This window comes from Aotus nancymaae, unplaced genomic scaffold (genome assembly GCF_030222135.1).
Source record: "Aotus nancymaae isolate 86718 unplaced genomic scaffold, 86718_ANA_hifiasm-v0.15.2.pri h1tg000051l, whole genome shotgun sequence".
In the NCBI taxonomy this organism is placed as follows: domain Eukaryota; kingdom Metazoa; phylum Chordata; class Mammalia; order Primates; family Aotidae; genus Aotus; species Aotus nancymaae.
This window is the reverse complement of record NW_026988465.1, coordinates 18,348,302-18,420,390: the sequence shown is the minus strand read 5'-3', so window position 1 is coordinate 18,420,390 and position 72,089 is coordinate 18,348,302. Positions and strand designations below refer to the sequence as shown.

At 43.9% G+C, this 72,089-nt stretch overlaps 1 protein-coding gene across 1 annotated transcript; it reads right to left on the bottom strand.

Moving 5' to 3' along the window:
- Positions 1–50,893: 50,893 nt before the first annotated feature.
- Positions 50,894–54,926, bottom strand: SOX4 (SRY-box transcription factor 4). Its single transcript, XM_021665333.2, has one exon. The coding sequence runs from the start codon at positions 54,924–54,926 to the stop codon at positions 53,529–53,531; it is 1,398 nt and encodes a 465-aa protein (XP_021521008.2). The 3' UTR covers positions 50,894–53,528.
- Positions 54,927–72,089: the final 17,163 nt, after the last annotated feature.

Sequence of the window (72,089 nt, the reverse complement as noted above, 5' to 3'; positions counted from 1 at the left end):
CATCACAAACTGACCGTCCCAGACCTTGATTTGGGACTTCAAACGTCCACTAGAGTTGTTTCAAACCCCTAGTCTGTACCTGCAATATTTTGCTGTCACAGCCCAAGCAGATTCATGCAGGCTCCAAATTGGTTTCCTTCTCCATCATTACGCTATGGCCATGTCCAAACCATCTGAATCATATTCCAGAGTGACCTTTATAAAAATGCCATTTTGTCACATTCTTCCTATCTGTAAGAAAAAAACTCAATCCATGACTCCCTCCACTGCCAGAGTCCAAGCTCAGTGTCCTCTCTAGTGGCCTCATCGACCCCCACTACATCACTGCCTACCGTCTCCCCTCCCCGCACATCAACATCTCCATCCATGCAAAGCCACTTGTAGCTCCCTGAATACGCCTCTCCTGTGTTGTTTCGTCTGTTACCCCTCCATCCCCCAAGGCCCAGGCTGAGCGAAGCTCCATTCTTTAACGGGGGCTCTCCTCATCGGAGCCTTCCCTGTCTTCAGCTTGCAAGGAACTGAGCACTGCCCACACTCCATGCCACTCTTGTACCAAATTAGTCTTTATTACAACACTTACACACTGACATGGTTTGGATCTGTGTCCCCACCAAATGTCAGGTGGGGTTGTAATCCCCAGGGTTGGAGGTGGGGCCTGGCAGGAGGTGATTCAATCATGGGGGTGGAGTTCTCATGAATGGGTGGGCACCATCCTCTTCGTGCCGTTCTCATGATAGTGACGTGAGTAAGTTATCGTGAGGTCTGATGGTTTAAAGGTATGTAGTACCCCTCCACCACCCCTACCACTCCTGCCCCCGTTTCCCTCCTCCTCTGGCCGTGCAAGATGTGCCTGCTTCCTCTTCACCCTCCACCATGATTGAAAGTTTCTTGAGACCTCCCCAGAAGCCAGGCAGATGCCAGCAGCATGCTTCCTGCACAGCCTGAGGAAGCGTGAGCCAATTAAACCTTTTTTCTTTATAAGTATGCAGTCTCAGGTATTTACTGATAGCAATGCAAGAACGAACTAACACACAGAGTCTGGCATTTTCTATACATGTCTTCCATACCAAGGTAGGTGCCTTATTTATTGTTGTATTTCCAGTACCTAGCGCAGTGTCTGGCACACAACAGGCACTCAGTGCAATGTTTGTTTAATTTGAAGAATTACATGGAAAGACTGGGGAAAAATACCAAGACAGTGTTTCCCTGTCTACCGGGTGAAAAACATGTGACCTTTTTCCATCCTTGTAGATGTCGATCTTGATGGCATTATCTCATCACTCTAATCTGCTGGAAGGTTTTTGTTTGTTCGTTTTGGCACTTAGATCTAATATGATGAATCTGCCAATCACAAATTCCACACCTTTAGCCAAGCTATTGATTTCATAAAGGGATGAATAAGTCCTGGTGAGAGCCCTGAGGAAGGACATTAAAAATATCCCTCTACTTTGATATTAATCCATTATCTAATTACCTTCATATTTCACCTGCTTACTTATCCAACACATTCTATTGCTATCCAGCCCATTATTATCTCTTTCCCTAAACTCTATCTGCCTCAGGGAAACTTGCTCAGAAGGACATTTCACCCCTCATGTTACGCTTTCATGGTAAGGTACCTGCTCTTCTCCCAACGCCTGCTGTGTCTCCACACACCAATACATATATAGTCTGCATACACAGAATTTGATAAAGTTTACCATAAAAACTTAAGGATTTTAGCTACGTTTTGAAATTGAGTTTGAGCTCAGATTGCATTATATGCTCATTATTTTCACCACACATGAAATTAGGACTTCAGAACACAGATCCTCAGTGGCCCCTTCTAGAATGTGCCTTGGGGTTACACCATTGGCCTTTACCAAAGGATGTCAAAGAATTGAAGACATGAAAGCTCTTTTTGTGTCTATTGTAGCGATGTTGCCAAGGACATTTTTCACTCTATCATACCATGTCGTCTTTATGAGAATCCATAGGAGAAATATTTCACAGGTTTTAGGATCAGAAAGTGTTTCACGGAGAGTTTGGTTTTAATCGTACGGATAAATCTTGCAATTAATCAGGTTCCCTCTTTGCTTTACTCCTCGGAAGCATAAAGCCAGATTTGCTCTTTTCTAGCGTCTATTCAAAGTGAGAAGGTAAACACAGTGTGTGCTAATCTCACCTCTTGTTTCATTAATTTAGTTGTTCTACTCTTAGTTCCTATAGAAGAGTTATCTCAAAAAATTCAGTTTTAACCTTTGCATTTATGTAAAATGTAGCACATGAATCAGGGCATCAATAATTCTCAGTCTCTTTTTACAAATAGAGAAACTGAAAGCCCAGTTAAGCTGATAAGCTTAGGTAAAGGTGTTTTACGACTGATTACCCCAACGGTTCCTAGTTTTTCAACTGACCTTTTGTAATCGCTAGCTGTAATGACAAGCACAGCCTGGTTTAGAATTATTTCACTTTAACATCTGTGTTAAATTCTTTTTATGTTCACGCTATGGCTACAAAACATTTGAACAGAAAGTCAAAATTTCAATTATCTTGGTGGTGGTCATACCTTATTATTACTTCTTACATTCATGTGATTGATGGTTTTTTCCTCTTTACACAAAAGTTTTAGTGTCAAGCCCAGTCATGAAAGTTCAGACGTCATATAGTGTAAAGAATATAGGCTGCTATGGTGGCTCACGCCTGTAATTCCAGCACTTTGTGAGGCCGAGGCAGGCAGATCATTTGAGGTCAGGAGTTCAAGACTAGCCTGGTCAACATCGTGAAATCCTGTCTTTACTAAACATACAAAAGTTAGCCAGGTGTGGTGGTGAGTGCCTGTAATCCCAGCTGCTTGAGAGGCTGAGGCCAGATTTGCTCTTCTCTAGCATCTATTCAAAGTGAGAAGGTAAACTTACTGACCAGGCTAGTATAGTCTTGAACTCCTGACCTCAAGTGATCTGCCCACCTTGGCCTCACAAAGTGCTGGGCTTACAGGTGTGAGCCACTGCACTGGCCTACATTATTTACACTATATGATGATTACAGGCCGGGCGCAGTGGCACAGGCCGGGCGCAGTGGCTCATGCCTGTAATCCCAGCACTTTGGGAGGCCGAGGCAGGTGGATCATGAGGTCAAGAGATGGAGACCAGCCTGGCCAACATGGTGAAACCCCATCTTTACTAAAAATACAAAAATTAGCCAGGTGTGATAGTGCACGCCTGTAGTCACAGACACTTGGGAGGCTGAGGCAGGAGAATCGCTTGAACACAGGAGGTGGAGGTTGCAGTGAGCCGAGATCACGCCACTGCACTCCAGTGTGGTGACAGAGCAAGACTCTGTCTCAAAAAAATAAGGCTAAGGCAGAAGAATTGCTTGAACCTGGGAGGCAGAGATTGCAGCAAGCGGAGATTGCACCACTGTGCGCCAGCCTGGGCAATGCAGTGAGACTCTATCTCAAAACAAAACAAAACAATGTTAACTCAGGACCCAGAAGTCACAGGTTCCAGTCCTGCTTGTTCTAGGACTTGTGGTGAGGCACTGACCTCTCTGCATTCAAATTCCCTCAAATCCATGAAACAATGGTGATGCCTCCTGAGAGGCTCTGCAGCTCAACTGGGAAAATAGATGTAAAGGTACTTTGAGAAATAACTGTTCGATGATTATTAGAGAATGGCTTTGAGTCAGAAAACACATTATTATCATCTCTACATAATAACACTTTATACACGAAACTTCTCTAAGTGGAACAGGTCACAGGAAACATAAATACACATTCACATGTACGTTGACAAGTCAAGAAAAAGCGGAATGCTTTAGCATTTTAGCCACAGCAATAAGGAAGCGCGGCGGTTTCCTAGAGAACCCCTAGACTCAATCAGCCAGGCTCCACTATTACACTGTGCTGTTAATTTTTTTATTATAAACCAGCCTAACACAAAGTTGCCATTTTAACCATCTTGTTTTGTTTTCTGACACGGTGTCTCATTCTGTTACCCAGGCTGGAGAGCAGTGGTGCAATCTCAGCTCACTGCAACCTCTGCCTCCTGGGTTCAAGCAATTCTCCTGCCTCAGCCTCCCGAGTAGCTGGGATTATAGGTATGCGCCACCAAGCCTAATTTTTTGTGCTTTTTAGTAGAAACAGGGTTTCACTACGTTGGCGAGGCTGGTCTCGAACTCCCAACTTCATGATCCGCCCACCTCGTCCTCCCAAAGTGCTGGGATTATGGGCATGAGTCACTGCACCTGCCCCATTTTAACCATTTTTAAGGGTATAATTCAGTGGCATTAAGTGCATTCTCATTGTCATGCAACCATCACATGCTATCCATTTCCAGAACTTTTTCATCATCTCAGAGTGAAACTCTATATCCATTAAACAATAACTCCCCAACCAGCTTCTACCATTGAAGGCTCTATTTCGAAGGAGGCTCTGTTCTGAAGGCCTTTGGTAACATGCATGGCATAGGTTAAACTCCCTTCCATATATACGTATCATTTTCCCTTCCATGAAAAGTTGCTTTTTATCCAAGTACTGGATTATTTTTGTCCTATGATACTATTTTTTAATATCTCAACTTTTTTTTTTTTTTGAGACACACACTGGCTCCAGCCAGACCAGGCTGGAGTGCAGTGATGCCATCTCAGCTCACTGCAACCTCTGCCTCCCAGATTCAAGCGATTCTCCTGCCTCAGCCTCCTGAGTAGCTGGGATTACAGGTGCATGCCACCATGCCCAGCTAGTTTTTGTATTTTTAGTAGAGATGGGGTTTCACCAGATTGGTCAGGCTGGTCTTGAACTCCTGACCTCGTGATCAGCTCACCTCGGCCTCCCAAAGTGCTGGGATTACAAATAACTCAATTAAAAAAATATTTAGTGCCTGTTTTGATGTTTTGGGCGTAAGTGAGAATCCAGCATCTGAATTCAAACCTTAGCTTGACCAGTTAGTATGCCCTGCTGATATACTAACCTCATGGATTTGGCCTTGCTCTTCCCATAGTGAGACTGCTTGTGACTGAGGCCCTGTCTACGCTGAAGCCCTTGTGACCCGGGTCATATGGAGGACAAGAGGAAGCAGTATGGGTAAATCAATACAAACCCACTTGAAACACAAGTTCATTTATGAAGGTTAATACATTAAATAGAGACATAAATCAATTTCAGGCACACTCTATGAGCTCCTTGAGAATCTGTATCATTTACTCCTGTGTACCTTGTGCTGACAGATGAAACTTCCAATTTACAAGTTTTAAAAAATTGTGAAGAAAAGATTTAGCAAAAGCAAGCAGGGCACGACAATAGATCCCTTTGTGTGTGTGTGTGTGTGTGTGTGTGTGTGTGTGAATATTAAATATTTGGTTGAAACAAATTCTGAATAAAACCCTTATTTTGGACAAATTTTATAACACAATTTAAATGTATGGGAAAACTAGAAAATACGTTGGAAAATGAGGGAAGACAAGTATTTATTATGAGCTTATTAAGTGCCAGGTAATTATGCCGTCTCAATATTAGCAATTTCATTTAATACATACCTTATCCCAAAAAGGTAGGCCGTATCTATCATGCCCATTTCTTGCAGAAGTGAAGCAACTTGCTCAAGTTCATAGCGGAGTGAGGGACAAAACTGGCATTCAAATCTAGATACACCTCACTTAAATTCTCATCTAGTTTTCATTTCTGTACTGAGATCACTAAAATCATTTGCGAGTATCAACCAACAGTGTACTATTCAATCTTTTCCTTTTCTGTGAAATGGCTAGTTGAGTTTTGAGCTCTTGATTATAACTAAAAGGAATAAATGGTGGGATAGTTAGAACTCAGAAAATTCAGAAGTGAGCTGAGATACTCCAAAAATATACCACCCCGATGAGTCTCTATAACTCATGCTTGACATATTTCCCAGGGTAAGGAAAAATACTACTTATTAGCATTTAGTATTGGAGGCTGGATGCAGTGGTTCATGCCTGCAATCCCCAAACTTTAGGAGGCTGAGGTGAGTGGATCACTTGAGCCCAGGAGTTTGAGACCAGCCTGGGCAACATACTGAAAACCCATCTCTACAAAAAAATTAAAAAATTAGCCACTGGTGGTAGCACACACACCTGTAGTACCAGCTACTTGGGGAGGCTGAGGTGGGAGGATCGCTTGAGCCCAGGATGTTGAGGCAGCAATGAGCCATGATTGTACCACCACTGCACTCCAGACTGGGCAATAGAACGACACTCTCTCTCTCTTTCTCTCTCACACACACACACACACACACACACACACACACACACACAAAAGGATCTATTGTCGTGCCCTGCTTGCTTTTGCTAAATCTTTTCTTCACAATTTTTTAAAACTTGTAAATTGGAAAGTTCTTCTTTCCAGAAATAAAATACCTTTGTTCCATTAAAATTCTAAGACTATTTTTTGGGACAGAGTTAGCCAGGCTGGAGTGCAGTGGCATGATCTTGGCTCACTGCAACCTCTGCCCCCTGGGTTCAAGCAATATTCCTGCCTCAACCTTCTGAGTAGCTGGCATTACAGGCACTCACCATCATGCTTGGCTGATTTTTGTAGTTTTTGTAGAGACAGGGTTTCACCATGTTGCCAGGCTGGTCGTGAGCTCCTGACCTCAGGTGATCCATCAGCCTCGGCCTCCCAAAGTGCTGGGATTACAGGCATAAGCTACCATGGCCAGTCAATTGTAAGATTTTTTAAACTCAGTCTTTTCTCCCATTTATTATAATCTGTACCTCCATGTCCACATGGCATGGATTGAAATACTTTGACACAGCAGCTTTGCACAGCTCAATAGCTCCTACAATCATTGTGCACAAGGAACCATGGAAAATCACTCCACAGTGGAGGCAATGGCAGTCTTTTTTTTTTTTTTTTTGAGTCAGCGTCTCACTCTGTCACCCAGGCTGGAGTGCAGTGGCCTTGGCTCACTGCAACCTCTGCCTCCTGGGTTCAAGTGATTCTCCTGCCTTAGCCTCCCAAGTTGCTGGAACTATAGGCATGTACCACCATGTCCAGCTAATTTTTGTATTTTTAGTAGAGACGGGGTTTCACCATATTGGCCAGGATGTTCTCAATCTCTTGACCTCGTAATCCGCCCGCCTCGCCTCCCAAAGTGCTGGAATTGCAGCCATGAGCCACCATGCCTGGATGGCAATCTATTTTTTTAAACAGATGATCTTGAACTTCCAACAATATGGCAGACTGGCAAACTGAGCTGGTGTGCAAACCCTCCCCCCATCACTATTACAAACAAATAGAAATGTTACACACGCACGCACACACACACGTATATACGTATATGATTGACAAAATAAAGGGAAGCTCCAAAACAAGACAGCTAGGATTTTATACAGTAGTAAATGTGTAACTTAGAACACAGAGATTCAAAGGAGCAGCAGACACTGATTGAGGCCCTAGTTCATGGGACTTTTCTGTGCTAGGACAGGAGATGTAATCTTTGCCATGCAATACTTTATCTACAACTGATATCCCTGCATACTGCTGCCTGTACTGTGAAAGAAGAGCCATAAAAATACCCTCTTATAGCCGGGCACAGTGGTTCACGCCTGTAATCCCAGCACTTTGGGAGGCTGAGGTGGGCAGATCAGCTGAAGTTGGGAGTTCGAGACCAGCCTGATCAACATTGAGAAACCCCATCTCTACTAAAAATACAAAAAAATTAGCTATGTGTGGTGGTGCATGCCTGTAATCCCAGCTACTTGGGAGGCTGAGGCAGGAAAATCGCTTGAACCCAGGAGGCGGAGGTTGCAGTATGCCGAGATCGCGCCATTGCACTCCAGACTGGGCAACGAGAGCAAAATTCCATTAAAAAACCAAAAAAACAAAACAAAACAAAAAACAGAAAAAAACCCTCTCACTCAGAGACACAGCAGAGATTTTTTTTCACCCATCTATAAACCTCTCACAAAGAAACTAAAATGTTAAGACTGCATCATATAGGTAGGAGAATAGGGTCTCAAAGCAGGGAAACTAAGGCTGATTCCAACTAACTAGAATTAAATGAAAAGGAAAACCCCAGCTTTCCACACCTGAGTAACAAAAGGACTGGAAGCTACTCCCTCTGCAACACTCTGCCCCCACACACACACCACTTTCTGCAACCAATCAGACGTTTGCACAGGAGTGTAACTTTACTTTGGCCTCTGATTGGTTGCAGGCAGCAACCAATCAGATTGCCTGCCAAGCCTTGCTTTGCATAGAAGTGTAACTTTGTAACTTCACTTTAGCCTCTGATTGGTTGCATTCCACAACCAATCAGATGTTTACATAGGGTGTAGCCCTTGTAACTTCACTTCAGCCTCTGATTGGTTGTGGAAAGCAACCAATGAGACTGATTGCAGGCCACTTGACTTCATTTACATATGGTGTACACCGAGTTACCAATGGGAAATATCTAGAGGGTATTTAAGCCCCAGAAAATTCTGTAATGCAGCTCTTGACCTCCTATGCTGGGGTCAACTCCCACCCTGTGGCGTGTACTTTCGTTTTCAACAAATCTCTGTTTTTGTCACTTCATTCTTTCCTTGCTTTGGTTGTGCGTTTTGTCCAGCTCTTTAAGAGGCCAAGAACCTGGACACCTTCGCCTGTAAGGTTGAAGGCAGGAATTCCAAGTTGAGAAATTAACGTGAAATGTATGCCAAATCCAGGAAAACCCTGGGACCTGGCATAAGCAATAATCAACACTCTACAGATGCTCACAAACCAGGCAAACTGGACTCCCACAGACAGTAACATTCTTTTTTGTGACAGAGTCTCACTCTGTCACCCAGGCTGGAGTGCAGTGGCGCAATGTCGGCTCACTGTAACCTGCCTCCTGGATTCAAGCGATTCTCCTGCCTCAGCCTCCCGATTAGCTGGGATTACAGGTGTGTGCCACGATGCCAGGCTAAATTTTTGTATTTTTAGTAGAGATGAGTTTCATCATGTTAGCCAGGATGGTCTCGATCTCCTGACCTTGTGATTTGCCCGACTTGGCCTCCCAAAGTGCTGGGATTACAGGCATGAGCCACCGCACCCAGCCCAGACAGTACCAGACAAGAATGAAAGAGTTCCACAGAAGTCCACGAGGCTAAATCACAGGGAAACCTTCAAGATGTGCAAAACGTACACCTAAGAATTATCCCCACAGGGGTAAGGGAGTAGAGTATTTATACAGCAACTCCTGAGAATCATTGTTAGAGAGCTGGTAGAAAGGGTATTTATTTCCCAACACTTCCAGCCTTCTGTTCCAGGAAAATTACGGTACTGGTAGCTGCAAGTTAGTCAGAAAACGCTGAAAGGTCCCAGGGAATGTGTGGGTCACCGACAATTCATTCAGTTAAGGAGCAGACTAGATACAGCTAATGACAGACATTATAAAGTAGAAGAAATGTCAAAGGAAATATCCCAGAACAAAAGAGAGATAAGGAATAAAACCTATGGAAGAGAAATGAAAAGACTTAATGGCTAGAGTGAGGAGGACAATCATACATTGTATAATTTTCAGAAGGAAAGCCTAGGAAAATTGGGGAGAAGCACTTTATACATATAAAGGTACATTTATTAATTTATAGATATATTTTATATATAATTTTATGATTCTACATTTATATAAATAAATATGAGTATATACTTATAAATTCCTGAGAATTTAGTCTTGATGAAAGACATAAATCAACAGATAAAAGAATTAAGTTGCCAGGCAAGGTGGCTTATGCCTGTAATCCCAGCACTTTGGGAGGTCAAGGTGGGCAGATCACCTGAGGTCAGGAGTTGGAGACCAGCCTGGCCAACATGATGAAACCATGTCTCGACTAAAAATACAAACAATTACCCAGGTGTGATGGCGTGTGACTGTAATCCCAGCTACTAGGGAGGCTGAGGCAGGAGAATCTCCTGAACCTGGGACGTGGAGGTTGCAGTAAGCCGATATCACATCATTACACTCCAGCTTGGGCAACAAGAGCAAAATTCTGTCTCAAAAAAAATAAATAAATAAGGCCGGATGCGGTGGCTCACACCTATAATTCCAGCACTTTGGGAGGCTGAGGCAGGCAGATCACGAGGTAAGGATATAGAGACAATCTTGGCTAACATGGTGAAACCCATCTCTACTAAAAATAAAAATAATTTTTAAAAAAGAATTAAGTCTTCAAGGTAAATAAAAATAATTCCAGAGACAGCACAGTGAAACTGAAAAAACAAAAGAAAATTATTGATGCTACCAGAGGGAATAATAGAAATATACACACGCATACACAAAAACAGTGGTAATAAGAACAGCAAACTTCTCATTAACAATATAGACAAAAAGATGATATGATAATATAATCAAAGTGCTCAGGGAAAACGACAGAGCCCTATACCTAGTTTAACTCTCATCTAGGAATGAGGGAAATAGAAGACATTTCAAACTAACAAAGATGTAAACACTGCCATTTACCAATTTTTTTTTAGATGGAGTTTCACTCTTGTCACCTAGGCAGGAGTGCAGTAGCACGATCTCAGCTCCCTGCAACCTCCGCCTCCCAGGTTCAAGCGATTCTCCTGCCTCAGCCTCTTGAGTAGCTAGGATTACAGCCATGTGCTACAACGCCGTGCTAATTTTTGTGTTTTTAGTAAAGATGAGGTTTCACCATGTCGGTCAGGCTGGTCTCGAACCCCTGGCCTCAGGTGATCCACTCACCTCGGCCTCCCAAAGTGCTAGAATTACAGGTGTGAGCCACCGTGCCTGGCCTCCGTTCACAGATTTTTAGCAATTAAAAAAAAGATGCTTGGCTAACAAAAGTAAAGACAGCAATTGCTATGCCATGACAAATGTAAATAAGCACCCACAATAAAACCAAAAGCAATAATAAAAACTACTTCAAGGGTAAAAAACAAGGGGAAACCAAATATTGGCAGACAAGATTGAAATTAAAACTTTCTAACAGGCTTTCTATAGTTCAGGAGGAAGAGGAGGACAGAGGTCATTTAGAGTTCAATTTCAGACTGTAAGTAAAATATGAATGCTAAATATAAGGGTAGGGCTTACACTACCTGATTCTAGAACTTACTCTAAAGCTATGGTAATCAAAACAGTGTGGTATTAATGTAAACACACATAACTAGATCAATGAAACAGAATCACAAACCCAGAAAAATACTCACACTTATACAGTAATTTGATTTTCTTTTTCTTTTTTTTTTTTGAGATGGAGTTTTGCTCCTGTTGCCCAGGCTGGAGTGCAATGGTGTGATCTCAGCTCACCGTAACCTCCACCTCCCGGGTTCAAGTGATTCTCCTGCCTCAGCCTCCCAAATAGCTGGGACTAGAGCTGTGTGCTGCCACGCCCAGCTAATTTTTTGTCTTTTTAGTAGAGACAGGGTTTCACTGTGTTAGACAGGACTCTATCTCCTGACCTCGTGATCTGCCTGCCTCAGCGTCCCAAAGTGCTGGGATTACAGACTTCTCTAGTTAGGAAAGTTCCACATGGCATCGTTTTCCAATAGGGAGGCCCAAGGAAAGGGAGAGAGATGGGTAAAGAGTCATTTGGTGAAGCAGTCAGAACATACACACTCATCAATTAAATTCATAGGTGCCATTGGTGGTACCGCAAAACAATTGCAACAGTAACATCAAAGATTACTGATTACAGATCATCATAACAGAGATAACGATAATGAAAAAAACCTGAAATATTGTGAGAATTAACAAAACGTGACACAGAGACACAAAGTAAGCACATGCTGTTGGAAAAATGGTGCCGACAGATCAGCTTGAGACTGGGCTGCTGTGAATTTTCAATTTGTTCAAAAGGCAATTATCTGCAAATCACAATAAAACAAAATGCAATAAGACAAGGTATGCCTGTATTATGAATAATTTTATGCCAATGACTTTGAAAATATAAAATTTAAAATAATTTAGAAGCATAAAATGTCAAAATTGGCTCAAGAAGAGAGAACCTGAATTTTCCTGAAATTTTAAGAGGAATCTCATGTCTGCAATCCCAGCACTTTGGGAGGCCAAGGTGGTCAGATCACGAGGTCAGGAGTTTGAGATCAGCCTGGCCAACATGGTGAAACGCCACCTCTACTAAAAATACAAAAATTAGCCAAGCTTGGTGTTGGGTGCCTGTAATCCCAGCTACTTGGGAGGCTGAGGCAGGAGAATCGCTTGAACCTGGGAGGTAGAGGTTGCAGTGAGGCAAGATGGCACCAGTGCACTCTAGCCTGGTGACAGCCTGGAGCCTGGTGACAAAAAAAAAAAGAAAGAAAGAAAGAAAGAAATTATAATAGAAATAGAATCCGTAAAGATAAATAAATCTCCCCAAAAAGGGCATCAAAGCCAACTTTATAGTGAGTTTTTTTACTAAATTAAGAAAAAAAAAAAAGGCCAGGCTCAGTGGTTCATGCTGGTAATCCCAGCTACTTGGGAAACTGAAGCAGGAGGATTGCTTGAGGCCAGAATTTTGAGGCTGGAGTTAGCTATGATCCCACCATTACATGCCAGCCTGAAGGACAGAGCGAAACCCTGTCTAAGAAAAAAGGAAAAGCCGAACAGCTCTAATATCAGAGTTGATAAAAGACAATATAAACATGAAAAACAATAGTTTAACCTCACTTATTAACATAGATCCAAAACCTTGTGAAATGTGGAAAACTTAATTTACCACCGTATTTTAAAAAGTAATAAATCATGCACAGGTTTGGTATACCCTAAGGATACCTGTACCATTAAAACACAACGATTAGGCCAGGTGTGGTGGTGGCTCATGCCTGTAATCCCAGTACTTGGGAGACTGAGGCAGGAGAATTATTTGAACCCGGGAGGCGGCAGCTGTGGTGTGCTGAGATGGCGCCACTGCACTCCAGCCTGGGCAACAAGAGCGAAACTCCATCTCAAAACAAAACGAACAACAACAACAACAACAAAAAAAATTACGGTTATTTAACAAAACAACATGTAACGAGGAATCACAATCAGATCTTCATAGTCATTTCAAGAAAACATTTACTAAAATTCTAGACTCATTCATGATTAAAACAATTTAGCGAATGAGGAATGAATTGGTCCTTCCTTAATACATGTTTCAAACAAACAAAATCCCCTGGCAAAAACTATAGCTAATATCACACATAACGGTGAAATACTGGCCACTTCTTGATTGTCAACAATAAGAAGATATTGATTTCACAGTTTCTTTTCAACATTGTACTGGAAGTTCTACACAGAACAAAGAAGAATGAAAAATAAATCAGGAGGCATGGAATGTCATCTTGACATCCACTACTGTTAATACAGGAGGATGAGTGGTTTTACGGGAGGAACAGTCTTTAGGAAACTCTCTTGCTAAGTTACTAGTGGGGAAGTGAGGGCTCAGGCCGATACAATGAGAAAGGGTCTTCAACAGCTCTTTGCTGGAAAGAAAGAACATTTGAGCCTGAGAAGATGAGGCTGAAGAGAGTGGAGAGCACCTGCTCTATTGCTTGAGGCTAAAGCCCAGATTTAGAAAGTGTCAAAGGATCTTGGGGTCAGGTGTTCTTAACATTCCATTTAAAGATACCTGTGCTTCCATGAATAAGTCTCTCTGCTGTTACTAAAATCTTTAGTAAAGACTTCTACACACGGTATTACCTTCTGGGAGTGATCTTTTTGGTGGAGCTTCCAAAAAAAAAAAGAATGCATTTCCTATATGGCTCAACATGATACAGAGGAGGGAAAAATATAAAAACAGACAATCCCAAACCTAAAATAACTCAACTAAAAGAAAAGAGAAGAGCTCAGAGCTAGAGATGACCACGATAACCTAAGTGCCCTGTTGAGTCACAAAAATTTGGCATATTTTAACAGCAAAAGACATGGAATAGCAGTTCAAGTCAATTTACGGAGATATTAAGGGTCTAGAAAGCCATGCTGTGCAGCAGCCGAAGTGTCCAGAAAAACACTAGGCACTCGCCAAGCGGATAGGAAAAGCTTCTGCAGTCTGATTCCTACTGATTGTGAGGTCAGCTGCTGATCTCCTCTCCTCTGTTGCTAGACTTCATCCACACCATGAAAAGACAAAGTCTCAAAATGTGTTTAAAAAGATTCCCGGCCGGGCGCAGTGGCTCACGCCTGTAATCCCAGCACTTTGGAGTTCAAGACCAGACTGGGCAGCATGGTGAAACCCCTTCCCTACAAAGAAATACAAAAATTAGCTCGGCATGGTGGCACACGCCTGTACTACCAACTACTTGAGAGGCTGAGGTGGGAGGATCACTTGAGCCGGGGAGGTTGAGGCTACAGTGAGCCAGGATCATGCCACTGTACCCTAACCTGGGCAACAGAGCAAACTCTGTCTCAAAAATAAATAAATAAATAAAATAGAAATAATTCATAGGGAAAGTTCTTATTTTCTCTCGTGCTTTTAAAGTATTTCATCTGAGTGGGAAATTATCCAGAGAATATGAGATACAAAAAAAGAAAACAATTTCTTCTGGGACTTCTAATTTCCCGATGACTAAATATTTTATACTAGAATATCGGCACAGTCAAAGTAATGTCAAGATATAAATTAACTATCTTAAGAAGTGACTCCCACAGTAATCGGTTAGCTTGAAAGGAATACATCTATATCTTGGCACACAGAATAACTTAAGGATATTAATATAAATTATAAACAATTCTCATTAGGATCAGAAGGAACTATTACTATTTTGTTGCTATTTTTAGCATCTAAATCATATAATTCTTTAAAATAAAATTATAACAGTAGAAGTATTAGCTTAAGGCAACTTATACAACATAAATAGTCTGAGTTAAAGAAAATGTTTAAAGGTACCACTTTTTAGATTATTGCCAAAATCTGGGAAAGTTTCTAGCTCCCATGAGATGTGTTCCTACTACTTGTGAAATCTGCCCACTTACTCATATAACTAGTGTGCACTCTTCTGTTCATATTTTGCTTAACTTCTTTGCCAAATTTACACTGGGTTTTTTTTGCAATGAATAGTATTACTACACTAAAAGCCCATAACTCTTTATATTTTTTAAATTATAAAACAGAATGTTAGTCTATTGGCCAAGACTTTCTGGTATGTTGTTGCAGCTCTATTCCAGAACATTCCTAATGAAGTGGGAGATTTTCTTCCATTAAAGGAAGCTAATAGGTATTATCATTTCCATCCTATCACAGGTGAAGCACTAATTTAGTCACAGTTTCTGTACGAAAGCTCTTTCTGGTAAAAATGGACAATCCCTGAGGCGAAGACTCACACGTAATACCTTAAATACTTTTATATAAATGTCTTAAATGCATTAGTTCTCTTTTCTTTTCTTTTTATGTGATCAAGCAGCCAATACTTTCTTTTAACATAAGTATTAGTATTTCAGGAATTTTTTTCTCTCATCTCTTCTGCATTAGGTCAACTGATCAGCACCTTAAAGAACTCCCAGACTCCAATCATTACTACGGAAGGATATATATATATATTTTTTGAGATAGGGTCTTCCTCTGATGCCTGAGTTAGAGTGAAATGGTGCCATCAGAGCTCACCGCAGCCTCAGCCTCCTGGGCTCAGGTGACCTCTCCACCTCAGCCTCCCAGGTATTGGACTACAAGGGTGCGTCATCACGCCTGGCTAACTTTTTTTCAGTAGAGACAGAGTTTTGCTATGTCTCCCAGGCTGGTCTCAAACTCTGGGCTGAAGTGATCCTCCCACCTGGCCTCCCACAGTGCTGAGATCACAGGCATGAGCCACAGCACCCAGCCGTGAATGATTATCTCGGTGTCACAATATGCTCCTATTTCTAAATCAATGTTTATGATGGATGACAAATCCAAATATCAATTCAAACAGCAATAAATTAATCATTGTCACCAAAACCATGATTTGTCCCTACTGTTTGACACTTCATCACTGAGTACATCAACTCACAGTGCCGATCTTCCTGACACCCTAATTCACCTTCGGTTCACTGATTCCTCCTGGCCACCTTGAAGATAGGCCTGGAATGGTAACTCTTCTTCAGCAGCCAGGAAACATTTAAAAATTAAAGGCCAGGCGCGGTGGCTCACGCCTGTAATCTCACCACTTTGGGAGGCAGAGGTGGGCAAATCACCTGAGGTGGGTGTTCAAGACTAGCCTCACCAACATTGAGAAATTCCGTCTCTACTAAAAACACAAAATTAGCTAGGCATGGTGGTGCACGCCTGTAATTGTAGCTACTCAGGAGGCTGAGGCAGGAGAATCACTTGAACCTGGGAGGTGGAGGTTGCAGTGAGCTGAGATCAAGCCACTGCACTCCAGCCTGGGCAATAAGAGCGAAACTCCATCTCAAAAATAAATAAATAAATAAAAATAAAACCAAAAATTAGCCAGGCATGGTGGTGGGTGCCTGTAATCCCAGCTACTCAGGAGGCTGAGGTAGGAGAATCACTTGAACCCAGGAGGCAGAGGTTACAGTGAGCCAAGATTGCGCCATTGCACTCCAGGCTGGGTGACAAGAGAGAGACTCCATCTCAAAAAAAAAAAAAAACTAAAGATGATATTGGACTTCCTGTAAGAATGTGTGGCAAATTAAACTCGTTCAGAAAACACAACAAAATCCCCCCAAAAGGCATGTACCTAGAAAAAGACAGGTTTTAAACTAACTTTAGGCAAGGACTCTGCTTCCTGGTATTTCCAAATCCCATTCCCCACCACTGTTGCTTGGATGACCTTGAATTGACACTGTAGTTTCAACTCCACATCTAAGACCAGGAATCATGGTGTCACACAATCCACTTCATGTCTGCCTTCCTCTTTAATGGAGCAGGCAAACAACAGCAACTCTCCCGGAATTAGGGCAGACAGCCCTTACAAAATCACTAGATGAATCACGCCTACTTCATATCCTGAGCAAATCTAGGTCCACTTCCAACAGTCTACAACAATAACCAGAAAATACATGCAGAACTAGCTGCATCATGAGCCCATCATGAGTTAACTGTTTCAATTTCAGAGAGCAAGTTAAATTCTATGCCAATGAAATAGACATAATTTAAAAAAATAGCACTCACGTCTCTAGCTCTGTAACATTTATGTACTCAAAACTTTTATTATAGAAGACATCAGAAATATGCAAATATAGGAGGACTAATGGGTTCATTGTCTATTAATTCTCTTTCTTAAAAGCTAAGAAAGAGGCCGAGCTCGGTGGGTCACAACTGTAATCCCAGCACTTTGGGAGGCCGAGGCAGGTGGATCACGAGGTCAAGAGATCGAGACCATCCTGGTCAACATGGTGAAACCCCATCTCTACTAAAAATACAAAAATTAGCTGGGTGTGGTGGCGGGTGCCTGTAATCCCAGCTACTCAGGAGGCTGAGGCAGGAGCATCACTTGAACCCAGGAGGTGGAGTTTGCAGTGAGCCAAGACTGCACCACTGCACTCCAGCCTGGGCAATAGAAGGGAAATTCTATCTTTAAAAAAAAATTTTTAAATCTAAGGAAGAGATCATGTTGGTTACCTAGATTGAAGCAAAATATTTTAAAAGTAACTATATCTTTGATTTTCCAGTGACTACTTCTTTTCTCAATTTGGGGACTCATACAACAGGAAACTGAAACCTATGTAACAGAAGAGGAATATAAACACATCAAACACCGATATAACTTCTGTGATTGTACATTAAATCTCTCCCTGATTTTCCTTGCAAACAAACCATGAGGTCTATGACAGGATGTGTTATGTAACAGTCATTGTTTGATCAAAGGAATAAAAGAAAACATATAGTTTGGGCTTTTGTTTTTTTTTTTTGAGACAGGATGTCCCTCTGTGGCACAGGGTGGACTGCAGTGGCTTGATCCTGGGCTCACTGCTGTAACCTCTGGCTCCTGGACTCAAGTGATCCTCCCACCTCCGCCTCCCTAGCAGCTGGGACTACAGGCACGTGTCACCATGCCTGACTAAAAAACATATTGATTTTAAGAAGGCAATATTTTCCTGGTGCTAAATTCAAAAGTAAAACTTTTACAGATCCATCTTTAAAGAGATTTTAATACACAGGACAAACAGTCATTTGATAATTTCTTCATAAACCTTTATGGGCCTCATTTCTTTAACAACTTGGTGAGAAAGAACACTTTTACAGGAAAAAAAATATGTTTATACTCAATAATGGTGGACCTGGCCTGGCACGGTGGCTTATGCCTGTAATCCCAGCACTTCAGGAGGTTGAGGTGGGTGGATCACTTGAGGTCAGGAGTTTGAGACCACATTGGCAAACATGGTGAAACCCTGTCTCTACTAAAAATACAAAAACTAGCTGGGTGTGGTAGTGGTGCACCTGTAATCCCAGCTACTCAGGGGGCTGTGGCAGGGGAGTTGTTTGAATCTGGGAGGCAAAAGTTGCAGTGAGCTGAGATCACGCCACTGCACTCCAGCCTAGGTGACAGAGCAAGACTCCATTTCAAAAAAAAAAAAAAGAAGGTGGACCTTACCTCAGGTGGTAGGAATGGGGAGGAGAGTATGAATAGGAGTTAGGAGTGACTAACTCAAGAATTTGGAAAAGGAGGCTTTGCAATCACCCTCTCTCTTTAGCACCCTGTAAGTACTGCTCTTCCTCTAGGCTGTATGTTTTTTCTATATCGGTGTTACTCAAAGTCTGGTCCTCGGACCAACTGCTGATCTGCAAACTGACTGCTACGGGAATGCAGAGAGGTAAGCTGCAAAATTGAGAGTAAGCATTTATAACCTTTATAACAATTTGACCAAATTACTTTTTGAATGTTGAATCTAATAAATTAAAATGTAAGCTTACCCTTTTAATATGTTTAATATTTTTATTTTTCTCGTAATTAATTTCATTATGTTTTATGAAAGTGGCATCCTGTAACAAATTCAAAATTTAAAAAACAACACAGATTAAAACATATTTAGACCTCTGTTTCTCAGACTTCAGTGGTCACATACTGCTCTATTTTGTCATATCTGTATACCACTTTTATCATTTATTCGATATCTTTCTTTAAACAGAAATTACTTTTTAATTTAAATACTTTTTTTTTGAGACAGAGTTTCACTCTTGTTGCCCAGGCTGAAGTGCAATGGCGCAATCTCAGCTCACTGCAACCTCTGCTTCCTGAGTTCAAGTGATTCTCCTGCCTTAGCCTCTGGAGTAGCTGGGATTACAGGTGCACACCACCATGCCCAGCTAATTTTTATTTTTAGTAGAGAGGAGGTTTTTGTCATGTTAGCCAGCTCATCTTGAATTCCTGATCTCAGGCGATCCACCCACCTCAGCCCCCCAAAGTGCTGGGATTACAGGCGTGAGCCACCGTGCCCAGCCCTAAGTACATTTTTAATGATACTATATCACCACAAGTACATCGCTGTTGTAAATAGAAATTACTATGAAATAGAATACCATTAAAACAAAATAATGTCACTCAATTTAAAATAATAAAATAATAATATTTGAGTAATGATGAATCTAGTGGGTTTGCAAAAATGCACATCTGAAAATCAGCAAAAACTATTAGGAAAATGACTTTGTTTCTTTCTTATCAGTCAATTAAAAATGGATATTTAGGCCGGGCGCGGTGGCTCAAGCCTGTAATCCCAGCACTTTGGGAGGCCGAGGCGGGTGGATCACAAGGTCAAGAGATCGAGACCATCCTGGTCAACATGGTGAAACCCCGTCTCTACTAAAAATACAAAAATTAGCTGGGCATGGTGGCGCGTGCCTGTAATCCCAGCTACTCAGGAGGCTGAGGCAGGAGAATTGCCTGAACCCAGGAGGCGGAGGTTGCGGTGAGCTGAGATCGCGCCATTGCACTCCAGCCTGGGTAACGAGAGCAAAACTCCGTCTCAAAAAAAAAAAAAAAAAAAAAAAAGGATATTTAGCTCAATGTTTCTCAGTTCAAGTCAAAGATGAGTTGAATATCTCAAAGATATTTAATGGCCTTCTCAAGAAAGATTGGATATTAAAAATTAATTCCTAATAGAATTTATATAGGCATTTGTTCAACAAATTTTATCCCAGTAGGGTTCTAAAGTGAAATCTTGAATCTTTTGAATGGGTCTGGTTATTTGGTAAAACCTAGAAAAGTGCCAGGCCTGGTGGCGTGTGCCTGTAGTCCCAGCTACTCGGGAGGCTGAGGCTGGAAGATCGCTTGAGTCCAGGAGTTCTGGGCTGTAGTGCGCTATGCCAATCAGGTGTCCACACTAAGTCTGGCATCGATTTGGTGACCTCCCTGGAGCGGGGGTCCACCAGGTTGCCTAAAGAGGGGTGAACCAGCCCAGGTTGGAAACAGAGGAGGTCAAAACTCCCGTGCTGATCAGTAGTGGGATCACGCCTGTGAACAGCCACTGCACTCCAGCCTGGGCAACATAGTGAGACTCTGTCTCTAAAAAAAAAAAAAAACCTAGAAAAGTGATTTACCAAGATTTTCTTGCCCTGAATCATTGCCATCTGGTTTGAGAAGTAGTTATGAAGGTCTTTTATCGAGTGGTATCTTCATAATTTTGAAACGTTTTCAGCAAATTCTTCAGATGAATTTTTTTAAAAAATTATAAGTTTTCTTTCAGTAAGTATTGCTGGTATGAATGTCAGTTTCAGAATCTGTTCCTAGGATCCTCAGCTTATCATATAAAACATGTAAGTGAGATATGCATATATGCATATGTACAGAAACACATATATATCATAGCTATATCATATATGTATGAAGTCTTATTTAATTCTCAGAAGAAACTAGTGTTCAAAGAGATGTAGTGACCTCATTCAATCCACAGTCAGCAAATATTTGTTGACTGTGTACTGGGTGGCAGGCACCATTCTAGGCTTTGGGATAACAAAGACAAACAGAATGGACAGTCAGGTTGTTTGTGTCCTAGTGACCGCTGGGGCAGAGGAGAGAATAAAGAAGGTAATTTCCAGTAGTGATAAGCTATGAAGAGGAGCAGGGGTCAGTCAAAGAAGTTCTGTCTGGAGTATCTGCAGCAGCAATCAGTCCTGTGAAGACTGGGACGGAGCATTCCAGACATAGGAAACAGCTACTGCAAAACCCGTAGGACAAACGCAAGTCCAGCATGTGCAGGACGCAAAGAATATACGGCTGGGGCCGGGCGCAGCGGCTCACGCCTGTTGGGAGGCCCAGACGGGCGGATCGTAAGGTCAAAAGATCAACACCATCCTGGCCAACATGGTGAAACTCCGTCTCTACTAAAAATATAAAAATTAGCTGTGGGTGGTGGCGCACGCCTGTAGTCCCGGCTACTTAGGAGGCTGAGGCAGAAGAATTGCTTGAACCTGGGAGGTGGAGATTGAAGTGAGCTGAGATCACACCACTGCACTCCACCTGGTGACATAGCGAGACTCTGTCTCAAAAAAAAAAAAAAAATATATATATATATATACACACACACAATATTTTATATATATACATATACACAATATTATATATATACACAATATTACATATATACACAATATTATATATATATATATATATATATATATATATATATATATGTCTGGAATCTACAGAGCCAGGGTGAACTTCATAGTCACATAAGGCCTTGTAGCTGTGATGAGGAGTTTGGAATGTATCCTCTGCAATAAAAAAACATGTGGAGGATTTTAATTAGGGGGATGACATAATCTGATTTCATTTCAGAAATATCCTTCTGGATGCTGTGTGAAAAGGGAAAGAAGACACACAATCAAAGGCTTGCCTATTGGCTCAGCAAGAAGCGATGTTGGCCCGGAGGAGAATGGCAGTGGTAGACATGGAGAGCAGAGGGTGGATTTGAGGGAAGAGTTGACTGGACTCGCTGATGTGTGAGGGAAGATTCAGGGGAAGAGAGAAAACGCAGAAGAGACCCCTCGCTTCTGGCATGAGAAAACTTCTTTTGGTTTCATAGCCCCGTAAGCAGCAGAGCCCAGTTTAACAACAAGGCTGTCTGGCTGCAATGCCACCCTTTTTTTTTTTTTTTGAGACGGAGTTTCTGTCTTGTTGCCCAGGCTGGAATGCAATGGCACCATCTGGGCTCACGGCAACCTCCGCCTCCCACGTTCAAGCAATTCTCCTGCCTCAGCCTCCCAAGTAGCTGGGACTACAGGCATGCACCACCATGCCCGGCTAATACTGTATTTTTAGTAGAGACAGGGTTTCTCCATGTTGGCCAGGCTGGTCTCAAACTCCCGACCTCAGGTGATCTGCCTGCCTCTGCCTCCCAATCAGTGCCACTCTTGACTCCATTTGTCCTTGGTGGCTACTGAATTGAACCCCAAAGTGATAGCTCCCTGGTCTCCCCCAATCACTTAATCGCAAACTCCCAGCACTAAGCCTCAGTATAGCATGGGCTCTCCCCAAGTCCTGAACCTCAGGATGCTCAGCAAATAGACTCTCAGAGCAACCAGAAGGGAGGAAATATGGGACCAGTGTTTGAACAGACACAAAGACCCGCCACTGAAGGCCTGGTGTCAGAGAAACCGCCACTTTTTCCCGGCACCATCCTTATTCTCTGAAAATTCTCACCTCATCACTCCCACTCTCCTTCCCCTTGTCCTCAGGGCTTCCCTAGGCAGCTACCCTCCGTTCTGTGTGGGCCTGTGTACCAGGAAAAGTCATCTCACCCACTCTGTGCCACGAGGGGCATAACTGCGGCTCCGGAGAACACTGCGCTAGGTAATTCCTTCCATCGTTCATGAAGGAGATGGAGGAAAAGTGCAAAAAGTGGTTTTAGGGAAGTCAGAGGAGAGAGAGGAGTTTCTGGCGTCAGCCATGACAGAGAATCCAGTGTAAGAGAAATGAAAGGTTGACTCAGTTTGGCTAACGGGAGAAAACCGTCAGAAGGGTACAGGAGCACGACTGCATTACAGCACTGAGAGGCTGGGGAACGGTGAAGCCATCAGACAGAAGCATACAGTAGACTTTCAGGCAATCTCAGCCACAGCAACTGGAAAGGGGGAAGTCAACGTGTATCTGAAGGAAAAAGCAGAACTAAGATGCGTGATTTTAATAAATGGCACATAGGAAAGCATTTCAAAAGAGTTATGCAAATATAAAGGATTATTAATATTTAGCCTTTTTTTTTTTTTTTTTGAGACGGAGTTTCACTCTTGTTGCCCAGGCTGGAGTAGAATGGTATGATCTCCACTCACTGCAACCTCCACCTCCTGGTTCAAGCGATTCTCCTGCCTCAGTCTCCTGAAAAGCTGGGATTACAGGCACCTGCCACCACGCCCAACTAATTTTTTGTATTTTGAGTAGAGGCGGGATTTCGCCATGTTGGCCAGGCTGGTCTTGAACTCCTGACCTCAGGTGATCCACCCACCTGTAATACCAAAGTGCCGGGATTACAGGACTGAGCCACTGCGCCCAGCCACTTTACATTTATTTATTTGAGAATTTATTTATTGAGAGTTTCAGTCTTGTTGCCCAGGCTGGAGAGCAGTGGTGTGATCTTGGCTCACTGCAACCTCTGTCTCCCAGGTTCAAGTGACTCTGCTGCCTCAGTCTACCAAGTAGCTGGGATTACAGATGCCCGCCACCATGACCAACTAATTTTTTGTATTTTGAGCAGAGATGCGATTTCACCATGTTGGTCAGGCTGATCTCGAACCCCAGATCTCAAGTGATCCGCCTGCCTTAGCCTCCCAAAGTGCTGGGATTAGAGGTGTGAGCCACTGCTCCTGGCTTTATTTATTTTTACCTTAATGCCCTATTTCACTAAACAAACTCACAGTGAAATAATAAATCATGTTTAATGCTTCTTGGGATCACCAACACGATGTCCGATACATAGAGAATAGCAACAGATTGATTACTAAAATATAAAGTCAAAATAGATTGGCAGTGTCCAGGATAGTATCATGTATATGTATACCCTTCCCAAGTAACTGGTTTCCTATTCTTTATGTTATTTGAGAATAGATATTAAGTCCTATGTTTCTTTGTACTGGTAGTACTCACCCTGGAAGCTTGAATACAGTAGGTACTCAATTAATATTTGCTGATACATTTCAATTGCATATATTAGTTAACCTCTAGTTCTCAGTTCAAATGACAAACCATCTTTTGGCAATAGCCAAAATTACAATGTAATTACATTAAATTGCATTCAAATATATGGATTATCTCACCCTTTCTCCAGTGAAATCCAAATATGCTATTTCACCAATTAAATTCCTCCTTTATCAAAGTTGCATTAATCTCCTGGAGGTAGCACTGTGCTCATTAACTAAATGTCAGGTGAGCACAGACACGACTGTGGATTTCACTTAATAAACCAGAGCAATTTAAAGTAATTAGTCACATCTTGTGAAAAGAAGCCAATGTGTAGCCAGTTTAACCTGCTAGAGATCTGTGGGTGAAAAAAACTCATAAAGTGAGGGACACTGGGGAGAGGAGCCTTATTTCCTTTGCCAAGGCTTTCAAGTCAAGCAATTATTTACCCTAGAAAAGAACAGAGCTGACTTGAGGAAAACTTTAAAAAGCTATCTCGAGTGTTTGCAGAACACTTAAAAAATGTTAAATTGTCTAATTTACTGCCCAGATTTGGCTTCTTTATCTGGAAACTCATTTTAGCAACATCTGAATTATAGTTTCTCTTTTACTCTAGTCTCCCACATTAATGTGATTTACTTTCCAGAATTACAAGCCGTCTTTATGCCATTTGCAATAGCAAAGAAATAAATTATAAAATGTATGACTTTGAACCTAGTAATTTTCAATATATGGATTATCATTTGGACTTATTTTTGACTCTGCACACTTATACATTATTTAGTGTACTTACAAACACTTTCAAGAAGAGAATGGAATTAGGCCACTTTTATTAATGTGCTAGTCAATATAATAGACTAGTTATAAGAGATAATCAGGAAAATTATAATTTTTCTGTATTATGATACCAAAAATTAATTTATAGATTAGTTACTATAAAATGAGTTTATTCCATAACTTACAAAGTTACCACAATTGAAGAATAACAACTATTAGATATTTAGATTCTATAATCAATATTGGCCAAAGACCAAATGACGTGTTTCTTCATCTAAAAATGACGTACTTGGCCAGGTGCGATGGCTTACACCTGAACCCCGACACCTGTAGAGGCTGAAGCACGAGGATAACTTCAGGCCAGGAGTTTGAGATCAACCTGGGCAACATAGGAAGACTCCATCCCCACCAAAAAATTTAGAAATTAACCAGGCATGATGGCATGCACCTGTTGTCCTAAGGTGGGAGGATCACGTAAGCCCAGGAGGTCAAGGCTGCAAGGACCTAGGATCACACCACTGCTCTCCAGCCTAAGTGACAGAGTGAGACCCTGTCACAAAAAAATAAATAACAATAAAATAAAATAAAAATGATGTAATCTACTAACCTATTAGGTTACAACGTTACTCCAAGAAGAGAAAGATAAACAATATTTACTAAACACTATAATCAGGTGCATTTTATTTATGTTATTTATTTATTTTTTTGTGAGACAGAATCTTGCTCTGTCGCCCAGGCTGGAGTACAATGGCACAATCTTGGCTCACTGCAACCTCTGCCTCCTGGGTTCAAACAATTCTCCCTGCCTCAGCCTCCTGAGAAGTGGGGATTACGGCACCCACAACCACAACCTGCTAATTTTTGTTTTTTTAGTAGAGATGGGGTTTTGCCATGTTGGCCAGGCTGATCTCAAACTCCTGACCCCAGGTAATCCTCCTGCCTCGGCCTCCACACCCTGCTAATCTTGTATTTTCAGTAGAGATGGGGTTTTGCCATGTTGGCCAGGCTGATCTCAAACTCCTGACCCCAGGTGATCATCCTGCCTCGGCCTCCACACGCTGCTAATTTTGTATTTTCAGTAGAGATGGGGTTTTGCCATGTTGGTCAGGCTGAACTCCTGACTTCAGGTGATCCGCCCACCTTGGCCTCCTAAAGTGCCGGGATTACAGGGGTGAGCCACTGCGCCCGGTCTCAGGTGCATTTTAGAAGTCACTTACTTAACCTTTACAACACTTTCTAAGTTGAATACAATCTTCATTTTACAGATGGAAAAAAAGAGCAAATGGCTAGAGGAATGCTGGCTGGTGTTTAAAGACAGGTTTGTTTGCTCCCAACATCCAGGTTATTTCACCTCAATAAAGTGTCTTCGTCCATTTTTAAAAAAGCAAAATAACGTGTTTCTACTAGAATTAAAATATCCATATTCCCAACCAAAATATGCCCTCAAACAGTCATTCGTAAGTATCCTTAAATTTTTTCCCTTAAAAAACTAATAGGCCAGGTGCGGTGGCTCATGCCTGTAATTTCAGCACTTTGGGAGGTCAAGGCAGGAGAAGAGTTTACATAAGAGTTAGAGACCAGCCTAGGCAACAGAGTGAGACTCCATGTCTATAAAGAATTTTTTAAAATACCTGGCATGGTGGTATGTGCCTACAGTCTCAGCTACTCAGTAGGCTGAAGTGGGAGGATCGCTTGGGCCTGGGAGGTGAAGGCTGCAGTGAGCTGTGATAGCACCACCGCACTCCAGCCTGGGTGACAGAGTGAGATCCTGTCTCAAAAAAAATAATTGCTGAATTTATTTACTGTCTTAACTAGTGGTCTTATTGATGCAATATTTATGGGATATATTATAAGTAAACAGGGCTCACTGGGTGCAGTGGCTCATGCCCATAATCCCAGCACTTTGGGAGGCTAAGGCAGGCGGATCACCTGAGGTTGGGAGTTCGAGACCAGCCTTACCAACATGGAGAAACCCCATCTCTACTAAAAATACAAAATTAGCTGGGCATGGTGGTGCATGCCTGTAATCTCAGCTACTCAGGAGGCTGAGGCAGGAGAATTGCTAGAACCCAGAAGGCGGAGGTTGTGGTGAACCGAGATCATGCCATTGCATTCCATCCTGGGCAATAAGAACGAAACTCCATCTCAAAAAAAAAAAAAGTAATAGGGCTATACAAGATGGGCTCTTACAGGGACCAATAAGACTCAGTTGTTCCCCCAGGAATCTTACAGTGAGTAGGAAAGACCGTTGAAGATGGCTGTAAAATCAGGACTTTGATATCACAGTTACAGGGGTTGCATCAGAGTGGTCCGAATGAGACTGATGTGGGAAGGCTTCCTAGAAGAGGGAAGCTTGTGCTGATTCCTAAAAGAAGCCTATGCTATTAGCCAGCTGAGGAATAGGAAAAAGAATTTATCAGGAAGCCAGAAAAGTAAGTTCAGAAGCACATACATGAGAAATTGTGATATATTCTTTTTTTTTTTGTTTTTTGGAGACAGAGTTTCACTCTTGTTGCCCAGGCTGGAGTGCAATGGCACAATCTCGGCAGACTGCAACCTACACCTCCCGGGTTCAAGTGATTCTTCTGCCTCAGCCTCCCAAGTAGCTGGGATTACAGACATGTGCCACCACGCCCAGCTAATTTTTTTGTATTTTTAGTAGAGACGGGGTTTCTCCACGTTGGTCAGGCTGGTCTTGAACTCCCAACCTCCGGTGATCCACCCACTTTGGCATCCCAAAGTGCTGGGATTACAGGGGTAAGCCACCATGCCTGGTTTATATTCCTATAATTGAAAACATTTCAGTATTGCTGGGAGTAAAGGAGGAAAGAGAGATGATAAGAAATGACACCAGGAGTCTAAATCAGGCCCAGTTCCCAAAAGTACCATAAACCATGCTACAGCATTTGAACCCTCGTGAAGGTGACACAGAGGCATTGAAGGATCTCCACCAGGAGAGTGAAATGACTGGATTTGTATTCTAAATATATAGATCAGCCAGGCACAGTGGCTCACACCTGTAATCCCAACACTTTGGGAGACCGAGGTGGGCAGATCACTTGAGGTCAGGAGTTCGAGACCAGCCTAGGCAACATGGTGAAACCCTATCTCCACTAAAAATACAAAAATTAACCGGGCATGATGGCAGGCACCTGTAATCCCAGCTACTCAGAAGGCTGAGATGGAAGATTTGCTTGAGCCTGGGAGATGGAAGTTACCATGAGCCAAGATCATCACTGCATTCCAGCCTGGGAAACAGAGCAAGGCTCTGTCTCCAACAAAAAACAAAAGAAATATGTAGATGGGGACTGTGTGATGAATTCATTCATCAAGCAAGAGTAGATGGGAAGGACAGTCCGCAGACTACCTCAATTTCTAAGGCTAGAAAACGGTAATAAAATCTTAACGACAGTACTGGTAGAAAAAATTCCAGAGACCCTGACAAAGTAAAATGGAGATGACTGTGACTCACTGGGCTTGGGGGTGAAGGTGAGCTAAAGAAGGAATCTCAAAGCATTCCCTTTAATGACCTAAACAAATGAGTGACAGGTGTGTCATTCATCCAAAAGAGTGACTGTTAGAGAAAGAGCAGTCTGAGGGGAAACCCGGGAGTTCACGTGTAGACATGTGAAACATCCACGTAGAGCTGTTCAGGGGGTCTGGAGCTCGGGAGAGGGGCGAAGCCGCTTAGACACACATTCCAGGAGTCAGCACTCTGTGGCATGCTTGAGGCCATGGAAGTGAATAAGAGCACATTAGTTGGATGCTCTTACTCACTGGAGAAGGTGGAGGGTAACAATAGAGGACCATAGACCATCGATATTTAAGGAGTGATCAACAGCACAAGAGCCCGAGAAAAGCACTGGAGACATGGAAAACCAGGAAAATATGGAGTCATAGAGCCACGGGAGGAGAATTTCAAGAACGAGGACACAGGCGGCAGTATCCACGGCTTCAAACAGGGCCAGTAAGATGAAGACTGAACTATGAGCCAGGTGTGGTGGCTCACACCTGTATTCCTAGCCCTTCAGGAGGCTGAGGCAGGAGGACTGCTTGAGCTCAGGGGTTTGGGGGACTAGCCTGGACAACACAGTGAGTCCCCATCTCTACAAAAAAATAAAAAATTGAGTGGTGCACATCTGTGGTCCCAGCTACTTGGGAGGCTGAGGCAGGAGGCTCACTTGAGCTTGGGAGGTTAAGGCTGCAGTGAGCTGTAATGGTGCCATTGTACTCCAGCCTGGGTGACGGACTGAGACTGTCTCAAAACAAAAAACAAAGAACAGCATACGATGGATTTGGCAACAAAACCGACCGACAACATTGACTAACCTGGTGAGAACGCAGTCAGTGGAGTTGTGGGAATGGAAGCCCGACCAGAGTTCTCATCTGATAAAATTTCCTGAATGAAACAAAGAGATCATCCATAACTCTCACTTGCTAAAGGCTTTGAGCCAATTGTAAAGTTGACACTTTTCTCAAGCACTTTCATTTAGTTTGTAATTAAATAGGCGAAGTACTGGTACATGCTCTTTTCTTAATTACAGCTTTCCTAATGAATTAACTTGCATGTACAAACAGCTTCATCTGTAAGATGGGTTTGCTCCAGCACTGGGTTAAAACTGGGCTTACACGCAAAGGCTACTGTTAATTCAAACCCGAATGCAGTTTGCTTACATGAAATAGGATTAGAACAAATGAAGAACATCATTCTAAAATTGGATAATTTGCAGACACACCACAATGATTAGCTCAAAACTAAGTCCTAACATGTTCTGTTGTCTTTCACATACACAAACACCTTAGATCATTTTATTTTATTTTATTTATTTATTTATTTTTTGAGCTGGAGTCTCACTCTGTTGCCCAGGCTGGAGTACAGTGGCACGATCTCTGCTCACTGCAACGTCCACCTCTGGGGTTCAAGCCATTCTGCCTCAGCCTCCCAAGTAGCTGGGATTATAGGCACACACCACCACACCCGGCTAATTTTTTATATTTTTGGTAGAGATGTGGTTTCACCATGTTGGCCAGGTTGGTCTCGAACGTCTGACCTAAAGTGATCTGCCCACCTCAGCCTCCTAAAGTGCTCAGATTACAGGTGTGAGCCACCACGCCGAACCTATCTTAGATTATTTTAATAGAATTGTTTTTTAAATGTTAATGCTGAAAGTTAGAATAACTCCAAATGTATAGTTAATCATATTATATTAGGTTTTGACTAATAGAATTTTCTTTCAGGGAATGTGTTTTATTTATCAATACATGTACTTAAATCAGGATCATAAAGGCCTTCACTGCTCTGTATCATTTCAAAGACTGCTTCTTCTTTCTCAGTTTACTTATCTAATTTTTTAAGTAATGAGGGCAATAGAATTAGCTGTTCTTGTTGTAATAGTGTTTCATGGCACTGCTTAAGTTGTACCCTACGTTTGTAAATTTCAATATTTAACTACATATATATAAGGCATAAAAAGTAGACACGTATGCATACGCATGTATGGGGGATAGTTTTGGGAAAATTTTTCCTCCCTGATTAGAGAGAGAGAAAAGATAAAACAGAAGTTCCTCATCCTCCCTCCTGTCTCTATGTGTTCCGTGAGAATAAAATGCTTGGAGTTGCTTAACCTATGATTTTGTTCTGGTGATGACAGAGCACAAAGAAGGGAAGAGACTGGGTCCCTCATGACACTGGAGAGCTATTCAATCAACTGGGAACTGCTCACCTGACTTCTTGCTGGGTGAAATACTGATCCGTATAATTTAACCCATTTTTAGTAGGATTTTGATTCCCTTCAATGGAGAGCACTGACTTGATTCCCCCCCACCCCTGCCCCCACACACAGGTACATTATGCACTGCAAGAATTTCATTTGAAACTTAATAGACAAAGGGGGTTTTGGTCATGCCTTTTTTTTGTTTTGGAGACAATCTTGCTCTGTCACCCAGGTTGGAATGCAGTGGTGTGAGCACAGCACACTACAGCCACAATCTCCTGGGCTCAAGCAATCCTCCACTTCAGCCTCCCATGTAGCTGGGGTTAGAGATGCGCACAGTCACCGCCCAGTCAATTTTTAACGATGTGTTTGTAGAGAAAGAGAGGGTCTTGCTGTACTGCCCAGGCTGGTCTTGAACTCCTGGCCCCAACCAATCCTTTCACCTGGGCTTCTCAAAGTGCTAGGAATATAGGAGTTGGCCGTTGCACATGGCGAGTCACACCGTTTAGTCTAAATTGACCACTCTTAAAAGTCTAGAAAAGGCTGGTCGGGCGCCATGGCTCACGCCTGTAATCCCAACACTTTGGGAGGCTGAGGTGGACGGATCACCTGAGGTCGGGAATTGGAGACCAGCCTGACCAACATGGAGAAACCTCGTCTTTACTAAAAATACAAAATTAGCCAGGTGTGGTGGTGCATGCCTGTAATCCCAGCTACTCGGGAGGCTGAGGCAGGAGAATCACCTCACCCCAGGAGGCGGAGGTTGTGGTGAGCCAACATCGCGCCATGGCACTCCAGCCTGGGCAACAAGAGCGAAACTCGAAAGAAAAAGAAAAAGAAAAAGAGGAAAGAAGGAAAGAAAAGAAAAGAGAAAAAAGAAAGAGAGAGAGAGAAAGAGAGAAAGGAAGAAAAGGAAAGAGGGGAAGGAAGGAAGGAGGGAGGGAAGGAAGGAAGGAAGGAGGGAGGGAGGGAGGGAAGGAAGGAATGAAGGAAGGAAGGGAGCTATCCAGTTCCAACACAAAGGCAGCAAGAGCTACTTGGATTAAAACTATATATATATACTAGAAAAGCAGTTTCCATTTAAAAGAACAGCAGGAAATAATAAAGTTAAGATTCTTAAAAATTAACATGATTTTTGGCCATAATGTAACCAAGATTACAGTGATGGCAGTGGCCGTCTCCGTGACGCCAGCTGCAGCAGGGTGGTGTGGCTCAGCTGCAGCTCCAGGGGGCCAGTGGGAGCAGCTCCCTTCTGAGTTAGGGCAGGCGCTACCCGGGTGCCACTGCAGCTGCCCAAACCCGGGGCCAGGACCTGGGCATCTCAACAGCCTGCACCCTTGGGGCCCCAGGAAGGACATCCCCCATCTCCCTGAAGGCTTGGGGGTGTCTGCTCCTGCTGCCTGGCCTCTCTCTGCTCCCAGCACTTGCTCTCATTTCGGAGCAGGGGTAGCGGCCAAGCCCCAGGGGCCATGAATGGCAGCAGAGGCAGACTGATTCCTGGGCAGAAAGGGGTGGATTCTCAGTAAGGCCCCTCCTTCAGGCCAGGGAGGGCCTAAAGCCTGAGGGCTTAGCTGCCAATCCCGTGGACCAGAGTAGGGACTCATGGTGCCTCTTCAGGGCACCTGTAGCCGCCCATGGACCAACTGGCATGGACAAACTCCCCATGAGGTCCGTAAAAGCCCAGGGTTCAGCCAGAGCAGGGCAGAGGATGACCAGAGTAAGAAGAGGGCAGAGAGATTTTGGGATGACCAGCTACAGAGAGGAGCTACCTTTATGCTGATAGCTGGAGGTGAGGGAACAACCAGTTGCAGAGATGGAGCTACCCTTTCTGCTGAGAGAGCTGCAAAGATGACCTGCTAGCAGAGACGAGCCATCTTCTCCAGGGCCTCCTCTCTGCTGAGAACTGAACACTGCAGGGATGGCCCGCCTGCAGAGAGGAGCTCCCCACTGCAGGGCTCCCCTGACCTATTGCAGCACTCAGTAAAGCTTATCTTTGTCTTGTTCACCCGTCACTTGTCTGCATACCTCATTCTTCCTGAACGCAGGACAAGAACTTGGGCAAAGGTGCCACAGCCACAGAGGTTTCCAGCCAGAAAATCAATGCCCCTCAAATCCCATAACAATAGTATTTTTAAAAGAGTCAGTTATAACTAATAACAAGATACATTATGTCTTAAAGTTTTGTGTCCATTACATTGTTAAAGAAGAAAAATATTTTAAAAATTTGCTCCCAAGTCTATAAATTAGATTAATCCAACTATGCATAATTTTGGATCTACAATTGTAACATCTTAAGAGGTATACAGTTATATTATTCCAGTAAGAAGAAAATATAGAATTAAAAATAAATAGTATTTTTTCCTTTGTTGGAGATTTTAATTAATTTTGAAATATGTGAATTTCTCTTCTAATGTGAGAAATATGTGAATTTCTCTTCTAATGCTGAGTAATTAGGATTTCCTTTCTAATGTGAAATTTGGATGTTCTTTCTAGATTTAATTCTTGTCAGGAAAATAATTCCCCAGTAAATAGAAATGATGAGGGGAGCTGGTGAGAAGGAGACCATGGAATCATAATTATCCCACAGAAAGAGGAAAAGTTGAATCCAACACGCTTTTCTGGAGTTGAGAAAAGCAGATTTCAATATATTCAAGTACAGGTACAATTAGAGGACCAGAGACTCCACAGTGAGAAATGGCGCAAGAACACAGAGGACTATCAAAATTTGAATCATTTGTGATTTTTGTTAGTTTTTCGAGATGGAGTCTCACTGTCACCAGGCTGGAATGCAGTGGCGTGATCTCGGCTCACTGCAACCTCTGCCTCCCAGGTTCAAGCCATTCTCATGTCTCAGCCTCCCAAGTATCTGGGCTTACAGGCAGAAGCCACTCCGCCAGGCTAATTTTTTGCATTTTTAGTAGAGATGGGGTTTCACCATGTTGGTCAGGCTGGTCTCGAACTCGTGACCTCAGGCGATCCGTCCACCCTCGACCTCCCAAAGTGCTGGGATCATAGGCGTGAGCCACCGCACCTGGCCCATTTGTGATGTCTTAGAACTTGCATGAGGATGAAAAGGTAAAGACATGCGAAAGAAAACTGCATGAGAAGCTTTCTGATGTTCTCAGACTTTGAAAGGGCCAGGGCCAAAGATGAAAGGAGGGACACATAGCCACAGATGAGGAGAGAAGCCCAGTGACCTGAAACAGATTCGGAAAGTTTTATGCCCAAAGGCCTCTGAAACAAAATTCCTGACAGCAAAAAGGTCTGCAGATCAGAGGTGAAGCAGAAAAACAAAGGCGCAGGCCCACTGCTTCCCATAGAGAAAAATCAAATCACTCCCATTCTGTCTCTATCTTCACCATCAGGAGTCTATACTCCAGAAAGCAACAAAGTTCCCAAATGGTGAGAGGTAGTGAGTGAGCGCTAAATCCCAGTGTCTACCCAAGTTTGAGTTTCTAGGCTCCCACAGAATACACCCCAGTGAGCAGAAAGACCCAGAGATGACTGAAGGATCAACTCTGGGCATCTCATAGAAGGGCAAACATTCTGGTTATCCAGGGGGGAAGGGAAGGAGTACGATTAGCCACAGACCAATGTGCTTCACATTAAGTGCTAGAAAAATTCAAGAGTTTCCTTTTTTTTTCCTTTTTGAGATGGAGTCTCACTCTGTTATCCTCCTGGAGTGCAGTGGCTCACTGCAACCTCCGCCTCCTGGGTTCAAGCCATTCTCCTGCCTCAGCCTCCCGAGTAGCTGGGACTGCAGGCATGTGCCACCACATCCAGCTAATTTTTCTATTTTTAGTAAAGATGGGGTTTCACCATGTTGGTCAGGCTGGTCTTGAACTCCTGGCCTCAAGTGATCTCTGCCTCGGTCTCCCCAAGTGCTGGGAATACAGGTGTGAGCCACCACGTGCAGCTTGAGATTTTCTTTTCTATCTAACTGGGTTGTGATCACTAAGAAAATAATTTAGCAAACCCAAATACATTCAGTAAATCACAAACTGTTTCTCTCTTTTTTTAAAAATAGGGGTTCCTAATCTGGTAGCTATGAATATTATACTTAAGGTAAATTCTGATGTTAGCAAAACATTTCAGTCACATGACATTCTCCAAGTCTCTTTTACACTTGAGATTTGATGGTTCTTCAAGAATGTATTTTGATAGTTTTTCATTCTTGATTCTTTGTTTTTCATTCTTGGCAAACTTCTATTCCTTCAAAATCTTGTAAATGAATTCTAATAAACTGCTATTCAAAATAATTGTAAAAATGTAAAAATAGGCTAGGCACGGTGGCTCATGCTTGTAATCCCAGTACTTTGGGAGGCCAAAGTGGGAGGATCACTTGATCCCAGGAGTTCGGGCAACATAGTGAGGCCCTGCCTCTACAAAAAATCAAAACATTAGCTAAGTATGGTGTAGCACACTTGCGGTCTCAGCTACTCGGGAGGCTGAGGCAGGAGGATTGCCTGAGCCCAGAGAGTCAGGGCTACAGGGAACTGTGACCATGCCACTGCACTCTGGCCTGGACAACAGAGTGAGAACCTGTCTCAAAAACAAAAGTAAGTATAAAAATGGATACACTGATCAATGGAAATATGGTTAAGTGGATGCTATTATGTATGAATGACATTTATAACTGCTTTTGTAAAATTAACTTTAAAACATACATTGTACTTTAAATGTTTGTCTTATGCCTCTGGAAAAGTTGGTAAATTGTGGAACTAGGTTCACTTTTTTTTTTTTACCCAGGGTCCTGCTCTGTTGTCCTGGCTGGAGTTCAGTGGTGCGATCTCGGCTCACTGCAACCTCCACCTCCCGGGCTGAAGTGATCCTCCTGCCTTAGCTGAGACCACAGGCATGAGCCACCAAGCCTGGTTAATTTTTAAAAATTTTTTTGTAAAAATGGGGTTTCACCATGTTGCCCATGATGGTCTCAAACTCCTGGGCTCAAGCGATCCACCTGCTTCGGCCTCCCAAAGTAAGTGCTGGGATTATAGGGGTAAGCCACAGCATGCTGCCTTGCTTCTATTTCTTATCAGCTATTACCTCGGCCAAATTACTTAACCTCTCTGTAATTTATTTTCTTATCTCTAAAATTGGGAAAACTAATGACTATTGCATAGGGTTGAAATTAAATATATAAGTATATAATAAGTGCTTAAAAAACGTTGCTATTGATGCCATCACCGGTGGTAATGGTGGTGGTAAAGCTCAGTACTAATTTCACTTGCCTCAGAGTAAGCCACTCAATAAATTTCTGCATGAAATTGTTTTCTCTGTCTCTACCAGGTAAGAAATTGTTTTCAAGAAACAGACCAGGCCGGACACGGTGGCTCACACCTGTAATCCCAGCATGCTGGGAGGCCGAGGTGGGCAGATGATTTCAGGTCAGGAGTTCGAGACCAGCCTGGCCAACATAGTGAAATCCTGTCTCTACTGAAAATACAAAAATTAGCCAGGCATGGTGGCGGGTGCCTGTAGTCCCAGCTACCTGGGAGGCTGAGGCAGGAGAATCACTTAAACCCAGAAGGCGGAGGTTGCAGTGAGTCGAGATGGCGCCACTGCACTCCAGCCTGGGCAACAGAGTGAGACTCTGTCTGAAAAAAAAAAAAAGAAAGAAATAGACCACTGGACTAAAAATGACTTGGTCAATACGAATTTGTTCTCCCTTCAGAAGAAGTTAGTGGTGCTGTTCTTAACTCAGTTCCACAGTTCATGATGTCAGGACCCTGGGTCAGCTTTCCCAGGGTTCTCTGGGCATTTGCTCCTGGCCCCAGGATGGCCACGCAGCTGCCACACCCTCTGCATGCTAAGCAGGAAGGAAACAGGAATAGGCCTCATCAGTGGCCTCTCACCCATTATCAGGCAGGAAAATCGCTCTCAGACGGCTCCCTCCCTTCCCCAGCAGACTTGCCCTTAGGTCAACTTCTTGGACACAGGGTGCTCCCGGCAGAAAAGGAGTCTGGGAATTGAGCATCTGCAATTTTCAGCCACAACAGTGGGACGTGAGATCTGCCAGCCAGGAGGAAAGGTGAACCGGGGCTTGCCACCTTATTTTAACGCTATTGTTCCTTTTCGTTACCAACCAGATATACTGTTTTCAAAGGCTCGTTTCAGGGACCTAGCCCAAAATATAATGTCCTACCTCAATCTCTATACAAATGTTCATTGTCAGAGGTAAACAGTAAATAACCCTTCCTCCCTCCTGAACGCAGCAGAGCAGGGAATTATCAAGCCATTTAGACATTTTTAACAACCCTAAAATCAAAACTGGGGAGCCGTGAGCCGGATGGTCTCCCATGATCGTTTCTGACCCAATGACTCACTCTTCTGTCCCCTGTGTTTCAGAATTTCTTTTTCAGAAACTCCCCTGATCTCACCTCTCTGTTTTCCTCCTCCTCCATTAGATGGATCAAATGTCTTCCAAAATATCACCTTTCTCTCCTAGCAATACAACAGCAGGGAAATGGTGGCAGAAACAGACATGAGGGCTTGAGGGTAGGGGGTGTGTGTGTGTGTAAAATGTGGATGGAGAAGATTTACCTTAACTTCACCCTGTTACCTTCCAAACATACAAAATACTACAATACCTTTCTTTCTTCCTTTTTCTTTTTTTTTTTTTAAGATGGAGTTTCACTCTTGTCGTCCAGGCTGGAGTGCAGTGGCGAAATCTCGGCTCACCGCAACCTCTGCGGTGGGCAATTCTCCTGCCTCAGCCTCCCAAGTAGCTGGGATTACAGGCATGAGCCACCACGCCCGGCTAATTTTTTTTCCTATTTTTAGTAGAAATGGGGTTTCTCCAGGTTGGTCTGGCTGGTCTCAAACTGCTGACCTCAAGTGATCCACGCGCCTCGGCCTCCCAAAGTACTGGGAATTACAGGTGTGTAATCCCACTGAGACTGGCCACCAAAATACTACAATACCTTTCTGATAATCACCAGGCTCGGCTCACTCTCCACTCTTCCCCACACCTCCCATCCCGGCCCAGTGAATTCCCTGTTCCCCACAACTGGCAAAAAAGAAAAGGGTAGGGGGCTAACAAGATCTCTAACCCCTGAAAAAGTAAAGCAGAAATCACCAGGGTTGGAAGCTCCCTCTCCACAACACAGTAGACAGCAGAGTAACAGCAAAAACCTCTTCCGCTTCCTGCCTTTCAAAGGAAGCACGCTAAGGCACTCACCTAACCAGCTACCCTGCATCTTGTTCCAGGAAGATAATAAGGATTTCCAAACACAGTACAGGCCTCACCCAAAGCCAGCGTGGGCCAGCAAAATGGAGATGAGTTGGAGAGGCTCAGTGTGGATGCCCCGTTGAAGACATAGGATCAAAATCATTGTATACCAACTAAAACCATTATCAAATGAAATTCAGATGGGATCAGTGATGGGTCCCATGAGCATCAGATAAGGATGCTGAAGCTTATCAGCCACCTAAGAGAAAAAGTCCCCTTTGTGGAAGGCGAAGCTCTAAGGCAGCAGCAGCGTGACAACCTCCAGGAAGACAGGGTGACTTTAGGAAGGTTTGGGGCTGATCCGACAGATGTAAGTTTTATGCTGAGGGATGGGGGTCTTCACTCTTCAATGTCCACAACAGAGAACTAAGATGGGGTCCCCTGGAACAATGTCTTGCAAAGAAGCATTGATAAAACTGGTTGGGAATGTTACCTGGTGCGGGAGAGACTTCAGGACGCAGGAGCACACCCTCTGTCACTGCTAGGAGCAGTGTAGTGGTTAAGTGCTCCGTTCCTGGTTCCTACTTACAGAGCTGGAATTCTGCCTGGTTACTAAGAACTAAGGTTCTTGTCCATCCTGAGAGAACTACATGTGGTAGATAATCCATGCAAATGTGGCTGGGCGTGGTGGCTCACGCCTGTAATCCTAGCACTTTGGGAGGCAGAGGCGGGCAGATCACGAGGTCAGGAGATCGAGACCATCCTGGCCAACATGGTGAAACCTCGTCTCTACTGAAAATACAAAAATTAGCTGGGCGTGGTGACAGGCACCTGTAATCCCAGCTACCCGGGAGGCTGAAGCAGGAGAGTCGCCTGAACCAGGAAGTCAGAGGTTGCAGTGAGCTGAGATTGCGCCACTGGACTCCAGCTTGACAAAAGAGGGAGGCTCCATCTCTAAATAAATAAACAAACAAACAAACCATGCAAATGCATGGGACCTGCCCATAGGAACTGTGAGTGTTAGCTTCTGTTATTAAATTCCTCCCATCTTGATTTACATAATTTAGCAAGTTTCCGCAAGTGCCTGAGGCTGCAAAGAAGTGTTTTAGGGAGCTCCAGATAACATTTTCAGAAAAACTCACCTATCCTTTGTGGATTACATACTAAATAGGTGGTTCTCAAACCTCAATTTGAGAAATATTGTTAAAGCATTCCATTAGGGGATTATCCTATTAAATTTAGAGAATTTGGCAGAATGAGGATTTGTAAAGGAATGCAATGTTCTGTGGAACAGTAGGTATCCCTAACAACACTGAAGAAATGGAATAACAAGATCTCCTTGCATTTGTGAGCTGCCTATAGACATCAAGCGCTTACACACATGCTGGTTATTTACTGTCTGCTGAATTCTCAGGAAATTCTACCTGCTGGAGATTGCTACCAGCCGACTGGAGTCGGTTTCTGGCTCTTGCTCTCTCTTCGTTATAAGGTTGGCTTGGAGAGTAACTTTGCCATTGTCCATTTTTGGTAGCTACTCCGTAGTCTGCTGCCATTTCCTAGTAACCTCCTTGGCCCGTGATGAGACAGGGCATGAATCACCTAACGAGACTATCCCTGAATAGAGACTTTTAAACATACTTGTCATGAATATCTCAAAGGTGGTTTGCAAACTACCTGCATCAGAACCATTTTTGTTTGTTTGCTTAAAAATGTAGACACACAGAGACATCGTGATTCCATCTCAGGTTAGTTAATCCAAATTGCAGGGCGTAAGCACTGGAAACCCACATTTTTAACAAGCACCCCAGATGATCCTTATGCATATTAACAATTAAAGACAATTGTTCTCATGTTTCAGGAGCACAATTAAAAACAATTAAATCCTGCCAAGCCAGCTACTGGGCAAAAGGCAAATACATAAAATGCAGAAATACACAAAGGACTCAGAGGTATAGTCAGTCCCTGAGCCGGCAAATCACACACCACCCCTCCACCAGAAACCCCGAGTCGGGGCAGGTACAAAATTTAAGGGAGACCAAAAAACTCAGTAATAGGGGCAAATAATGCTTAGTAATTTTATATATATATAAAAATATTATATTGTATTATATATTATTATTATATATATTATATATATGATTATGTGTGTGTGTGTGTGTGTGTGTGTGTATATATATATTTTGAGATATATTCTCATTCTATCACTCAGGCTGGTGTGCAGTCGCACGATCTTGGCTCACTGCAACCTCTGCCTCCCAGTTCAAGTAATTCTCCTGCCTCAGCCTCCTGAGTAGCTGAGATTACAGCACCTGCCACCACATCAGGCTAATTTTTCTATTTTTAGTAGAGACGAGGTTTCGCCAAATTGGCCAGGCTGGTCTTGAACTCCTGACCTCAGGTGATCCACCTGCCTCAGCCTCCCAAAGTGCTGGGATTACAGGCCTGAGCCACCACCTCTGGCCAGTGCAATATTTTTAAAAGTCAAAATTAATGCAAAAATATTCATAATGAACAAAAGTATGAAAATTTTCAGTGAAGACAAGATCAGTATTACCCACATTTTCCTTTTCATTCAGGCTCCAATATGGCACTCCCCAGCACTGCCAGGACAGCTCTTCACGATTCTGTCTGTGTGATAACGGGACAGTCCTCATCCTGTCGCACTGTATCTAAAAGAGGAGCCTGGAACATAGGAACATCAACCATCCTAGCCTCATGTTGCAGTTCAGAGAGTTTAAAGTCAAATGCCTATTTGTATTACTTGAACACATTGTTCTTTCCTTTGAAAATAAAAGTTAGGTGCCTGGCACAGTGGCTCATGCCTGTAATCCCAGCACTTTGGGAGTCTGAGGCAGGCGGATCACCAGGTCAGGAGTTCAAGACCAACCTGGCCAACATGGTGAAACTCTGTCTCTACTAAAAACAGGCATGGTGGCGTGCCTGTAATCCAGCTACTCAGGAGGCTGAGGCAGGAGAATTGTTTGAACCCAGGAGGCAGAGGTTGCAGTGAGCTGAGATGGTGCCACTGCACTCCAGCCTGGGTAACAGAGTGAGACTCTGTCTCAAAAGAAAAAAAAAAAGAAAGAAAGAAAGAAAAAGAAAAGAAAAGATTGAGTTCTGTAGTTCTTAACCAAACAGAATTTTATTCCAGTGACAGGATTAACTTGCTTAAGACATATAGGCTCATAAGAAACCTCCTACCCTACTGATGCTCAGTTTAAGGGACTCTCAGCAGCGATTGTGATGGCCAAATAGGCCCCTCTGTGGGGTGTCACTCTGCCTCAGATGCTGCTTTCTGATAGACATTTCTGGGTGTGTAAAATTTTAAATCCTTTATAAACATCAATGATTCGCATAATTGGTGTAATTATAGGTATCTAAAAAGCAGAAAATGCCTATGTAACAGCTGCCAATAGTTGGTTTCAGGAAACAAGCAGTCACTTGCGGAAAGCCAGGCTTGGGGTATAAACGCTCGGATAATATTACTTCCAGATGGACCAGCCTGAATCAGAGATGGCACACAGATAGAGGAAGAGTGCTCCCTCCCCAGGAACTGAGCCATACCGGAGTCTGGGGGGATCATGCTCCCTGAGGGTCTTCCCTGACTGCACCATGAGGGCGCACAGGCCCCTCATCCACAGTGAGTTCCAGCTACCGACGCGACGAAGGACTGGAGAGGAATCGTTTCAACCATCCTTTGTCAGCCTTATTTATTATTTTTATTATTATTTTTGAGATGGAGTCTCCCTCTGTCCTCCAGGCTGGAGTGCAGTGGCCCGATCTCGGCTTACTGCAACCTCCGCCTCCCGGGTTCAAGCGATTCTCCTGCCTCAGCCTCCCCAGTAGCTGGGACCACAGGCGAACACCACGACACCCAGCTAATTTTTGTATTTTTAGTAGAAACAGGGTTTCACTATGTGGTCCAGGATGGTCTTGATCTCTTGACCTCCTGATTCACCCGCTTTAGCCTCCCAAAATGTTGGGATTACAGGCGTCAGCCAGTGCATCCGGCCCTGTCAGCGTTATTTTTAAGGCCTCTATTAAAGGTAACAGAAACCGGCATACAATGGGCAGTCCCTAGTTTACATATGTCTGTCTTCTTCCAAATGGACACGGAGGAAATGAACATATTTTCAATTTCTCTACTCCTTAAATATGTGGGGCTGTTTTGTTCATCAAATGCTTGTGTTTATTGGGAAGTTCTTAAAGCCCATTTTGTTAGTGATAAGTACTTGAACCCGAAAGCGTTGCCTTGAGCACCCTCCTACTCTTTTAAAGAACAGGTGGGTTTGGGTGGAGAAGGAGAATTAATTGGGAGAAATGGAAACAATTTAGAGGAATCGACCCTCAGGCAGATTCCAAGGCCGCGACCAGTTAGCCTGCCAAAATGGCCGCCAATTACCAACCTACAGCTAAAGAGACATCCTCCCACACTTCCTCAGTGAATGCTCTCGCTTCATTTTGCTAAACTACCCATCCTTCTACAAATGAACAATCAGACTGAACTTAGCTACAATCTTTTTTTAATTTTTATTTATTTATTTTTATTTTTTGGGACAGAGTCTTGCTCTGTCACCCAGACTGGAGTGCAGTGGCGCTGGGCTCACTGCAACCTCCGCCTCTCGGGTTCAAGCAATTCTCCTGCCTCAGCCTCCAGAGCAGTTGGGATTACAGGCGTGCACCACCACACCCGGCTAATTTTTGTATTTTGTACCATGTTGGCCCAGATGTTCTCAACCTCCTGACCTTATGATCTGCCCGCCTCGGCCTCCCAAAGTGCTGGGATTGCAGACGTGAGCCACCCGGCAGGCCCAATCTTTTTTTAAAATGTGCATTTATGTAGTAATAAATCTCCAATGTATTTAGCACTGCCTCTTTCAAAGACAGGCTTCTGGACCTACTTTTGCTGGGGAGGAACAAAGTGCAGTGTGTTTTGAGACTACAGACACCCCATAACTTCCCAGGAACTTCAATTAAATTATTAAATGATCCTCAGAGGACCATTTAATCAAAATGTCTCAGTCATATTGATGTTTTAACACCTACCTAACAGCAGTCTTAAAGGGAAAAGACAGTGAGTTTCATTGTTTTATTATTATTATTTATTTTTGAGGGGACAGGGATTTTTATAATGATTTTGACAATAATAGTTAATTTTGGAGCATGAACCAACATCCGGGGCAGAAGCGGCCTGAATGTTATGTTATGATGCTATGTTATGTTTGGAGGATTTGATAGGATCAATCCAGGGAGATAGGTCAAATGGCCCCTAAATTTTATTTCTTTTTTTTCGGGGGGAAGTTTTGCTCTAGTTGCCCAAGCTGGAGTGCAATGGCGCAATCTCGGCTCACTGAAACCTCTGACTCCCAGGTTCAAGCGATTCTCCTGCCTCAGCCTCCCGAGAATTTGGGATTACAGGCATGTACCACCATGCCTGGCTAATTTTGTATTTTTAGTAGAGACGGGGTTTCTCCATGTTGGTCAGGCTGGTCTCAAACTCCTGACCTCCAGTGATCCGCTTGCCTCGGCCTCCCAAAGGGCTGGGATTACAGGCGTGAGCCACCGCGCCCGGCTAAATTTTCTTTATCATCTAAAAAGTTCAGAATTCTGTGATCAGTGACTCTATGGTCATATCCTAAAGCAGTGGGTTTTTTCTCCATTTATAAAGCAGAATGATTTAGACTCCGTCTCAAAAAAAGAAAAGAACAGAAGCAAGATTTGGTATTGAGAGAAAATCAACATACACAGGAAAACTAAGAGAATACCTGAGCAATATTAATTATCTGCACAGTCTTGATGCTAAATTGGCAACCACTTACCCTGTTCTCTAGAGCTGCTGTGGATCCTAAACGCTGTTTCTCCCAGAACTACCATGACATTTTCAGTTCCCTTGTAGCCTTGTGCTTTTTGGTAATAAAGCCCCAAGATTTCAGGTTACTTGAGTGATTCCATTCCTTGCAATCACAGAGCCCAGAAAAAAAAAAAGCAAGGCTGGTAATGCAGAAATAGTAATCAGCCTGATAAGTTCTAATGGAAGAAGAAAACGACCAAAGAGAGTTGATCTCTGTTCTCCTGTTTATTTTGGTGGTGCTAAAATCCCCACACTTTGTCACCATGTCAGTGTCAAGGCTATTTCTGTAATTGTTCTCTTTTCTATTCATGTTATCAGACACTTGGGATAGAAACATCATCTCGGTATGATTTGCAGATGTATCTACTTACATACTAAAATAATCTATTCATCTTCTCTGAGGTTAAAATGATTGTTTCAAACTTTAGTTTAATTTTTAACCCATGTTAAAAAGACATATCACTAGTTTTTCTCTCCTCAAACCACTTTACACCTAACCAGCTCCCGGCTACAAAAACTGTCAAAAGCCTATGTCTGTAAGACTAAGACCCAGCAACTTTCCACTTCTAGTAACTACTCAAGGAAAACTCTCACGTGTTTGAAAAGACATATATAAACATCCATTGTTACAACAATAAGAACTGGAAATCTTCTTCATCAGTGTTCCCTTAATTTACTTGACATTCTTTGGGAGATACAGGAATTGCAAAGTACTCTTCACCTTCCTCTTTTTCCCCTTATTATTATTATTTTTTCCTCCAGCTCTTTTGGACTCATTGGGTGCTCATCCAAAAAATTAAAACTGTGGCCGGGCGTGGTGCTCATGCCTGTAATGCCAGCACTTTGGGAGGCCGAGGCAGGCGGATCACAAGGTCAAGAGATTGAGACCATCCTGGCCAAAACTGTCTCTACCAAAAAAATACAAAAATTGGGCCGGGCGCGGTGGCTCACGCCTGTAATCCTAGCGCTTTGGGAGGCCGAGGTGGGTGGATCACCTGAGGTCAGGAGTTCAAGACCAGCCTGGCCATCATGGTGAAACCCCATCTTAAAAAAACAAAAAACAAGGGCCGGGCGCGTGGCTCACGCCTATAATCCCAGCACTTTGGAAGGCCGAGGCGGGTGGATCACGAGGTCAAGAGATCAAGACTATCCTGGTCAATAAGGTGAAACCCCGTCTCTACTAAAAATACAAAAATTAGCTGGGCATGGTGGCGCGCATCTGTAGTCCCAGCTACTCAGGAGGCTGAGGCAGGAGAATTGCTTGAACCCAGGAGGCGGAGGTTGCGGTGAGCCGAGATCGCGCCAGTGCACTCCAGCCTGAGTAACAAGAGCGAAACTCCGTCTCAAAAAAAAAAAAAAAGAAAAAAAAAAATCAGCCGGGCGTGGTTGCACACGCCTGTAGTTCCAGCTACTCGGTAGGCTGAGGCGGAGAATCACTTGAACCCAGGAGGCGGAGATTGCAATGAGCCAAGATCGTGCCATTGCACTCCAACCTGGTGACAGAGCAAGACTCTGTCTCAAAAAAACAAAACACACACACACAAAACAAAACAAAAAAACATGTTAGCAAATTTCCCAAGGAATTTAGCACCACCTCTTTCAAAGACAGGCTTTTGGACCTACCTCGGCCTGGGGAAGGAACAAAGTACAGTCTTTTCTGAGACTGCAGACAGCCCCACAATTTCCCAGGAACTTCTGATAAATTATTCAAAGCCTGAGAGGGATTGGCAAACGGGAGAGATGTCAGGCCCACATAGAAAGTATGGGGATGGGGCGGGAGAAAGCAGGGGCAGAGGCTGAAGGTCAGGGCTTCCAGAAGAGACTATTTTCACAGGCTTAAGGTGTTGAGCTGAGGAAGTTAGGGTGGGGCTGGTAGCAAAGAAAGTAACAATTAACCACACAGACAACAGGAGCTAACTGATCATTGAACAGGACCCTTCTGCTTCGCTCTTATAAAAGCAGTTACATGCATCGCACACATTAGCCAACCAACGCCCTGCACTGCTGGGCATTCACTGCCTAGAGAGAGCCGATCTACTAAGGATAATAGACAGTGTTTTCACTTGTCTGTTGCCTTTCAACTGCATGTTGTGTCAGGAAATAGCACATTCATTATGTGTTTAAAAACTATTCCAAAGAATTATGTATTTGGGAAAATATCTAAAGAAGCAAGTAGGTTAAGTAAATGGTATTTTGTTTGTTAATGTCCTACCCTTTAAAAAAACACTCAAATGGAATACCCTTAGAATGTCTTATGTATGATGCAAAGCAGCTGATGTGTATTGGTGCACAAATGACTTACAACTTTGTCCTTAAACTAAAAATCTGCAGGGTAAAGGAAGGCCCTACAAGAAACTTCTTGCCATGGCATGACTTAGGCCTGGCTTGTTGAGCGGTACTCCATAAACCAACTGTCCTGAATTGAAACTGTCAGAAGAAAGTAAAATGGGCTAAATTTATTATCACCTGTGTCCACAGACATACACACATAGAGGTGCATTGTTAGCTAAGGCCCAAACCAAAATGCAGCAGCCTCGTCACACAGCCCCCTGGGAAATACCGTTTAGTGATGTGAGAGTTTTTTTTTTTCTTCTTCTTCTTCTTTTTAACGTAGAGAAGGAAAACAACATTTGCAGGAAACCATAAAACCCTTAAGTTAACTGTAGCCAACGGTCAATCAATCTCATTAGGATATAGTGGGTAGACGATAGCCCTCTCTATAAAGGCTGAGTGTGCTCTGAATAATTTCCAATTTTCTCACTTGCAGGAAGCTCTGCCTTTTAAAGAACAAACTAGAAGTTCCAGGCACTATATTTATATCATTTCTGCTCTCCTCTGCCTTGGATGCTTCTTCTTCCAAAAATCAGTCCCTGGGTTCATCTTTTAGCACACATTTGTTTAACTGGAATATATATGTATTAACTTGGCTAATTACTTAAACTTACACTATTTTTTATTTTTTATTACTCTTGTCGCCCAGGCTGGAGTACAATGGCGCGATCTCAGCTCACTGCAACCTCCGCCTCCCAAGTTTGAACGATTCTCCTGCCTTGGCCTCCCGAGAGGCTGGGATTACGGGCATATGTCACTACACTTGGCTAATTTTTTTGTATTTTTAGTGGAGACAAGAGTTCACCATGTTGGTCAGGCTGGTCTCGAACTCCTGAGCTCAGGTGATCCACCTGCCTCAGCCTCCCAAAATGCTGGACTTAGAGGTGTGAGCCACCACCACGCCTGGCCTAAACTTAGACTTTCAACTAGGATGGTGGGAGAGCACCCTTGGGAAAATGGACAGGGAGTCAGAGGGCTGAGAGAAGTGCAGGGACTGCTCATTTCTGCTAAGGGACCAAGCCTTGGGTAAAAACAGAGGAGACATCTATTTAGAGAAATAAGTTCTGGCTGATTCTAGGGCTCAGGAGATAGAGTTCCAATACCCTTTCTGGCACTTCTGACCTTGTGACCTCAGATCAGTCACTGGGCCATTCTCAACTCAATTTCTCCGTGTTAAAACAATGAGGACGTCATAATTCCTTGCCTGCATATTTATTGGGAGAATATACTAAAATACAGTGAGGGTACTGATTGCCCAACTTCACTGAGCACTGGAAATCTACGGGGGGCTCATTAAGGCCCCATCCCTACAGTCTGACTGTGGCTGGTGATCTGTTTAATCGCTAACCTTAACAAGACTCTCCAGGTAATTCTGATCCTGGGGATTCATGTAGCAGAGTGAGAAGCATTGATTCAGATTCATTTTTCGAATTTAAAGCACTTCTATGTTGCTGCCACTGTGTTAGGCTTTACTTTTTTTTTTTTTTTTGAGACAGACTCAAGCTCTGTTGCCAGGCTGGAGTGCAACGGCGTGATTTTGGCTCACTGCAACCTCCGCCTCCCAGGTTCAAACCAGTCTCCTGCCTCAGTCTCCTGGGTAGCTGGGATTATAGGTACACGCCACCACACCCAACTAATTTTTGTATTTTGGTAGAGACGGGTTTTACCATGTTGGCCAGGATGGTCTCAATCTCCTGATCCGCCCTCCTCGGCCTCCCAAAATGTTGGGATTACAGGCGTCAGCCACTGCTCCTGGCCACATTAGCTTTTTAAAACTACCCATAAGGTCAGGATCTAGCACTCCAGTGGCCCATGTGGTAGGCCAGGCATTACGACACATCCCACATGTGCCACTTCACTCTGTTCTCACGACAGCTATCTACATCAGCTAGCTCTTTCTATATAACGCTTTAAAACATGGAAGCCTAAAGAGGCTGAGAAGTCTTTCCAAGGTGCTCGATCTGATTGGTCTCAGAGGCAGCATTCTAACCCAGGTTTTCAGGAAATCCAGCGCTGGGATTTACCACAGGCAGCATAAAATGCAAATGCATATTGGAAGCTCTTAGGGCCCCATGGAAACAATGTAAATGTTAAGTCAACAAATAAGAATTTAGCATTTATTACGTGAAAAGAAGCAGGGAAAGCAAATTGGGGAATACAAGAAGTGTTCGATGCCTAGTTCCTGTCCTTCAAGAATTCCAGTCTTTCAGGAAAGAGCAGTTTGGTTATATTGCAATTTGGAAGAACTGGAAAGGTGGGCTAAAACCCTTTTTTGCTAGGCCTTTAAGAGCAGCATGTGAATTCTGCACTTTATCCTGGACTAAGGGAATGGCAGAAGACACTTGGAGAGCCTAACACCATGCAGATGGCTGGAGATGCTTTCTTCCCACCCCTCCACTTTAGCTTTGAAATAATGGCGAAAATCCAGAAATGTGTATGGAGCGGGGCATGGTGGCTCACGCCTGTAATCCCAGCACTTTGGGAGGCCGAGGCAGGCAGATGACCTGAGGTCAGGAGTTCGAGACCAGCCTGACCAACATGGAGAAACCCTGTCTCTACTAAACATACAAAATTAGTAGGTTGTGGTGGCGCATGCCTGTAAATCCCAGCTACTCGGGAGGCTGAGGGCAGGAGAATCGCTTGAAACCAGGAGGTGGAGGATGTGGTGAGCCGAGATCGTGCCATTGCACTCCAGCCTGGGCAACAAAAGCGAAACTGTCTCAAAAAAAGAGAAATGCATATGGAGATATCATTGTCCAGAATGAAACAGAGTGGTAGGGGTAAGCCCTAGTGAATATGGGTTGGAGAGGTATTTTGTAGGCCTTAAAGGAGGGCTGCCAGGGGAGGCACAAAACAACCACCAGAAAGAGAAATAAAGCATACCAACCTCACACTCTGAGAAATCCAAAGGGGTAGATAGGTTTTGTATTCTTAAAATTCTTTTTCTTTTTTTAAACATTTGTATCTTCTCAAATACTTCCTTGGGATCCCTAAATGTGTTTTAGATTTATGATTAAGCATTCTGACCCATAGCATTCCCCAGACCATGTCTTCCAATTTGCGTATACCCTACAAACACAGGAAACCCTGGGTAAATGGTGATGTCCATTTAACCCTTTGCTTTCTTGCTTTCCTCAGAATCCCTTAGCTCCTCCCTTAGCTTCCCTAGTACCCCCGAGAGCAGGGTAAACACAAACCCCAAAAGCCTTTTCAGGTGCTGGGCCCACCCTCTCAGCTTACATGCTTTTTACTTTTTTTCTTGGCACTTAAAGGGATTCAACTAGGAACTGACAAAACTTGCTTAAGCGTGTATCCCTGATTCACATTTCTGATGGAGCACTGGGCTAGACGCAATTGTTTGATATTCTTAAAAGAAAATCTGAAACTTATTCTTTTCTATTGAACCAAATTATCTGTAAGAAAAAAATCATGCTAAACTGTTTGGTTTCTCAGGTTTATTATGCCTGTAGCACCTAACACGTTAAGTATCCCTTAGGAATGAAAGCTGACTTAGAGGAAAGACACCACCTGCCAGGAAGGACACACACATTTCAGCTTTTATCTTTAAAACAATGCTATCAAAATTCTTAAAGGAAATATTTAAAGCATCTGCTTTTACATGGAGAGTCAAGGGAAAAGAAACAGTTCTAGCAGGAGAAACCTGAAATAAAAAAATATTTCAAAAGTATCATTTAAAAAATCCATCATTTAGACTTCATTTATGTCATGGTATTAATATCTTGGATCTGAAAAAAGCTAAACAATCATATCACTGCAATGAAAATTAAACTTGAAAGCACTTTTCTAAAGAAGAGTTCTTTCTTTTACAAAGATCTTTGAAGCAACTTAAGATGCCATGTTGTTCTAAGGTCATTTTAGAAAGTAGAATTCTAATTGCAGAACCCAAATGCAATCAAAACTAAATATATGAGCACCATACATGAAAAAAATGTTGAAAACTGTTATCTATCTTTAAGAGATGAGTTATACTGAAACAAGTTATATTGGTTTTAGGGGGTGGATTATTGCTTTTTATTTCACTACCACAAAACCCCCTTCGAAGATCTCTTTTTCCAGGTGTACCTTCCAGGATGAATAATACTCCCTTATCTACAAGCAATCCAAATGAATAAGGGATGATTTCCAAACACTCCTGCTTATTAACTCCTCCTCTCCAGTGACGAAAAACTCAAGACATGTAAAAGACACTTTTTAGATTAACAGACATTTGGAAGTAAAGATGGCTTTTGTTAGTTAATAGCAATGGTTAACTCTCAAAATAAACAGGAAATAGTGGCACTTAGCAAGTTGTATGTTCCAAACCCAGTAGTAATGGGCCTTAAGAAATCAAGTACTTTTCTTGCATAGTCTCAATAATCCTGCCTGATTCTTAGAAGAAACATAAATCTCCAGCGGGCAAAATCAGTGATATTTTGAGGGAAGGGGCTCTCCTCTGAGCCCACATGGAGCCAGCTCCTCCAGGTCATCGTTATTGCTGCAGTTCTCACATTAACGCCCATGTTGGGCATGGCAGAAAACGGAGATTTTAGCATCACATCAACCTTTCTGCTTGAGGAAAAAAATACATACACGTTTTGCATTTGATAATCGGTGAAAGCCTTCTCCTCTATCGTCTATTGACAATTTAACAGCTTATTTGTCCTTAGCCCATGGAAACCAATTCTAGTCATTGCTAGAGGCAAGCATGGGCAAATCCAGGAGAAAGCAGCTCTGGGAAGACTAAGTTCATAAAAAGATCAGCTAGCCAGCTTCATCTGTGAAGAATTCTGTCCACGTTGCCCCTCCCCCTTTTTCAGATTCCAAGACAAAGGGCATTTTCAAATATGGTAAACTCAGAAAATTCCTAGAAAGCGTGTGTAGAGTGGACACATATTCATCTGATGCCATCATTTCAGGGTCAGGCGAAATCTGGCCAAGAGACATTTAATATTCCTCAATAAGGTGGCATTTGACAAGCCTCCTCTGAGAACTTTTTTTTTTTCAAAGCTAAGGCAGATTGTGTAGTGTCTAGATACCGTAGGGCCCTTCCAATCTTAGGCATTGAGCATAATAATGACAAAAGTCAAGATTTAGGGTTCAGTTCCAGCTGATTTTATTTCCTTCTCAAAAAAAGTTATTTACAGAAGGTATATATCAACAATCTGACAGGCAGTGAACTTGACATGATTAGCTGGCATGATTTTTTCTTTTTTTTCCCCCAAACATTGTTTTTGTGGCCTTGAATTTTAAGACAAATATTCTACACGGCATATTGCACAGGATGGATGGCAAAAAAAAGTTGAAAAACAAAAACCCTTAACGGAACTGCCTTAAAAAGGCAGACGTCCTAGTGCCTGTCATGTTATATTAAACATACATACACACAATCTTTTTGCTTATTATAATACAGACTTAAATGTACAAAGATGTTTTCCACTTTTTTCAATCTTTAAACACAACAGCTATAAACCTGAACACATATGCTATCATCATGCCATAAGACTAAAACAATTATATTTAGCGACAAGTAGAAAGGATTAAATAGTCAAATACAAGAATGAAAAACGCAGTACATAGTGTCGCGAACTCAAATCGGCATTTAGATAGATCCAGTGGTTTAAACGGCACGTTTTTGCTTATAAAAAAAGTGCAAAAAAGATGTGATTTACAAGTTAAAGCTACAGAATCCCTTTTTGCTGAAAATGCACCAGTTTTAAAGCCTCTGGACAGAACAGTATTTCCTCTGAAACTTTTTCTTAAAAGCTTACAGTGTTTGGCTAGTTCTCCTCCCCTTTTTACAAGACGGGGGTCGAAGGGTGGACACTGGTGGCAGGTTAAGGGATACTGTCACTTTAAGAAGCCTGCAGATTGAAGTGTAAACATGGAGAAATTAGGGGCTGATTTTTTAAACTGTGAGATATTAACCAGCCGCCCTGTTATAAAATCAGGAAATCCAAACAGCGATTTACACCGATTAACACCCCCTTTATATATTTTTTACAAAAATACACTGAGAAAATAATCAAACGTTTTCATCTCTCTTGTCTTTTTTTGTTTTTTAAAAGTGTCAAAAGTCTACATTTAAATATAAAAAATTAAAAGTTAAAACTCTAGCCCTTCAGTGAAGGAGACGTAAAATGGCGTGGGTAACAACAACTACCAAAAAACAGAAAAAACAAAAAACAAAAAACAAAAAAAAAAGAAAAGGAAGGAAGAAAGAAAGGAAGTAAAAAGAAAGGAAAGCAAAAAAGGGACAAAAGAAACAACTGTTTGGCCAGTATAAATACGTCCACATAGAAAATGGCATCTGATTACATTTACAAGGAAAAAGAAATACGAGGATGGAGCATCGGTGAAGGAAAAAAAGTCTTCTCATTTACACCTATAAGGAATAAACACACACACTGAGAAAAAATTTGGTCCTGAATTGTTTTTTTAAAGTCCAGCACAGATTTGAGTTGCGTTTGAATCCTTTAGAGTTAAGAATGAAAAAAAGCTGGTGATAATTTCGTTGTAGGAATCAAACATAGCGCCATCTATCTGCTTTTTATATTATCCTACACTATTTTAAAAACTGCTCAACAGTCTTATACAGAAATCTTTAAAAGATAGACAGGATAACATGCTATATTAACCCCACCAGTGAAATAATCCAACACCATCACGATTCCGATTAAGAGAAGAAAAAAACCCTTTTTTTTTCTTTTTTCTTTTTTTTTTTTTTCCGAAACCACTAGCCCTCCACTGACTGCCCCTGTACCACATCAAACAGTCTCCTCTGCTCCACGCCTCCGGGGTCTGGGAAGTCTCACCTCACTGATTCCACGTAGAAAGAAGGCGGAGGCCCAGCAGCCACCGCCGCCTGCTCCCCAACGTGCAAATCCATTTCAGTTTGACCGTGAACCCCCTTCCAGTTCGTGTCCTTCTCCGCGCCCCCGCCCCTGGCCCCCGCTGCTGCGCTTCCAAGGGGGTTCTCGGGTCATTTCCTAGCGCCGGTCACTGGCTGGCCTCCTCCCCTCCACATCTCCTCCGGCTGCAGAGGGGGCAGGGGGGAAAGAAAGAGAAAAAAAAAAAAAAAAAAAAAGCCCCAAACGGGAATTCGCCTGCGTGGAGTTTCTCAGTCCCGACGCTCCCCCAAAACATCAGCCATCGGCCAAATTCGTCACCCCGGAGCCTTCCATCTTCATCAGGCATTTTTAAAGAGGAGGAGGGGGCGCGCTGGTTTCTCCCCCTCCTTTCTTGACCAAAAAAAAAATAAAACAAAACCAAGGTTGTGATACGGGAAAAGGGGAGATTCCTTCAGTCTCTAGAAAACTAACTCGGCTTCTTGCTGGGGGCGCAGACAAGTCCGGAAGCTCGTTGGAAGGGGAGAGGGGTCTCTTCAAGCAAAGGGGAGGAAAACTCGAAGTCGCTTTTTTTTTCCCCATCAACAACATCAATAACAACAATCACAGGTCGCCCCTGTCTACCCTCCGCCTCCCCCGCGTCCCTCCGGTAGGGCAGGGTCGGTCCCCGGCCCGGGAAGGTGGGGGATGGGAGCGCGGGTCCAAAACGCCGCCGCGCTCCTCTTGACCACGGGGACGCGGCAGAAGCCAGCCCTGCTCACTTTTTTTTCTTTTCCTTTTTTTTTCCCTTTTCTCTTTCAACTCTTCGTCTGTCCTTTTCGTTTTTTTCTTTTTTTTTTTCTCCTCTCCGACCCCCCGGCCCTCCTCCTCCCTGCCCGCGCGCCCGTCAGTAGGTGAACACCAGGTTGGAGATGCTGGACTCCAGCCAGTCTCCTGAGATCATCTCGCTCACCTCGGGCGTGCAGTAGTCCGGGAACTCGAAGTGCGAGCCGGAGCCGGGCTCGAAGTTAAAATCCAGGTCCCGGTCCAGCGCCGACGACGAGCTGAAGCTGCCCAGGGACATGCTCTCAAAGTTTGAGCTGGGGTTCAGGTCGAGTAGGTCGTCTTCGAACTCGTCGTCGGAGGACGAGGAGCCCGAGGACGAGGCCGAGGACGAGTGGGACGAGGCCGAGGACGACGCGTGCGAGGGCGCGCTGGACGGGGCGGGCGAGGCGGCGCGCAGGCTAGCATAGCCTCGGTGGTCGGCGGGCGAGCGGCCGGCGGCGGGGGACGAGGCGGCGCTGCTGCGGCCGCTCAGGCTCGGCGCGTCGGGCGAGCAGCCCGCGCCCCCCTCCTCGTACAGGCCCAGGGGGTCGCTGGGGTCGGCGCCCGCGCTCACGCCGCCCACGGGCGACGCCGCCGCCGCGCCCAGGCCGCCGAACAGGTAGACGCGCTTCACCTTCTTCTCCGCCAGGTGCTTGCCCGGGGCCGCCAGCGCGGCGGAGGCCGAGGCGCTGGGAGTCCGCGCCTTGTACAGCGAGTGGTGGTCGGCGGCGGCCGCGGCGCCCAGGGGCAGCAGGGCGGCGGCCCCTGCCTGGTCGGCGGCGAAGGCGGCGTTCGCTGCTGCTTTCCCGCCGCTGCCCGTCAGGATGAGCTTGGCGTGCGGTTTGCTGACCCCGCCGCCCGCGCCGCCCGCCGCTTTGGAGCCGCAGCTCTTCTTCTGCGCGGGTTTGGAGGTGGCGCCGCCGCCGCTCGCACCGCCGCCTCCTCCCCCCGCGTGGCCGCTCCCGCCGCCGCCGCCGCCCCCCTGGCCGCCCCCGCCGCTGCCACCGACCTTGTCTCCCTTGTCCCCCGGCTTGGAGGCGGCGGCGGCCGAGGAGCCGGAGTTGGCGTTGCCGGACTTCACCTTCTTCCTGGGCCGGTACTTGTAGTCGGGGTAGTCAGCCATGTGCTTGAGGCGCAGCCGCTCCGCCTCTCGGATGAAAGGGATCTTGTCGCTGTCTTTGAGCAGCTTCCAGCGTTTGCCCAGCCGCTTGGAGATCTCGGCGTTGTGCATGTCGGGCGACTGCTCCATGATCTTGCGCCGCTCGATCTGCGACCACACCATGAAGGCGTTCATGGGCCGCTTGATGTGGCCGCTCGGGGTCTTGCACCAGCTCGGGTCGTCGGCCTTGCCGCCCGTGGACGCGGTGGAGCCGGGCGTGGGGGAGGAGGCGATGCCCAGCTCCAGGCCGGCGCCCGAGTCCGAGCTCTCGCCGGCCAGCAGCGCTTCCGTGTTCTCGGCATTGTTGGTTTGCTGCACCATGGCCCCGGCTCGGCGGGCGCCCACGCGCGCTCACACCCTCGCTGCGGCCGCGGCGCGATCGCCGGGCCCTCCCGGCTCCCCGGGCCAAGCACACGCCGAGCGGCGGCCGAACCGGCCCCTCAACTCCTCGCAGGGGCGGAGGAGCGCGAGGAGAGAAAAGTCCCCAAAGGATGCGGGGAAGGAGTTCTCCGCCTCTCGCAGAGGAGTTATAGTTCCCAGGCTGGAGAGTCTCTCTCACCGCGCTGCAGTTTGGTGTCTCTCGGCTGAGTCTGGAGACCGTGCCAAAGTAGAGAGGAGTTTCTTGAATGCTGGTTGCTGAAGCTTCCAATGCAAGTTTCTTGCGGCCTCCCAGGCAAGTCGTGTGTTTGTGTGTGTGTGTGTGTTTTTTTCCCCCTGAAGCAGTTGATTCCAGTTCACGAGCGCTCTCGGTAGCTCAGGAAAGCGACATAGTCTCTACCACTTAGTCCCTCTCCTACCATGCAAAGCAAAAAAGACTCTGGCTCCAGGACTCTCTGTGGGCGGAATCGGCGCTAAGGAGTTTGTGCAATTATTTTGTTGCAAGGTAGGAAGCCAAAAAGCCTGCATGCAACAGACTGGCATGAATAAATGTATGTTTCCCCCTCCCTTCTGCAAGAAGGGAGCTGGTAATGGCAAGAGTTCCTCCAGTGCAGACTCTTAAAGAGCGTGCAAGAACTAGAGACCCGAGAGTGAGACAGGCCTCTTCCTCTCACACACAGTTTCTCTTGCTGCAGCTTAGAGCAGACCCCAATTCCGCCTCGCGCCTCTTTATCCTTTCACAGTCTCGGCTGCAGCCAATCAGCCGCTGTAACCAACGCTTCCTCTTGCCAAGCCCCTCCCCCGGGCTTCCCATTGGCTTGGAACCCGATGCAATAATAATCTCCGCGTGCAATGAGAAGCTCCAAATCTGACCTCATTCCAATTTACAGAGCAAACTTTTTAAAAGGGCTAGAAGTACAGCTGAGATTTCTGCTGCCTCTTTTTTCCTTTTGCTGTGTGTGTGTGCGTGCGCGCGCGCCTGCGCGTGTGTTTAGTGTGTGAAAGGGATGTTAATGCATGAAATTATTAAGGGGAGAGACGGAAATGTATTCTAACCATTATGTTAGATAACAAGGGGCTTGGAAGGGGGCGGGGTAAGGGTGAAATACTGTAAATGGAAGCTTTCTGCTTAAAAGCCAAGTGATTATTTTTATTAGTTCTTTTCAGCATTGGAATAAAGAATCAGCCTCTCTGCAAAATCTGTTCCCCGGCTCTTTCTTAAAGCCAAAGCTGTAAAGGGGACGAGAAAGCCACAACAATAAATCAATGGATATTGAAAACCATTAAGAAAGTGGCACCTAGACACCTGTCATCACAATTATTTTAACAACTCTAGGTACAGCACAGATGTTGATGTATTGTGTAAATCCCTTCAGAACCGTTTTTGTGCTGTTCGTTGAAGGCAGGGAAGAGGACTCTGCAATAATTGCTTACTCTCTTAACCGAACAAGGGTCAACTATGGTTATTTAATGATTTAAACTCCCTGTAAATCCTGGATAGCCCAAACAGAGGAGCTTTCCCTTGAAACACATTAGGCAGTGCTCCATAATTACCTCAGTGGGCAAATTTCCAGGGTTGTGTATAGGATGATAATGGCATGTGTAAAGGATGGAAATTGGTTTTACTTTCTAAATATTTATTTTCCATGTCTTCAAAATTAAAGATTGCTTCACTGTCTATCCCTCTCCTCCTCCCAAAGCCATCTTCCTCCTTTCTTTCTTATATGTTTCCTCCTATGTATTTGTTACTTGAATCGAAGGGAACGGAAAAACCAAGGCAAAGAGAAACCGTAGTAGGAGGAGGTGATAACTGGTAGCAGAAGAAAGTGGGGTCTTGGGATTCATAGTAGACCTGGCTGCTAATCCCTCTTACTGGTTTTGTAACTGTGGGGATGCGGCCAAGTCTCAGTTTTCCTCATCTGTTGTATGGGAGCACTAGGAGCTACTATATAGAGGCTTGTTGTAAGGGTTCAATGAATTTGTGACTATGAAGCATCTGATGTTTGTAAGCCCTCAATAAATACTAATATCTTTTTTTGCAATTCAGATGTCAGACACACACCTAGTAAAAGCTGCATGTTGTTCAAGAGACTAGAACAGAAAGGCCACTGATGTAAAAATAAAAAAGTAATCACAGGTCGGGGTGGCTCACACCTGTAATCCCAGCACTTTGGGAGGCTAAGGTGGGCGGATCACTTGAGGTCAGGAGTTCAAGACTAGCCTGGTCAACATGGTGAAACCCCATCTCTACTAAAAATACAAAAATAAAAAAATTAGCTGGGCATGGATGCACGTGCCTGTAATTCCAGCTACTCCAGAGGCTGAGGCAGGAGAATCGCTGGAACCCTGGAGATTGCAAAAATCCACTGCACCCCAGTGTGGGTGACAGAGATTTAAAAAAAAGGTAATCACAGATCACTGATGTGACCCATACAAGGACAATAGTGGCAACCCTGCAATTCCATTGATTTTAAAAGAAAGGAACTTCATGAAGAATACTATGAAGAAGGCCGGGCGCGGTGGCTCACGCCTGTAATCCCAGTACTTTGGGAGGCCGAGGTAGGCGGATCACGAGGTCAGGAGTTTGAGACCATCCTGGCCAACATGGTGAAACCCCATCTCTACTAAAAATACAAAAATTAGCCGAGTGTGGTGGCGCACGTCTGTAATCTCAGCTACTAGGGAGACTGAGGCAGGGGAATTGCTTGAACCCAGGAGGCAGAAGTTGCAGTGAGCCACGTTCCCAGCACTGTACTCCAGCCTGGGTGACACAGTGAGACTGTCTCAGAAACAAAAAATACTATGAAGAATGTGGCAAAGAAAGGATGCCTAGGTATTCAAAATACACGTTAATTTGGCCACAGAAATTACTTGTATTCCAACGTCTGAAAATTAGAATTACAGTAAAAATCAGCTTTCCTTAACACTATAGTAGGAAACTAATATTCTTCAGGTCAACCATACGTGGTTAGGTAAGGCCAATCCAAAATAATTAAGTCAGCTTTTGATTCAGATTAAAGTAGTGCTGGGTAGTAAATTTCTATTTATCTTGTCACACTTTTAAAGTATGTAGGCTGGCAATGGGCCCAGGTTGTCAGAATTAGAATTTTCCCAGAGAGAACACCCTAAGTAGCCATCTGACTGGATCTGGAAGAATCAACCACAAGCAAAATTGTTTTTGTGGGTAAAAGCAAATAATTTTTGACTATTAGTTACTTCGTATTATATTTTTTTTAAAGAAGGAGAAACAAATCTTAAAAAAAAAAAAGAAAAAGAAAAACCCAAACCAAAAAAACACAGGCACCTTTTCTGCATAACAGTATTGCTGTGTTATATACCCCATTTTCTCTGGTGTGCATAGAAGCACATCCCTAAATGTTACCAATCTGACAAAAAATTATTTTAAGAGGGCTATATCTATAAAATTAATATTTTTGCTAGGATAAAAATATATTTTGGGATTTGTACTAATGATTTGAGGATGTAGTTTGATAATTCAGTCGAGTATCAATATTATTGATTATATTTCTAAGTCATTTATGCTTCCATCATCCCATATGATGGGGGAAGAGTAGAAGTTAATCAAAGCAGTCATACATGTTTCTGCTTGAAGCGCACAGATTTTTTAAAGGGTGTACTAGTCATATATATTTCTGCTTAAAGCAAACAGATTTTTTAAAGGGTGTACTAAAACATAGCCACTGGGCTCATTCTTTTGTTACGTATGTTTTCTGTATTTCAACAAATTCAACAAATTTTAAGACACACCATTATATTACATTCCACCAAGGAAGAAAAACTGCCAATGTAACTGTGATATTCCCCTAGATGTAAGATGCCTCCTTACTTCAGGAGAGCTGAAATGAAGAGAAAAATTTCCTCTTAGACTTGATTAAATATGGTATCAGTAACTTCCATTGATTTTATAAGATTATTACTGTATATATATTTCTATATTACAGAAGTGCTTACACCTCTGAAGTAGATCTGTTCTAATGGGTTGGTTCTCTTAGAATTTAAGAAAACATACAACAGATGTCCTTTTATTAAAGTCATCTTTATGAGTATGTGCACACTGGAATGTATTGGACCTCTCAATACCAAATAACGAGAAAAGATTTCTGCCTTCTGATTCCCTTACTTCATATGCTCTGTAATCAGTTCTCCATTACTGACATTTTTTCCCCAATACCAGATATTTGGTGGCCCCTACTAAATCAGTACTCAGTGTTCCCTCTGCTGGCTTTGCAGTACATGAAGTCATTCTTAATGCTACTCTTTTAGCTGCATTAAGAGAAAGCCAAGATAATTTTGCAGGAAAAAAAAAATCCTGGTTTAGAATAATAAAAGTCTTTATTAGCGATGATGTTAGAGATTTCACATTTTGAATTATTTTATTTTATTCCCTTAAATAATGGAATTCCATTTGAGATGTAAGTGTAATATCTGCTAATGCATTTCTTCTGCTCTCACACACCTACGCAACATAACATCTCACATCCATACAATGGTATGGAGCATAGATAAAATGAGATTCTATCCCACTGCTTAATATATTCCTTTGGCGTGGAGGGAGGGACCTGAATGGAAATTAGTTTAACAAATCTGGATTTGCACTGATTTGCAAGATTTTGCTTTGCCTTGGTTATAGAAACCATGATTGTAGGAGCTAGTCAGACCTGACACATATTCAGTTCAAATAAAATAAAGAGGAGGAAAAACCGTATAGTTGTTACTTTAGCTGACAAGGAAGAAGCCCTGGGAAATCTGATGTCATTGGCCTTTGTCAGCTGAAAGGCGCCAGTTTTTTTGGTTCCACACTTCATGGAAAAGAAGCCTCCATATGAGGCTGATTTACTTCTCAGTCAAGTAGACAAATAGAACTTGCCCTTCATCCCTTTCGGCTGATGAAATTGGATTGTAACTGGGCTCAGCGCAGAATGGGGGTGGGGCGGGGAGTGGGGGGCTTGCATTGAAAAATAACATGGAAATAATTCATATTTGCAAAATATCAAAACAGGATTCTGGGGTAAAAGAAACTAGGATTTATTTCTACCCCTAGAATAAGCTAAGAATTAAGAAACCTGCATTTCTAACCATTTTCCTCTCATAACCAGTGACTAGCACACAGTAGGCCTAAGTTAAGCTGTTTATGCCAGTGCCAACTCATTATTCCTTTCCTCTCGATTTCCTCATGAAAACAAGCAGAAGACGAATGTTTGCAGGGCCACGTAGATTGCAAGCATGAATACAGGCTTCGAGCGAGGCAGAGGCCCGGCACCCAGGGAGAGAGCCTGGGTTTGTCTGCAGTCAGCCGGCTCCCAATCTGCGGAGAAGCAGCCGCCAGGTGGCATCGCTGAGCCTCCCTGCGCCCGCGAGGCGAGGTGGGAAATCGTGGGGAGAGTCAGACTTCTTTGCTCTCCCCACTTCCTCCTCTCCCGAACCCCTACCACTCCGTAGCACTGTACCTTTTCTTTAGTTAGAGGCTTAAACGCTCAATGAGTAATAGGGTATGTCGATGAATTCTGATCTTTTTTCATAAATCAAAATTTAGGGCAACCAGCCGCGGCCTCCTGCTCCCTTGTCTGGAGCTCCGGGTGACTTGGGGACGCCTAGACCAGCCTCCTGTCTGGACCAGGTAACCCAGCTCGGGGGAATCATCAATTTCCGTGTCCCTGTCTTCTTGCTAAAGTGAATGCAGTTTCTCCAGCTTCGGAGAGCGACTGCAGAGAAATGGCACACCTTACTTAAGGACGCTAGTGCGAAGGCCACCCCTACTAAAAAAAAAGAGCTCCTTTGGGCAGAATGCCTCTCGGAGCGCAGGGACTCGGTCTCGCAGACTCGGCGCCCCCCTGGCCCAAGCTCGCCGATGATTCACGGTGCTCAGCCTGGTTCCGCCGCGGTGACCGAGCTTCGCCTTTCGCTTACAGTTACAGGCAGGAAATAAATTGGAATCGACTCAGACTGTGCTTTCTGAAGGAAAGTCCTTCCTACTGTAAACATGTTTCAGGCGATCCTGTCAGCAGCATTTTAACACCCGTCTTCCGTTTAGGTTTTACGACCGGGGAAGGAGCCGAAGACGCGCGCGCGCGCGCACACACAGACACACACACACACACACAAACGCGCGCACACGCACCCTCTCGGGCTCCCAGCCCTCCTTTGAATTTGCAGCCGGTCGCGGCTGGTCGAGGGTGTCGTTTCCCGGGCGCTCGGCTCCTCCGTCCCCCTACCCCCATCCCTTGGCCCTTGGAGATGCTGTCCAGTTTTGTCACTGACCAGAACTGACAGCCAGTTGGCCTCCTGCTCTCTTGGGTGTCCAGGACTCTCTTCTCTGGACGACTAAGTGCTCTCCGTGAGCCTTGCTTGGATGGCACGGTGCGCGCTGTGCCCGTGGGACCCACTCCTCAGCTGGCACACGAACCTTCGCACACCGGCTGGGCAGCTCCCCTCCACCCCCTCCCCGGACTCCGCAGGCTGAGGCCCCAGTGAGAGCGCAGCTGCCTCGTCTGTTTCAGGATGGCAGAGCAGGCTGCGCGTGCACGGCGCGCGGGGTGTGGGGGGAAGGGCTGAGAGCGGCGGGAAGTCGACAATTGGTGGCACCCCAGTCCTCAAGCGTCCCTTCTCCGCTGATCACCGAGGGGCAGGCGTGCATTGGCGCCTTCCCTCGATTCTTCGCTCATGTAGGAAAGACTGGAGAGTGGGGGCTCTCTGACTCGGCGAGGGCCACGGGGGCGCCCCAGGGTGCCAGGCACCCTTGTCAAGGGGCGCGCTCGACGCTCCAGATTCGGTCCCCAGCACCTGTAGGAGGCGGTTCCGGGTCTGGGAGAAGGGAGCAGATGTCAAGTAGTTAACAGGGGGAGGCTGCGCCCTGGGCGCAGTTACGAGGAAGCCGAGCTCTGGCGGAAGGTCTCGGCTCGCTTTGTCCTCGGATCCGCTGGTCTCTGCCTTTCCGCTGGCAGCCACGGCAGCCAGGCCCTGGCGCTAGCGTCCGGGTGGAGCTGCCTACTGGACCGAGGGTGGCGGGACGGGGTGGGGGGCGGGAAACCACCCAGTGGCCCCAGTAGGCGATCTAGGTGGGGCGCGCCCCACGGGTTTCCCACCCCCAACCCGGCAGCCCGTTGTAGCAATTACTGTTTTAGCCCCGCGGGGGAAAGCGGCTGATTTCGCTTTTGGAAAAACGCTTCAACAGGAGCAGCCCTGAGCCAGCGTTACAAGCCAGTTGACCTGCTATTGGAGGTTGGGTGAGGGCGGTATGGGGCGCGCGTCTGCCAGGGAGGGAAACCCGCTGGGGAGTGGGCAGAGGGAAGCAAGCAAAATGTCAGGTAGCAGAAAGAGGGGAGGGGAGGAAGAAAGGCGCTTGATTGCAGAGAGGGGATGTGGGAAGGCACAGAGACCGCACTGGCTGCCAAGTGAGGCGGGGTAGGAGGAGAGAGACGCTGCGTGGAGGGCAGCGAGTATAGGACGCACGACCCCCCACCCCCTCCACCAAGCAGCTGATCTCCTTCCTCCCAGCCCGTCCCCTCCCATGCTCTCGCCGGAGTCAGACATCACACTTGGCGCAGACAGCGTTGGGGGAACTCACAAGGATGGGATGGGAGGGGTGGGGTGGGGTGTGGCAGGGACCGTAGAACCCAGTGCCCCGGACCGCGCCTGGAGTGCGGTACACCTGGCACCTGGGACTCGCCATCTGCTCCCAGCTACCGCCTCCCGGCGCAGGGTGTGGGCCTGGAGAAAGATAAGGGTATCGCGTGGGAGTGGATGGCTTAGCGTCAACTGCCGCAATGAACTCAGTCAATCAACGTTTATGGTGCTCCTACTGTGTGCCGAGCACAGCCTCGGTCCTCTCCAGCTGCTGAGCTCGGGAACTACACCATCTGTTCAGTTAACCAGCAAGCTGGAAAAAAATTCTGTGTGTATGGTTGTAAAATAAGTTCAAAATTCTAACCATAATGTCTAAGTAAATTTGCCATGAAAGGAGGGTGATAGAGATAGTTTGGGGATCTGGAGAAGTGTTGGGTCTGGCAGTACAGAGGTTTTGTAATTTTTCACTGCTTCCTGAAGCATGAAACTCCCATCCTTCCCGTCCCACATTCCAAGTTAAAAAAAAAAATTAGTGACACTTTATCTGGCTATCACGGTTCAAAAATAACTGAAGGCTAGTACTTAAAACACTCGAGAACTCCTTAATTTAAAAAAGATCTGCCTTAAGGTAACAAATATTTTGTAATATAACTTTACTCTCCTGAAATAAAATTTTAGATTATGTAACCTACTATGCACAAAACTTTAAAAAACCATAACGTTCAAACTATAATATTAAAGGAGAAATACACAGTCGGTAATTTACAATATGACAATACACATTTCAAATATGCACGGTAGAACTGTATTTCACTAGAACACTCAAAATGTCCAAAAATTAAAAAATTCTCCCTAGGGAGTACTGCTGCCCAGGTATGATTAATGCACTATGGGTGGCAGGCAAATGCTAAATAATGAGGATGCTTCTTGTATTCTGAGTTCTTAAATTTACAGTGGATGTGGTAGATTCTTGTAATAAATCATCCTCCTAGTACGTATGACTTTATGTGGACCTTTTTCTCACTGACTTTGGATTTGGTCACTGAGCCGCTTTGGGAACTGGGGCATTAGCAAGCATGAGACAAACAGACTCCACAAGTGCCCATGCACTGGGGTTCGTCCATTGAAACCATGAAACCATCATGTTGTGAACCTACTCCAGTGAGACCATGGGAGCATCATGTTGTGAACTACCTTCAGCAGTCTACCCTACTGCAGGACTGAAGGCTCCATAGGGAAAACCAAGGCGCCCTGCCAAGGCCAGCATCCAGGCATGTGACGGAGACCATCTTGGATCCTCCAGTTTGGTTGTCAGATGACTGCAGCCACATGAGTGATTCCAGGTGGGTCCAACAAAGAATCACGCAGATTGACAGCCCACAGAATTATGAGAACTAAGAAGTCGCTTTAAATCACTATGCTTTGGGTAGTTTGTTATGCCAGTAATAGAGGTCAGAGTTGTGTTAATTACAATGCCATTTGATAGATAACAAAATATAAGTTCATGCAAGAGGGTAACTTTTTCTTAATGACTCTAGATCTTTATTAAAAATTCAGCCAATGTTTTCATCAGTGTCCATAGTGGATATAGGAGTTAGCTAAAATTGAGTAACCCCATGGAAAAAGACATTCCAAGCAAATAGACACCGAAAGTGAGCAGGAGTACCTATTCTTACATCAGATAAAGCAAACTTAATTTTTAAATTTATTACTATTTTTTGAGATGGAGTTTCGCTCTTCTCACCCAGGCTGGAGTACAATGGTGTGACCTTGGCTCACTGCAGCCATTGCCTCCCAAGTTCAAGTGATTCTCCTGCCTCAGCCTCCTGAGTAGCTGGAATTACAGGTGCCTGCCAACACACACAGCTAATTTTTGTATTTTTAATAGAGACGAGGTTTCCCCATGTTGGCCAGGCTTAAACTCCTGACCTCAGGTGATTCACCTGCGTTGGCCTCCCAGCGTGCTAGGATTACAGGCGTGAGCCACCGTGCCCGCCCAAAGCAAGCTTTTAAGCAACAGCAGTTAAAAAAGACAAAGAGAGATGTTATATAATAATAAAAGGCCTTGTCCAACAGGAAAATATCACAGTTCTGAATATATATGCACCTAATACTAGAGTTCCCAAATTATAAAATAATTACTACTAGACCTAAGAAATGAGGTAGAAAGTAACATAGTAATAGTGGCGAACTTCAGTAATCCACTGACAGCACTAGACAGAAAATCAACAAAGAAACAACAGATTTAAACTATACCCTGAAACAAATGGACTTAACAGATATTTACAGAACATTCTACCCAATAACAGCTTAATATTCATTCTGTTCATCAGTGCATGGACCTTTCTCCAAGACAGACCATATGATACGCCACAAAACAAAGCCTCAATAAATGTAAGAAAATTGAAATTATATCAAGCAGTCTCCCAGACCACAGTGGAATAAAACTGGAAAACAACTCCACAAGGAACTTTCAAAACCATGCAAATACATGGAAATTAAGTAACCTGCTCCTGAATGATCAGTGGGTCAATAATGAAATAAAGATGAAAATTAAAAAATTCTTCTAACTGAATGACAATAGTGAAACAACCTATTAAAACCTCTGAGATACAGCAAAGGGGGTGCTAAGAGGAAAGTTCATGGCCCTAAATGCCTACATCAAAAGGTCTGAAAGAGCACAAACAGATGGTCTAAGGTCACACCTCAAGGAACTAGAGAAACAAGAACCAACCCAAACCCAGCCAAAGAAAGAAAATGACCAAAATCAGAGCAGAACTAAATGAAATAGAAACAAACAACCAAATGCAAAGGATAAATGAAACATAAAGCTGATTATTTGAAAAGATAAATAAAATGGATAGACCATTAGCAAGATTAACCAAGAAAAGAAGAAAGAAAATCCAAATAAGCTAAATTAGAAATGAAATGGGGGCCGATGTGGTGGCTCATGCTTGTAATCCCAGCACTTTGGGTGGCCAAGGCAGGTGGATCACCTGAGGTCAGGAGTTCGAGACGAGCCTGGCCAACATGGTGAAACCCCCTCTTTACTAAAAATACAAAAATTAGCCAGGCATGGTGGCATGTGCCTGTAATCCCAGCTACTCAGGAGGCTGAGGCAGGACAATCGCTTGAACCTAGGAGGCAGAGGTTGGAGTGAGCTGAGATTGTGCTACTGCACTCTAGTCTGGGCAACAGAGTGAGACTGTGTCTCAAAAAAAGAAAAAAGTAAAATGGGAGATATTACAACTGACACCACAGAGATACGAAAGATCATTCGAAGCTTCTATGAACACCATTACACACATAAACCAGAAAACCTAGAGGAGATGCGTAAATTTCTGGAAAGATACAACTGTCCTAGCCTAAATCAGGAAGAATCAGATATCCTGGCCAGTCCAATAAGCAGCGAGATTGAAATTGTAATAAAAAAAAATACCAACACAAAAAAAGTTCAGGATCAGATGGATTCACAGCTGAATTCTACCAGACATTCACAGAAGAATTGGTATCAATCCTATTGACACTATTCCACAAGATAGAAAAAGAGGGAATCCTCCCTAAATCATTTTATGAAGCCAGTATCACGGTAATAACAAAATGAGGAAAGGACATAACCAAAAACAAAAACTATACTGTTTTTTTTAAAGATTCCAAAAAGTCATTATACATAAATACTTCTGCTTTTAAGTACAATGTGGTAATAACAGAAAGCTATTACAAGTAGAAAAAAGACAGATTATATTAAAGATGTCAGAGACATACAGATACATATGAAACTGGGTGAAATAAATTCTAGAGGGAGAAATATCTTCATTATATGAACTGAGATTGCTGGCGATTCTCGTGCCTGGGGCATTTTCTGAGTCTAGTCATAGAGCAAGCAACTATACTAAAGGGAAAAAACAGAACTTTCTTATGGCCATTTGAGTCAGCATGGACAAACTGGAATCTACAAGATCATCAAATGAATAACTCTTTTCCTCACAGGTGACTCATTGAATGACAGGGCAGTTAGCAGACAGTAGGCTGAGTCACAAAGACAGAAAGAAATCAACTGGAGGCCAAGTGGTGCTCAAGGCAAGGAAATACAAAACGAGAAAAACAAAATATCTCCCATGCAAAACATTTTCTAGATTTGGAACCGGATGAAGAGAAAGCAAAGAGCTAAGCCCCATACCTCTGGCTCTGAAGGACAGAACTGTCAGAGTGGAGGAAACAGAGACAGAGAGAGACCTACCAGTCTCCCAATCAATTGCCTACAGGTATGTCATGTCCCAAAGGGGCTGGGCAAGAATGGCAGAATACAATCTCCAGAAGTCTCTTGGTACTTAGGAGACAAAGTTCCATGGAGCAAGAAATCTGCAACATACATAAGAAGGTCTCAAGATAGTTGAAACCACATGTAAGCTGCATCTAACCAAAAGTGCAAGCCAGCCCCAAACTGGCTTTCCTGGTTGGCTTGAAATGATCAGTCCTTCACCTTGTCCACTTAACAGACAAAATTACAAATTCTCTTTGGGTGGAGAAAGAGTAACAATTGCAATGTGTATAGTACTTTTATATACACGGCTTATTATACAACATTATGTGATATGCAAAGAAGCAGATAAATATACATCAAGAGAAAAAGTAGACAATAGAAGCAGACCTATAGATCATCCAGATATTAAAGTTTGCAGACATGGACTTCATCATAATTATTTCTTAAAGAAAATGTGCAAAAAGTAAATGAAAAGATGAAACATTTAAACAGAGAATCAGTCTTTAACAAAGGAATAAATAGATATTCTAGAAATGGAAAGTATACTATCTTTTTTTGAGACAGAGTCCCCCTCTGTCACAGAGGCTGGAGTGCAGTGGCGCAATCTCGGCTTACTGCAACCTCCGCTTCCTGGGTTCAAGTGATTCTCCTGCTTCAGCCTCCTGAGTAGCTGAGCTTATAGTTACCCACCATGACGCCCAACTAATTTTTGTTTTTTAGTAGAGATGGCGTTTCACTATGTTAACCAGGCTGTCCTTGAACTCCTTAGCTCAAATGATCTGTTTGCCTTGGCCTCACAAAGTGTTGGGATTATAGGCATGAACTACTGTGGCTAGCTGTATACTATCTTAAAGTAAGAGCTCATTGAATGGATTTTGCATAAAACTGAAAAAAGCAAAAGTCAGTGTCTTAGTCCATTTTGTACTGTACAACAGAATACCTGAGACTTGGTAATTTTTTTTTTTGAGACAGAGTCTTGCTCTGTGGCCCAGGCTGGAGGGCAGTGGCGTGATCTTGGCTCATGGCAACCTCCACCTTCTGGGTTCAAGCGCTTCTCCCACCTCAGCCTCTGGAGTTGCTGGGATTACAAGCACCCGCTGCCATGCTCAGCTACTTTTTGTATTTTTGTAGAGATGGGGTTTCACCATGTTGGCCAGGCTGGTCTTGAACTCCTGACTCAGGTGATCACCCACCTTAGCCTACCAAAGTGCTGGGATTACAGGCATGAGCCATCACACCTGGCTGAGACTTGGTAATTTATAATCAAAAGAAATTTATTTCTCACAGCTCTGGAGGCTGGGAAGTCCAATATCAAAGTGTTGGCATCTGGTGAGGCCTGTCTTCCTTTGTCATCCTGTAGTGAAAGACAGAAGGGCAAGAAAGCTAAAGAGAGAGTGAGAGAGAGCCAAATAACGAACTAAATCCCATGATAATGACATTAATCCGTTCATGAGGACAGAGCCTTTGTGACCTATTCACCTCTTAAAAATCTACCTCTCAGCACTGTTGGATTGGGGATTACATTTTTTTTTTTTTTTTTTTGAGACGGAGTTTCGCTCTTGTTACCCAGGCTGGAGTGCAATGGCGCGATCTCGGCTCACCGCAACCTCCGCCTCCTGGGTTCAGGCAATTCTCCTGCCTCAGCCTCCTGAGTAGCTGGGATTACAGGCACGCGCCACCATGCCCAGCTAATTTTTTGTATTTTTAGTAGAGACGGGGTTTCACCTTGTTGACCAGGATGGTCTCGATCTCTTGACCTCGTGATCCACCCGCCTCGGCCTCCCAAAGTGCTGGGATTACAGGCGTGAGCCACCGCGCCCGGCGGGGATTACATTTTTAACACATGAACTTTGTGGAACACATTCAAACCACAGCAGACAGGATTAGGAAATCTAAAAACAAGTCAGTTGAAAATATTCAAATATGAATACAGGGAGAAAATGGAGAAAATAAAACAGAGTGGAAAAGGTGTGTGGAATATAGATATAGATATATGGTTTAACACTGTATTACTGAAGTCCTATAAAGAGAAAACAGATCATGGGTGGAAGCAACATGATGAGATGCTCCCTGGGAATTTTACAAGATTGATGATAAATATCAATTTATAGGTCCAAGAATCTTAGTAAACCCCAAGTAGCTTAAAAACAAGCAAGCAAACAAACAAAAAACTCTTATTGAAAACCAACATCAAAGAGAAAATCTTTAAACCTGTCAAAAGAGGGGATGACAGATTCTACTAAAAGAAAAATATATAAGACTTAAGAGTAATTTTTTAACAGAAACTATGGAGATCAAAAGACAATATATTGACACCTTTAAAGATCTGAAAGATAAACAAAAAATAAATGCTGACTCTAGAATTCTAATAGTTGAAAATATCCTTCAAAAATGAAGGTTGGGCATGGTGGCTCACACTTGTAATCTCAGCACTTTGGGAGGCTGAGATGGGCGGATCACCTGAGTTCAGGAGTTCGAGACTATCTGGTCAAGATGGTGAAACCCCATCTCTACTAAAAATACAAAAAAATTAGCTGGGTATGGTGGCACGTGCCTGTAATCCCAGCTACTGGGAAGCTGAGGCAAGAGAAGAGCTTGAACCCAGGAGGTGGAGGTTGCAATGAGCCAAGATCATACCACTGCACTCCTACATAGGGGACAGAGTGGGACTCCATTTCAAAACAAACAAACAAAAAACAACAACAAAAAAGGTTAAAAGGAAAAAAAATTAAACAAGTAACAGTTAAGAGATTTTGTTTCTAGCAGACACATACCCCAAGAAAGATTGAAAGAAGTTCTTCAGGTTGGAGGAAATTAATGTTAAACAGGAGCACAGAAGTACAGGAAGGAATGAAAAACATAAGACGGGATAAACACCTGGGTAAATATAAAAAGATACTGACGTTTCAGGCAACCATGGTAACTAGGTCTTAGGGGGTTTATGCGTAGAAGGCAAATACATGGCAACAATAGCACAAGGATGTGAATGGAGTTAAACTGCTGTAAGTTTCTTGTAGAGTTTGGAAAATAGACTATGCTGAGTCAAGTATGCATTTGCACATTTTTAGGGGAGCCATTAAATCACAATAAAAAAAGATATAACTGGCTGGGCACAGTGGCTCACGCCTGTAATCCCAGCACTTTGGGAGGCAGAGGTGGGTGGATCACCTGAGGTCAGGAGTTCTAGACCAGCCTGACCAACATGGTGAAACTCAGTCAATACAAAAATTAGATGGGCATGGTGGTGGATACCTGTAATCCCAGATACTCAGGAGGCTGAGGCAGGAGAATCACCTGAACCTGGGAGGTGGAGGTTGCAGTGAACCAAGATCATGCTATTGCACTTCAGCCTGGGTAACAGAGTGAGACTTTGTCTCAAAAAAAAAAAAAATTAAAAAAAAAATTTTTTTTAACTAAAAATAGAGGCGATAAAACAGAATATTAAAAATATTTGATTAATTTAGAAGTAGGCAAGGAAGGCAGAATAAAGGAACAAAGCATGGGCAGGACAAATAAAAAGCAAATTGGCAAGATTACAGACTTATCAGCAAACCAAATCAATGACTATATTAAATATGAATGGACTAGACACTCCAATTAAAAGGCTAAGATTGCCTAATTAGCTTTTAGAAAGCCTCAACTATATGCTGTTTACAAGTCATATTTTAAATATAAGAATACAGACTAGTTAATAGGTCGTACTTTGTAAGGCCGAGGTGGGCAGATCACTCAAGCTCAGGAGCTTGAGACCAGCCTGGGCAACATCGGAAAACCCTGTCTCTATAAAGAATACAAAAATTAGCCGGGTCTGATGGTGTGAGCCTGTATTCCCAGCTACTTGGGAGGCCAAGGTGGGAGGATGGCTTGAGCCTGGGAGGCAGAGGTTGCAGTGAGCTGAGATTGAGCTAGTGCACTCCAGTCCGGGCGACAAAGCAAGACCCTGTCTCCAAAAAAAAAAACAAAAACAAAAAACTGAAAAAATAAAAAATAAAAAAAAATAGGTAAGCTTATCCTATACAAACACCAAAAGGAAGCTGACCTGTCCATATTATAATTTAAATGGCTTTAAGATAAGAAATATTTCTAGAGGTAAAGAGACAGTTCATAATAACAAATGGGTCAAGAGGAAAATAATAAAAAATTTGTTTGCACCTAATAACATAGCTTTAAAATATAGAAAACAAACAAGTGAACAAATGACAGAACTATAAAGAGAAATAAATAAATATAAATTAAAGTAGAAGACTGCAACACGACTGAGTACCTGTTGTGGTCTGAATTTTTCTCCCTAAAATTCTTTTTTTTTTTTTTTTTTTTTAATTCTTCAGATAAGACAGCGGAAGAGGTGATTTATTGTATAGTTGTTAAACTTGGCTACAAGTAAACACAGAAATAGACCAGAATGTCACAGGTCCAGGGCAAAGGACCAACATGGACGGTTTTGCTCATGAGCATGGTAAGTCTCTGACGTGATCAGTTATCAGATGGCAATGAAGTTCTAGACAGGAGCATGCCTCCTCACAACTTGAGCCAGCATCCCCAGCTTCTGGCATTCCATGTTTCTGCCTCCGTGGCCTCCACGATACAGCAAGCTAGCGGTTTACATGGCCCTCCGCCTCATCTTTCTTCTTCTGCGCTTCAGCCTGCGCATTCGCTTCTTCCTCCACTTGGCTCTCATGGTGCAGAGGTTTCCAAAAAAATGGCGCTCAGGGGCCGGGCGCGGTGGCTCACGCCTGTAATCCCAGCACTTTGGGAGGCCGAGGCGGGTGGATCACGAGGTCAAGAGATCGAGACCATCCTGGTCAACATGGCAAAACCCCGTCTCTACTAAAAATACAAAAAATTAGCTGGGCATGGTGGCGCGTGCCTGTAATCCCAGCTACTCGGGAGGCTGAGGCAGGAGAATTGCCTGAACCCAGGAGGCGGAGGTTGCGGTGAGCCGAGATCGCGCCATTGCACTCCAGCCTGGGTAACAAGAGCGAGACTCCGTCTCAAAAAAAAAAAAAAAAAAAAAAAAAAAAAAAGTGGCGCTCAGGCTGAGAGATCTAAAATTCTTATGTTGAAACTTAACTTGCAATGTGATGGTACTGAGAAGTGGAGCCTCTGGGAGTTGACTGGATCGTGGAAGTTCTGCCCACATGAATGCGACTGTGTCCTTGTGAAAGGGTTTGAGAGGGTCCCTGTTTGCCCTTTCTTCTCCTTTTGCCATGCTAGGATACACCGAGAAGCACTATCTATGAAACAGGGTGAGCCTTCGT

Excerpts from the sequence above, each read along its gene's own strand:
- SOX4 (XM_021665333.2), bottom strand. The coding sequence starts at position 54,926 with ATGGTGCAGCAAACCAACAATGCCGAGAACACGGAAGCGCTGCTGGCC.